The 59,879-nt window shown below is 29.2% G+C and overlaps 4 protein-coding genes across 4 annotated transcripts; 2 read left to right on the top strand and 2 right to left on the bottom strand.

Annotated features, from left to right (window-relative positions):
* The first annotated feature begins 359 nt into the window (after nucleotides 1-359).
* Nucleotides 360-4,620, top strand: LOC137808368 (uncharacterized). The gene is made up of 12 exons (XM_068609443.1): nucleotides 360-655; nucleotides 862-904; nucleotides 1,092-1,118; nucleotides 2,216-2,314; nucleotides 2,450-2,562; nucleotides 2,709-2,889; nucleotides 3,282-3,383; nucleotides 3,503-3,595; nucleotides 3,724-3,744; nucleotides 3,857-3,915; nucleotides 4,019-4,109; nucleotides 4,227-4,620. The coding sequence occupies exons 1-12, from the start codon at nucleotides 432-434 to the stop codon at nucleotides 4,314-4,316; spliced, it is 1,143 nt and encodes a 380-aa protein (XP_068465544.1). The 5' UTR covers nucleotides 360-431; the 3' UTR covers nucleotides 4,317-4,620.
* Nucleotides 4,621-7,003: 2,383 nt separating this feature from the next.
* On the bottom strand, nucleotides 7,004-8,272 carry LOC137808369 (probable galacturonosyltransferase-like 1). Its single transcript, XM_068609444.1, has one exon. It carries the CDS (start codon nucleotides 8,204-8,206, stop codon nucleotides 7,145-7,147), a length of 1,062 nt encoding a protein of 353 aa, XP_068465545.1. The 5' UTR covers nucleotides 8,207-8,272; the 3' UTR covers nucleotides 7,004-7,144.
* Nucleotides 8,273-27,415: 19,143 nt separating this feature from the next.
* LOC137808370 (fatty acid elongase 3-like) lies at nucleotides 27,416-28,663 on the top strand. Its single transcript, XM_068609445.1, has one exon. It carries the CDS (start codon nucleotides 27,493-27,495, stop codon nucleotides 28,483-28,485), a length of 993 nt encoding a protein of 330 aa, XP_068465546.1. The 5' UTR covers nucleotides 27,416-27,492; the 3' UTR covers nucleotides 28,486-28,663.
* A 14,230-nt stretch (nucleotides 28,664-42,893) lies between these two features.
* On the bottom strand, nucleotides 42,894-46,595 carry LOC137808372 (calcium uniporter protein 2, mitochondrial-like). The gene is made up of 2 exons (XM_068609446.1): nucleotides 45,847-46,595; nucleotides 42,894-43,560 (listed from the first exon to the last, which is right to left on the bottom strand). Exons 1-2 carry the CDS (start codon nucleotides 46,351-46,353, stop codon nucleotides 43,150-43,152), a joined length of 918 nt encoding a protein of 305 aa, XP_068465547.1. The 5' UTR covers nucleotides 46,354-46,595; the 3' UTR covers nucleotides 42,894-43,149.
* Nucleotides 46,596-59,879: the final 13,284 nt, after the last annotated feature.

Here is a 59,879-nt window from a genome sequence, read left to right on the forward strand (position 1 = left end):
TATTTTATTTTATTTTACATTAAAATTATTATTTAATACTATAATTTTTAGTAAAACTCACTGGCAACTGTAATTTCGGTCAAATATCTCCTGCATTTTTCAATCAACATTTTTTTTAAAATGGTACCAAAAAAATAGGAGCATTGTTTTCATACAAAATTATTAAATACTGATTCAATTAGTCTCATTATTTGATATGATTACGCAGCTTTATTGTGTCTGATTTGTTCTTAATTTACTACGCAACATAACCGAAAAGGGTAATCAAAATTGGGCACAGTTTTCACTCAAAGGCCTGTTATGTAATTTCGAAAGGCTTCTCTTGCTATATATAAAACCACCCTCTTCACTACTCCTTTCTCTAGCTTTGTTGAAACTCGCACCACAGAGACACGAAAAAGGAGAAAGAAAGTTCAATAGTTAGAGAGAGAATGGCAGGTTCTTACTGTGTTGAAGAGAGAAAAGCATGTGTGAGATGGGTGGAGAAATATTTCAAAGATTGCCTCTGCAATATGAAAGATGAAATCTCGTTCAGTCTGGGTCTCATAAGTCTAGTATTCTGGGGAGTTGCTGAAATTCCTCAAATAATAACCATTTTTCGAACTAAGAAAAGTCATGGAGTATCCCTCCTTTTTCTCCTCACTTGGGTCGCTGGGTTAGTCAATTTTTTTATTTTTTATTTTTTTATTTTCATTAACTTTACCCAATATTCCAGATGCAATATGGTGTGTAACTAACTTTTTCCACTTTCAATTTTCTAACGAAATCTTTCGGATCAAGTCCACTAAAACAGGCGCTAATTTGCTTCGTTAATTTACTAATTATGAATGATGACTGGTTGCAAAAATATATCTGATGCAGGGATATCTGCAATTTGACTGGTTGCCTTCTTGAACCAGCTACTGTGAGTATTTCTGAACCATTACTATAATTTCTTTCACCATAATTGGTCCTGCCAAAGAGACACACAGAATCCTGACATACAACTGGGTGCCATTACTCTTTCTTTAATCATCAATTTCATTTTATTGTCACTAACGTTCATCTCCTTTGTCTCTTTCTCTTTCTTTCTGAACGATTGATGGCTGCAGTTGCCAACACAGTATTACACAGCTCTGGTAAATTATAGCAACCGTCAATTTTTGTTGCATCTTCTTTATTCTTCCTATTCTATTAATCCTTTTCTATCGTTAGTTGGTCTTAGAACCATTTATTAAAACTGCATGATAATGAATATGGATATATAATCTGGTTGGTTATGCAATACTCTTCACTGTCTATTTTTAAAACCATAATAATTTAGGAAGAATGTGTGAAAGGATTGAAGGTCAGTTTAGTTCTGGACACGTGTCAGCTGTTTGGCCCCAAACCAATATCGCTGGCTTCACTTGGTTGGTGGTGTGGGCTGGCGCAGCCTAGTAATACTGCCAAATCGCCCTTTAATAACTTCATTTTATTTTCCAAAAAAGTCTCATTTATTTTCATGAGATGATTTCACATTTTAAAGGTATTTGCAAAAACCGCCTTTCCATTTTGAAACAAATCTAGAAGGAAGGGTTAAATAAAGTAGAAGCTACTAAAAAAATAGTTGTGAGGGACCTTGTGAGGGACCAAATAGAGAATAAAGAGCGAGAGAAGTATGGGGAGGATAGAGAGAAGAGAAAGTAGATTTCTACAACCCCTAAAAGATTTTTGTTGCTTTTGAATATAATAATTTAATTACTTATTCTCTTTTAAGTTTAACGAAAACAATTTTTGGTTTAACATCTTTGAAGAAGCTAGAACAGAAATTCGAAAGGAGAAAAGAGATAAGTTAAGTACTCGTACAAATTCAAATAATTATTGTTTCGCATAAGTGTTTATTTATCTTTTGTTGTCCACAGTGAAAAAACTTAAAATTTCATGGAGCTGCTCAAACTCTCATTTTATGATAAGTTTTTTTATTAGTTTAACAAATATTTGTGATAAAGTATCCGAAAAAAAGAAAGTACGATTTACTTTTTTAAGGAAATATAAAATATACGTAATTCTTGGAGTGAAAAATCATTTATAAGTTACTGAAGTCAAGTGGGCACTAGGATTAGACTTCCCCCAGAATCCTCTGTAACTAGTTAGCTTGCTTTTATCTGAAATGCATTATGATAATTCTTCATTTTAAGTAACGAAAATTGCAAGCTTAATCTTATTAATGAGCTGTGAAAGTTGTGTTTGACAGCTTTACACAATCACTACGATCGTGTTACTACTGCTAATCATATATTACGACTACATAAGCAATTGGTACAAACTTCGTCAGAAGGTCAACCACAAAAGGGTACAGTTTCAATTTCTTAGATTCCCTCTCGTCAATTATTCAAATGAGCAATTCACAAAGCTTTGTTCTGTCTCTCAAATTAGTTAAATATCAATCGAAGGATCATCATCATCATCATACCTTGTTATGTTACAGGATGAAGAAGAAGAGAGAAAACAATTGAAGCCACCGAAACCAACCTACGAGTCAGGAATTCCAATACCAAATGGCACACTCAAAGCAGTACCTAGACAGGAGTACTTTTATATGTACGCATATATTTTCTTCCCACTATTATGTCTAGTGTTCATTGTAAACGCTATTTTTTTATTATCTCGGTAACAAAAATCTTAATGGCGATGTAATGAACTGAAGTGTAATTTTTTGAATTGAATTGGATTAATTAATTGTGCAGGTCAGCAAGATCATTGGCTGGAAGTGGCACTCCACCCTGGGGAACTTACATGAGAGCTGCTAAAAGTGGTCCTTCCGCCATGGAATCCATACATGACTCTTCTTCCGAGGATGATGAAACTTATCCAGCTTTCTCAAAAAATCCTCCAACCAAAGCTAGGCCAATCCCACGTCCTGCAGTTGTGAGTTCTTCAACTGCTTAACATGCTTCCAGCTTTAATATACTGGCATAATCAGATAATTTTTCAGAAAAAAGATAATTTCAATCAAGAAAATAACGTCACACAAATACCAAGCTCTCTTACTCCAAAAGTTACCTCTTTATATTCCTTAAATTTGTCTTTCGTGCTTATTATGGTCTAAATTTTACCCCTAAAAAGGGTTATTATGGTCAAAAGGGCACACTGAATCTTACTTATAATACCCTTGACATTTCAACTTTACCCTTAAACCAGAAGTTTTTTCTTTTGCCAAATGATGATTATTCTGGTACAGTTAGTCTTCTACATTGTGTTGTCATCGTATACTAATACACATACTACAATATTTGTTAATTAAATTGAGCACGTTTCAGGGAAGTTATGGTACATTTCTAGCAGCTGCTGTTAATTTGCCTCTCAAGGCTAATGCTTTGAGGGAAGGATACATAAGATTTGGTGGAAGAAAACTTTTGCAGGTGCGACTTGCCAGTGGTACTGGTGCCTTAATAATTCACACACTCATCTTTTGTTTAGTGCTATTTTTGCTTTACATAACTATTAGTCGGTAGTTTCTAATAACTAATGTTCATTATAGGAATACGAGACACATAGTACATTTGGTCAAGGATTGGGATGGCTCATGGCTGCTATCTATATAAGTGGTCGGATTCCTCAAATATGGTTGAACGTGAGTGTCAAAATAATCCATGCATTTTTCTTTCTCGGGTTTCGTCTATATTCATTTTCAGTATGATTATATTTTTTATATACGCTTTGTTGTTACTGATAAGTTGTCTTAAATTGTTGATTAATCAGATTAAAAGAGGCAGTGTGGAGGTAATAATACTCAGTAATCTTCATCTCTTGCTTCATATTAAAATTAAGTGCGAACAGATTAACTAGTATTTCAACATTTTTATGTATGCTCCCTTTTCTTTCATCCCAACAGGGCTTAAGTCCTTTCATGTTCATCTTTGCATTGGTCGCTAATGTCACTTACGTGGGAAGGTTCCAAACTCCATCCCCTGCTCATAAATTTGCATTCAATTATTTTTATTCTTCAAATTAAGTAATAAAATAAATTGATAACTCTAATAACTTGTTGATGCAGTATTCTTGTGAGAACTACAGAATTCGAAAGCATCAAAGCTAATATGCCATGGTTATTGGATGCAGTATTATGCGTGGCATTGGACCTTTTCGTATCCTATACACGTAGTTCTCGATGCAGATTATTATTTCAATTGGGTTGATATAACTAAAGTTATGTATTGTTAAAGAAAGTGAGATTATAAATAAAAACCTTAACAATATGACAGATAATATTGCAGTACATCTACTATAGATACTTGCCGAGGAGAGAAGAAAGAGGAGACTACTACGAAGGGGAAAGAGCTGCATCATCTTGATTTTTGTTGCTAACTGTGCTGTGACTGATTCATAGATACAACACTTTCAAGAGAAGGATGCATGCCATATATGTATGGTTTATGGGATTAGTAGCTTGTTTATTTGTTGAAGACATGATAATGGCTACTTCGAAATTGTTTTGTTGATTCAACAATGACTAACAAAACTTGTGGAATTATGGGAAGTCAGGACTATGGTTGTTCTGAAAAAATGTTCACACTCCACTCCTTTATCACAACTCGCAGTTCAATCATCACAACTCTCGTAACTCTAATAAAATATTTTTGATGGTTTTATCATTCATCCTACTAGAAATGATTATTCAATCCAATTAATGCATGCATTTTTGTTTTTATAATTGAATAAATAAGTTGAAGTTGTAGATTAATCAAATGAATAATTAAGATGATATGATTGTTTGCTCCAGATTTTTTTTCTGGGTTAGCTAAGAGAGTTCTGTAAGCAAACCAAGAAGTAAGTCTAGTGAGAAAGGTTATTGTTGAGTTGATGTATAAAGGTTAGATTATCCTAAAGTGATTCATTTTTATTTATTTTTTTATTGTTAAAAAAAATTGAATAATTAAGAGGTATTTATAAAAAATAGATTATTCGAATATTAACATTTAATATTATAAATAATTAGTCATTGTTATAATTGATTATAATTAAAATTAGTTTTTATTTGAATAAATTTGATGAAAAGGGATTTTAAAGTAATTAATTTTGCTTGGATATAAAAAAAAAACATTTTTTACATACTAAAACAATAACCAAAAATAATCAAAGGTTACACACTTTCATATTCAAGGAAACAATTTGATTCAAGAGACCTTTACTATAGGTAGAAAGATCCAAATTAGTCTTAGTATACCTTAGTGTGACCTTTATTAAAAAAAACAAGGTTTACTTCTAGAAAACTCTGGTTTGATTGAACTTATTGTCTCTCTATTAGATAGTTTAGTTTATTTTCACTCTAATTATTAATTATAGAAACAATTTTTATATGACGTCAGTGGGACGAAAGTAAGTTATTTCCAAATTTAGGAGAAAAAAATAACTTACAAATTTGGGGACTATTTTTTTTTTTTACAATATTAGAAACTAAAAATTAATTTAATTTTTTTTTTGGATCAAAAGAATAATTTATTGATCCAAATTCTATCAACAAAGATTATTTATTAATAATACTATATCATACCATATAATGTAGCAATGAGCATATAACCTCTATTAGTCACATCCTTAGGGACTAAAGATATGTTTTCTTAGACTGGAGGATTGATTTATTTTAAAATTTGAAGGATGAAAGCAAGAGTTATCCATAATTTCAGAGACTAATATGTAATTAAGCAAATAAATTCTATTTTGAATATTTGAAGCATGTTTCACACTTTCAAATTAATGTTTTAAGAAGCAAAGCTACGTGATGAAGGATATATATTTTTTCATCAGCATGTCACCAAGGTTATATGATTGTTGCTCATGAAATATTCTACCCTTTAGGTGGCACAAGCAAAATCAACTAGAGATTTTGTTTAAGTAGTGGAACCAAATGAACAATTTTTTTTCTTGAAGCAACAATGAATTATTAGATTGGTGCAATTTTTTTGTGACTCCTACGCAAACAATAACGTTTGGTGGCAATCCATATTTTTTGATGTCCATTGATTACCATTAATTGGATTAACGGATAAATGAATATTATTAAATCATAATACAAACTTAATTATTATCATCTTTAAATTATGACAAAAGGATAAATAAATCCTTGATAGCGCATTTACAAAGTAAAGAAAAATCATAATACAAACTTAATTATTATCCAAATGGTAATAAATCAGTTTTAAAAAGTTTTCATATTTGTAAGCACGATTAAAATTATTTAGTCTTTTAACAATATATTTATTAAATTTCTTAAATTACATTTATATTACCACTCAATAATAACATAATACATTTTTAAGCATAAACGTGAAATGAAGTTTGATTACATATTTTATTGCTCTAACTATTATCATTTTATCAAATTATCTTTTTATTTATTTTTTCATAATTTAACATTAATATTTTCAATTTCACAAATCTTTCAGTCCATTAAAATTTTAATAAAGTTATAGCATGCCATGAAAATAACTAAAATAATGTATTTTTGTCATATTTTGTATAAAATATAATTGTTTTTTAATCCAATGTTATTTTATTTTTAAATTTTTTATAACACTTCATTACTCACTTACGTTAGAGATTATTTTATTTTGTAAGAAAATTATGAGAACCAAAATCAATAAAACAATCGTTAAAATATTAAATCTAAATCTCACCATATATGCATGATAAGAAACAAATTTCACCCTAATAATTCTGTCTCTTCTCTTTTAATTAAGGCTAAGGATCTTTCACTGAAGACCAATTTTGAAGCAAGAATATCATAGAGTGTAAAGTTCTTCGTCCTGAAGATTCAAACCAGAGACAACAAATTCATCTGAAAATTTTCAGGCCAGTTGATATACACGATAATTATTAGCCTCTCCGCAGCTAAGGCATTAAAAAACATAAGAGAAAAATAAGAATATTAGGTTATATTATATGTTTAGAGTTTAAGCATACATATATCTCTTATTTAACAATTTGATTAGAAAATTTTATATATTTATTAATTTATAAACATGAGAGGAAATTAAAGATATAAATATAACAATAAGAATATTTCGCATTAAAAATGTAGTATTTAATAATTTTACAATAACAAGAAAGTTTGAACATTGTGTGTTTTGATTCCAATAAATTTTTAATAAAAAAATCGAAAACCTTAGAACTAGGACGTGCTCTACGCCTGAAGAGCATAATGAGTTTGGAGCAGATCGTAGGGAGCCCACAACGCGTCCAAAGGGCAAGGCATGTTGGCGTCGAGCCTGGCCCAAGGCTTCCCCTTCCCACTCCAATGCATCAGGCTCACAGGCCCAGGATGCAGTTCCCGACAAAGCCCACGAAAATTATCCCCGCCGAGCCCGTGCTGATTCCACCGACGATCCACCGCCGCAATCCTCCCGGCGAAAACCAGCAGGAACGGCGGAAGGGACCCGAGCTCGTAGATCCGCATCCTCTTCTGCAGCTCCATCCACTCTTCGATCGCCGTTGTGTAGTCTCCCTCGCGCCACCGCTGTAGGTCTATCACCATTACGCCGGTGTTGAAGTAGCACGGCCGCGTCCGGTTCGAGAACGAGAGCGAGAGCGAGGGGTTGGCCCAGAACGAGGGCGTGAAGTAGGCCGAGAAGTCAGCGGAGCAGTATTCCGGCGCGGCTAGGACCTCCGTGTCGCCGAGCGACGTGGCGGCGAGTTTGGCAATGTCGTCAACAAGGATTAAGTCTGAATCAAGGTAGACGACTCTGACGACGCAGCGAGGGAGGATATTTGCAAGGTAGCTTCGGGCGTAGTTGAGGGGCGTGTCCAGCGCTGAGCGTATGGAGGTGGAGACGAGGCGCGAAACGGCGTCGTCGTCGAAAGGATAGATTCGGAAATTCAAGTAAGGAAAGGAAATGGTTAATGTTTGGTTTAGAGTTGCGAAGGAGGAAGGTTGGGAAGCTGCGGAGACGAAGTGGAAGATTACGTTTTCCGGACATGAGCTATGTTGGAGCACGGAGAAGATTGCTGCCATGGACCCTCGGAGGTACGCCACGTCCAGGGTCATTGCCACGTGGACTGCATTCATGGGGCACGTGTGATTCGGGTGGTGCTGCAAGGTCTGGCATGTGGGGAAGTTGTAGAACTTTGGAGCTTCTTTAAAGCGTTGTTGGGTGGTGGTGGTGGAGAAGACGAGGATGGTATATTGAAATGTGAAGAAGAAGAGGAAGAAGAAGGAAAATGAGGTGCTTGGTGCCATTGGTGGCATGAGTGAACAATGTGGGATTTGATTTGAACATGACAGAAAGAAAACGCGTAAGATGATATATAAAACATTTTAAAAAAATGAAAACGAAGGTTTTGGAATGTCTTATGTGTACAATGTTTGATTTTGTGTGGGGTTTTTCTCCTTTCAACTCCACTTGGACAAAAATATTAGTTCCATTTTCTCTTTCATCTTTTTATTTACCAACCCAGACGTCAACTCATCAGCCCACAAAAATCAACAACCATCGAACTAGAGATACCTTTCACCCTAAACTAGATCATGTCAATTAAATCGATTTCAAGCACAATAAAGGAGCAAGATGATGACTTTTTACGCGCGTTTGTTAGAAGTAATAATTGTTCCTAAGGACGGATATCGATCCCACAAGGAACAGTGAATTATCAAGTATAATAATCGTTAAATATAAAACAAACAAAACAATTGAAAGTGGTTGTGTTGGCGATGATTAATTAGAAAACAGACAAAGAATTAATTGTTTCAATTGGAAAAATAGGAATTAGGTTTCATCTCTCACCCTCATGTGTTTTGATTAGCATGTCAATATTAAGTTCTTTAATTGAAATTGATGTCCGTATAAAAATCATTTATATCGATTCCTCGAATATAAAATCCTTAAGAATGTTCCCTAATTATCCATCGCTCGCATAATTATAGAAACAACTTAAAATGAAGCTCAGACGATAATAAAATAAACAAAGGTAACAACATAAAACTAAAATGTGGACTGGGTTGCCTCCCCGCTCGTTTAACGTCATGTAGCTTGACGCCTGTTTATTTCAATGTGAATATCTCTGTGATCCATCCCTCTATACACATTCTTCTCCTGCATTAAAATTTTTAAGACCATTAAAAAGATTTAAAGTTACCTCTTCATCTTGAGTTCTAACTTGAAGTTCTCCTTTGTCGACATCAACTATGATTTTGTCTTCATAAAGGGTCTTCCAAGTATCAAGGGAATCTCCTCATCTTCTTTCATGTCCATCACAACAAAAAACACAGGTAATGTGAATTTATCCACCTTGACGAGAACATCTTCAACCACACCATAAGGATACTTGGTTACTTGATCAGCTAACTTTAAAGTCGTCTTGGTGGGTTTAATCTCCAAATCACCTATTTTCTTCAGCATTGCCAAAGGAATTATATTTACGCTTACTTCCAAATCCAATAAAGCATTGGCTACTACTAATAAAGCACCTATAGACACGGGAATGTTAAAACTCCCTGGGTCCTTGAATTTTTTTTAGGCAAGCCTTTTTGAATAATGACATTGTATCTATCCTCCAGCCCTATATTGTTTTCTTCAATATATCTCCTATTCTTTCGAATTTTCTGCAAAATAATTTTTAGGGAGCAATTTATCACAAAATTTTCTTTCCTTTACATCCTTTCAGCGAGTGAGGCTCTGATTTTGAAGTGATTTGAGCCATTCCTTAGTCTTTTCTGCCAATGAAAAAGAAAACAAGCGCATATAAACATTTTCAAGACCACCTGATTGAAAACCCATTGTTCCTACCAATTCATAAAATGTATCCAAATGTGAATATGGATCCTATGACAGTGAGAAAATCGGGATTTATTTCCAAGGACTTGGTAGTAGTAGGTATTGCAATACTAGAAAAATTTATTGGTCCTTGGTACATGACATAATCTCCAAGTGTCTTCTTAATAAGTGGTGCTTGTTGTTCTATCATGTTGCTTTCTTCCTAAAACATATTAGTGGAGAGAAAAAACAGAGAACTTTTTTTTTTCTTTAAAAAGAATAAAATGTACCTAAACCATAAACTCGTACAAACCCGTACAATCCTGTACAATACTCAAAACAAACTCGTACAAACTCAAAACAAACCCGTACAAACTCAATACAAACTCAATGCAACCAAAACAAGGGGCAAAAAGAACAACAACCCTTATCTACCAACCCAGACATCAACCCTACAGCCCACAAAAATCAACAACCATCGAAATAGAGATACCTTTCACTCTAAACTAGGTCATGCCAATTAAATCGATTTCAAGCACGATAAAGGAGCACGATGATGACTTTTTACGGCAAGTGCACTGCGTTTGTTAGAAATAATAATTGTCCCTAAGGACGGATATCGATCACACAAGGAACAGTGAATTATCAAGTATAATAATCGTTAAATATAAAACAAACCAATTGAAAGTGTATTGAAAGTGGTTGTGTTGACTATGATTAATAAGAAAACAGACAAAAAATTAATTGTTTCAATTGGAAAAATAGGGATTAGGTTTCATCTCTCACTCTCATGTATTTTGATTAGCATGTCAATATTAAGTTCTTTAATTGAAATTGATGTCCGTATAAAAATTATTTATATCCATTCCTTAGTCTTTCCTGCCAATGAAAAAGAAAACAAGTGCATATAAACATTTTCAAGATCACCTGATTGAAAACCCATTGTTCCTACTAATTCATAAAATGTATCCAAATGTGAATATCGATCCTCATGTTCTATTGCTGTAAATTGATAGGCACTGATGACAGTGAGAAAATCGGGATTTATTTTCAAGGCCTTGGTAGTAGTAGGTATTGCAATACTAGAAAAATGTCTTGGTCCTTGGTACATGACATAATCTTCAAGTGTCTTCTTAATAGGTGGTGCTTGTTGTTCTGTCATGTTGCTTTCTTCCTGAAACATGTCAGTGGGTGGGGAGAAAAAAACAGAGAACTTTTTTGTTCTTTAAAAAGAATAAAATAAAATAAAATAAATTTGAAGATAAAAATAAAAACAAAATATGTAAAATAAAATAAATAAAAAAACAAAAAAAAACACATGACGTTAAGAGAAAAATAACAAAAATATTAAAAAAAAAAGAAAAAATATATAGATAAAATAAAAATTAGAAACAGAATAAAAGAAAACAATAAAAAACAAAGAAATAACATACTTAAAAATAAAAAGTAAATACTAGAAAAAAATAAAGCTAAAAAAAAAACTGAAAACTATAATTGTAAACTAACTAACTAATATTCTAACTAACTTGCTTACGTAGAAATAAAAATTAAGATTAGTAATAAAATATAATTAAAACAAATAAATAACAGTTACGTAAATCTAAATAAAACTAAGTAAACTAATCCTAAAAAAACTAAAATAAAATATAATAAAACAAAATCAAAATCAAAAGAAAATAAAATAAAAATAAACTAAATTAAATAACGTAAAAAAAGAAAAGAAAATAATATAAAATCAACAACTTTCTTTTTTTAAAAGAGCAAATCTATACTAAAATCAAATCAAATCTAATTTTAATAAAATAAACAAAATCAAAACAAATAAAAAAAAATATTTACAATATTTATAAAATTATACTCAACAAATCAAATATGTTCTCCGGTAACAACGCTAAAAACTTGATGACTTTTTACGGCAAGTGCACCGCGTTTGTCAGAAGTAATAATTGTCCCTAAAGACGGATATCGATCCCACAAGGAACCGTGAGAATTATCAAGTATAATAATCGCTAAATATAAAACAAACCAATTGTAAGTGTATTGAAAGTGGTTGTATTGGCGATGATCAATAAAAAAACAGACAAAGAATTAATTGTTTCAATTGGATAAATAGGATTAGGTTTCATCTCTCTCACTCTCATGTATTTTGATTAGCATGTCAATATTAAGTTCTTTAATTGAAATTGATGCCCGTATAAAAATCGTTTATATCGATTCCTCGCATATAAAATCCTTAAGAATGTCCCCTAACTATCGATCCCTCGCATAATTGAGGTGCAATTAACATTTCAACTCTATTCCTAGCACTTAAATATGTTAAGTATATTGTTGTTTAGGTCCGAACCCTAAAAATACCTCCCGGTCAGATTTAAGATTCTCAATTTGTCACGGAAAATTAAAAGTAAAACAACAATACCAATAATCAATCAAGAACTGAATATTAATATATAAGATATCACCTCAATACATAAGAGTTTGAGCTTATTACTCCCAATTCCAAAGGATATAATTAGCCACGCATACTTCTAGCATCTTCCATTCTCCCAATTGGTTACAATTCACTCTATGGTGTTTTTTTGCATCTTTTTCCATTCTGGGACCTTCTATCTTTATCTTTTTAGCTCAAATCATTCATCTTTAATCCAGATCTCCAATGTTCCTTAGAAATCTGCAATTAACATCAAATTTGGGAATAAAATACTCTTATTCAAATAAAGATCATAAAAAATGTAAAAAGGTATAAATTCATAAATTAGGGATTATTTTATATGTAAATTAGCAATAAATCCTCATAAGTGCCTATATTTTAATATGAAATATTACTGAAATTAGACACTTATCACAACACACCAGTCAGAAAAGGAGAAGCAAGCATAAGGTATTTTAGAAGTTACCCATGACCAAGCCTTCAATTGAGTCAAAGTGAAGATTTCAGAATGATCCACCACACCTCCTTTAAAAATAACTTTGTTTCTATGACACCAAATCTCTCTAAACATCAAGATCCACACACTTCCTAGTACAGAGTTAAACGGGCTTTATAACGTTACAAAATTGCAAGAAGTGAGCGAAAGGATCAATGGAAGCGGCCGACGACACTCCTAACCACGCGGAACATTGACTCCAAACGAGCCAGGCAATTCTACAGTCAAAGAGTAAATGACTAGTAGATTCCTCCTTCAACCTGCAAAAACAGCAAACTAAAACGTCAGTCTTCACCCCTCGGCGTGCCAAGTTGACTTTAGTAGCAATCTTGTTTTCCAATACCCTCCATGCTAGAACCTGGGCCGCAGGCAAAGCCTTAATACTCCAGAAAAAGTTGTACAATTTTGACAAATCCCCTCACTATGTCCCCTTAAAACACTCTAAGCCGATTTAACCGAGAAATCAGTATGCATACCATCCCTCCAAACCCACGAGTCATCAATCGCCGGATCAATACTCAAACCTCTAATTTCTTCAAAAAGTTGGCCTACCTGAGACTTCTCCCAATCAAATAAATTTCTTCTCCACCCAAACTTCCAGTTCCACTCTCCTTCTTCCCAGACCCCAAAACATTCCAACAACTCATCTTTATCCCTGCAAAGAGAGTATAACCTCGGGAATTTGTTTTTCAACTCCAAATCGCTCACCCATTTATCCCCAAAACCTGATTTCCTTCTCATTACCAACTTTCCAATTGAAACAGTCGTCGAACTCTCTCCCCCATTCCTTCAACGACCAAATCGCCTTTAGCTCCCTTCACCAAAGGGACCCCATCGTTTTTGAACTTGGCCCTTTCAACTTTCTCCAACCCCCGTACTTAGATTCTACCACCTCCTTCCACAGACCACCTTTGGAAAAAACCAACCTCCAAATCCATTTCCCCAATAAAGCAATGTTGAAAAATTTAATATTAATAACCCCGAGACCACCATTTCCACGGGGTTCACACACCTTCTCCCAAGAAGCCCATGCAATCTTTCGCCCACCTGACCTCCAATTCCACAAGAAATTTCTTTGAATTTTTACAATCTTCTTCATAACAATAGTATGGATTTTAAACAAAGACATATAGAACAAGGGGATAGCAGAGAGAACATATTTAATCAGACAAATCCTTCCTGCCATCGAGATAAATCTGCCTTTCCATCTTCCCAGTCTTTCCTTTATCTTCTCAACCACCCCATCCCAAAACGCTTCCTTCTTGTGACATCCCCCAACAGGCAACCCAAGATACTTGAAAGGATAATTCATCACTTCGCAGTTAAGCATTTTTGCGAAACAACTGATCGTGAAAGTATCAACCCCCACACCTCCAATACTACTCTTCAGAAAGTTCACCTTTAGACCTGAAGCCAGCTCAAAGCAAGTCAGAATAGATTTTAAACAGAAAACACTTTTGGTTGTTGCTTTGCAGAAGAACAAGATATCATCTGCATACTGAAGCATATTAACCTTAACCTTATTCCTCCCAACCTCCACACTCTCCACCCAGTCAAACAAGACAGCATTCCTTAACACTCCTGCTAAACCTTCAGCTACAATAAGGAAAAGAAACGGAGCTAAAGGATCACCCTGTCTCAAACCCTTTGAAGGAACGAATTCCTTAGTCGGACTGCCGTCAACCAACACAGATACCGTTGCAGACTCCAGACAAGATTTAATGCAAGCAATCCATTGTTCACAAAATCCTAATCTTTCAAGCATATAACTGATGAAATCCCACCTTACCGAATCATAAGTCTTCTCATAATCCACTTTGAGAAATAAGCAGTTCTTCTTCCTCCTTTTTTGCCTCCTCTAAGACTTCATTGACCACCAACACACTATCCAAAATTCCCCTACCAGCTAGAAACGCAGACTGTCTCGAGTCAATGATTTTACTCATAACATTTTTAAGCCTCAGAGATAGCAACTTCGATATGATCTTATATAGACATCCACCCAGAGAAATAGGTCTAAAATCACATAAACTTTGTGGATTCTCCAACTTAGGGACCAGACACACGAACGACGCATTTGTCTCCCTAGGCTATTTTTCGACTCTAGCAAAATCGTTTACGGCCAGCATGTTATCCTCCCTAATAAACTCCCAACAAAACTTGATGAGCCCAAAGTTAAATCCATCCAGACCAGGACTTTTCGAGCTTTCACAATCCCAAACAGCCTCCTTGACTTCCTCTTTGGAGAAATTACCGACCAACATCTCTTTATCAGCAACAAAGATAGAATTGAAAGGCACATTATCCAACTTGACTTGAAGCCCATCAACACTTTCAAATCTGGCCTTGAAGAAGTCCCTGACCTTACCTTTAATCACCTCCTTATCTTCACTCCACAGACCATCAACTACCAGTCCATTAATTCCGTTTCTTGCCCTCCTCCATTTAACAGTCGAATGAAAAAACTTTGAATTAAGGTCACCATTTTTTAACCACTTAAGGCGAGCTTTCTGATGAATAACTGTTTCTTGTCTAAAAGCATTTTCATTTTGTTATGCTAGCAAAGACCTCCTCTCCACTCTGCCTTCCTCATCTAAGATACCAGCATCATCTCGAGCATCAAAATCCTCAATTTTCTTTTTTAAAATCTCCCCTTTCAGATTAACATCTTCGAACACGTCTCTATTCCATACTTTTAAATCGAATTTTAGGTTCTTCAATTTTTCTTTGAATACAAAAAAGCCCCTACCGTAAACTTCATAACTAAGCTATTTACTTCGAACAAATTCCCTGAACTTGTTGTCTTTTTGCCAGACCTTCTCCGAAATGAGAACACTTAGTCTCTTGGATACACCATTCCGAATTGTTCTTTGAAAATCAACTCCTTTAGATATCTTCTTTTGTTACTTCCTCCTAAACCCCTCACATTCAAACTAATTATTTTCATCATCAGACACTACACTCTCCTTCCTTTTGAGCAACATGTTATTTCTGTCCCGAGCTTCCAAGGTTTGCAAATTTTTAACAACCACTTCTTCCTTCCCAGCAAACGAAAACCCCAAAACTTTTCCCATGTTCCAAATTTTGTGGGCTTCCGATTCCTTATTTTCCAGCCAAAACCGATTATTACAGTTCCTTACATCATACATCATTGTCAGAAATAGAAGAGACAACAGTCTCTAACCTTTTACCCACCAAGCGACTTTCCTTCTCATATTCTTAAGGCTGGTTTTAGAAAAAGTCTTGCCAAGTCTTTTTCCACCTGCTGTCTCCGCCGAAAACACCATCTCAACCGCCCCTACTGACTCCTTCCCGACACTCCTATTAGCATCATCAACTTCTCCTCCATCTGTCGCTTCAGACAAGCCCTCCACCGCCAGCGAACCACCCAAATGCTCGTCGTAACCTAGACCTCTTCCGTCGGTGACCTCGAGCCCTTCGTCTCTGTAAACGGGCGCCGCTGCCACCTCGTCACACGGCGACGCACCCAGTAGGTGCCCAAGAGGCGTCGTCACTGTTATCGTTGACGTAACTAACACGGTGTCACCGTCAACCTTCATCTCCGCTTTATTCAACCACCCCTCCGTAGGTAGAGTATTTGACATTGTCGGAGCCACCGCGTTGTCGCTGGCTGGCGTACCACCAAGGGCAACGCCGCTTGGATACACTTCTCCGCCCACCCCAAAGTCGCATGTTGCAGGGAAACCTACATGGTCTGCCACGTCTGCAAATGGGTCTAAAACCAATGGCTGTTCTGCCCCACTAACCACGTGTTCTTGGGCCAAAGTAGGCCCAACACAGAAAAACTCATCAGATCGCCCCCTCTATTTTCCAAAACTACCCTCATTTACACCACCAGACACATGGTTTTGGACCCCCTTAAATGCGCCGCCCATCTCAATTCTTTCCCATGCACGGTTTTGGCTTCCCAACCTTTCCCACTCATTGTTTTGGCTTCCCAAAGCAGGCATTACTCCCTCTTTAAGGTTTACACCAACTTTAGAAGAAAAATCTACCAACTCTGGATCTTCTAATAAAACTAAGTTGCCCTTAGCTCCATCATCTTCTCCTCCAATGTCCGAAAACACAGACTCAACCACATCTTCATCATCAGTGACTAAATAGCGTGCCTCTGAACTCCCCTCAGACAGCTGCCCCCATTCCATGCATTTACTACAACCAAGCTGAGAAAAACGATGACACGTATCTTCTTCAAAGGTTATTCGACACCGATAATCATTAATTATAATATTTTTTACCACATTTGCATTCCCGCCCGCTGGAATCTTGATCCGTAATCTAGCAAACTCAAGAATCTCTTTTGCCTCCATCGCCTCATCCACCTCAATAAAATTTCCTACTAACTCCCCAATAAGTTCAAAGCATTGTCTATTCCAAAAACATCAATGGTAAACCCCTAATTCGAACCCAAACAACTTTACCAGAGACGGAGAAAGAATTATCTCATGGGACAAGAGAATCAAAGATATCCCAAAAACACTCTTTGTTATCATCAATGACATTCGCGACAGAAATCTCACCATCACCAGCTAGCAGCATAAAATTCTCTCCAAGATAGCTAAGACATAACAAACCAAAACCACCCACCACAACACTCTCCTTAACTGCCTGAAAATTAGACAGTTCCGAGAACCTCCCAATAAAACAACTCTCGAGCCACAATGATGGCTCCACGTCCACCTTAAAACAAGGCAAATCAAATTCGAGCTCCTTCTGTTCACCATCACTCTTTTTTCCCTGAGGCAAACTCGCACTCCCAGACATAACCACTTCTGCGAATGAACGGTGCATGTCCTTCTGGCTCCAAACTTTTTTAGAGCCCTCCACCCTCCGATTCTGATTACATGCTTCCTTTGGCTGTTCTTTCTTACGGTATCTGGCTATGTTCACACGTAATTTCCATAACCCAATCCAAATAGCATCCAACCTTCTTTCTAACTCACAAACATCCCTCACCCCTTGGAACCTCACAAACCCGAAGCGTTGTTTTCTATAATTAAGTTTTTTGGTAGAACTCTACCCCATCTTTGGAAAATATTCCAAAGTTTCTTCTCTTCATGACCATGCGGAATATTAGTGAAGAAAAACGAAGTATCAGCCATGGAGACAACCTTACCTTTCCCTTTCTCTCTCTAAACCTCTCACTGTCCTCCCAAGATGAATCAAATCTCAGGTCTCCCAAACCAACAAGATGAGAGAGACAAAAAAATCTACCACTAAAAAATCCGTACAAACCCGTACAATCCCGTACAAACTCAAAACAAACCCGTACAAACTCAAAACAAACCCAATACAAACTCACTGCAACCAAAACAAGGGGCAAAAAGAACAACAACCATTATCCACCAACCCAGACACCAACCCAACAGCCCTGGCTCTTCATGATAACACGTTCATGTTCTTATGCTCTCTATTTTCTCTTTCATCTTATTTACCACTTTTATAATCATTAATCATATTTTTCTTTCCTTTTTCGATATTAATTGTTAAATAAATTCACGCTTTATTTAGATTCTTGTCTTTATATTCTTTCTCTTATATTTACATAGGTTAATAATACATTCACAATTCACATTTTTTTATACTAACAACATTATAATTTCAAATATTTTATTTTTATTATATATTTATTTTTAAATCTATCACCTCAAGAATCTTATATAACTCCAAAAATTGTAAAAAAGGCATCATTTTCCATTTACATTTGTAAAGCCAAAGTTAGATCTGTTGAAATGTTTTTGTTATGTTTAAACATATAGTTTGTTTTCCCATTGATTGGGCATCCATAACACTCCTAGCACTTTTTCAACGCCCTCGTGTAATCCACTTTATGCTATTCTTTGCTCACATTGGAGCTTGACAAAAATATTTATATCTCAATTTTTTATTATCTTTAATTAATTTCCATCAAATATAATCAATATCGGTATATTATTTAGTTTAAAAAGGATTTTGAGATTTTTAAACTACAAAATAATTTATTATGCAGGTATGTAAAAAAATCTTTTTGTAAACGGAAGTCGGACCGATTATTTAACTCCCTGTCTAGATTTGAAAAGTATGTTGTGTTTTCATGTGTAGGTTTATGTGTGTAGTCTTTTGACGTCTTGAAAGAGTCTTATGACACTCAGTTAGCTAAACTTGCTTCAATGTGCTAGTAAAGACTCTTATCTTAAAAAAGGAGAAGGTCTTGTTCTGTAGGTTTTCGGTATTGTTAACTAGGGTGGTTAATAGTGGTTGTTTTATTCTTTTATTTTGTATTTATTCTGCATGCCGTTGGAATGATGTTAGGATCTTCTGAGAGAAGATGTTTTGTGTGTTGTTGTGACCTCTCTTTTTTTTCTCTCTTGTTTGTGTTTCTAATGTTTGGTTTAGTTATTTATTGAGTCTATCTGAAGCTTTATTTAAGTATTCAGTATATTGATATTTAACTAATTTCTGTATAAGAATGATGATATTTCTAAATTTCTTCTTATTTTATTTATTTTTTATTGATAAAAACATAAAATTATAATGGACATTAACAATATATATGCTTACCTTATAGAAGAGAAGATGCAATTTGTGCTTCTTTATGTAAGTTTGTGCTTCTTTGTGTAAGAAGACAATATTTACTAGAACAATGAAAATCACAATTTTACAATTTTACAGTAAGTAAAATGTAAGCCTATTTCAAATAAACGTTTTTCTTTTTACTTTTCTTTTCTTCATGCATGAATGAAGAAATGAATTTTGGTATCAGGATGCACCATTTTTTTACAACCAAACATATATTTCTTTCTTTTTCTTCTTCTTCGTTATTTCTATGCAACCAAACAACGTGTAAATAAGAATATATGATTGAATTTTTTATAAGCACGTAAATAGTATGCTTGTAAATTATGTGTGTTGGTCTTAGGATGATTGTACTTAGTTAAATAATTAATAACTACTTTTTTTAATACTTAATAACAACTTGAAGTGAAGTGCATAGATTTATGTAATATTCAAATACGATCAATAATATCTTTCTCATTATAGCATTTAATGAGCTGTTAATAATTAAAATTTTCATAAAAAAAATGTATTTTAGTTTACATTTAATATGTATGTTATTTTTTTTATCAAAAATATTTCATATAGTGAAAAGTCATAGAATATTAAAACATTTTTAATGTAAATTTTAGTAAAATTATTAATTAATTAAATTTATTTTACCCTCTCATGATAGGAAAATACTTGTATTAAATTCTTGTAAAACTAGTAGAGGTTAAAAAGTGAATTGCGGTTTAATTTTGATCTTCAGAAAATTGGTATTCTACTAGTGTTTATGTATTTGAAAACTCATAACATTTTTGTTTATGTACGGTTGCGTTTCAATATAATTAAACTTTTACTTATAAAAATTATTATTTTTATAAGGCCGGATCTTGTTTATGAAGGTCTTTTCTACTCAATTATTCTAATATTTTTGGTCTTTTTATTTAATGGAGATGTACCTTTAAAGGCTGTCTTTGGCTTAAATTAATTGTGAACATGTCTAACTAAGTCACAGGTTTTATAGTTTAGTTTGAACAATCATTATTTTTTACTCTTAGAGCATTTTTCTATTTATAGTTTTTCCATTGGTTTTTTAGTATGTCCCAAGTACATAAAAGCTTAATACTCCCTTAATCGTGTTTAAGGAGTGAGTACTCGTTTTATTACAATTAATCTTTATTATAGATTTGTCTTATTGAGTTGGAAGGTCGGAACAGTCTTCAATAGATTTAATAGACACCGACAAATCAAATAAATGGGTAAATTCCTCTTACTGAATGACAGAGATACCAAAAAGTCTCATTTGATATCGACAGTACAATTCTATATCTTTGAATTAATTATTCTAAAAGTATGCAAGTTTAAGATATAATTGTGGTTTTTATTCATGTTATATCACTACAAGAAAATTAATTAATAGAAACTAATTTTAGAGACAAAAAATAATTAGTTGATATGGTGATTAAATTAAAAATCATTTTAACACTAAAAAAATTTTGGTTTCTACATTATAAATAGTTTCTAAATTGGTATCTAATTAGGTACCAAAGTTTTAACTACCAATTATTTTGATTCTAAATTTGGTAGCAAAAATCTTGGTAATTAATTAGATATCAATTTATAAACTATTTATCAATAATAAAAACTAATTTAGAAACTAAAATAAAATTTAGTCTCTAAAATAATCTTTAATTTAGTCAATATATCAACTAATTATTTTTTTTCTGAAATTGGTTTTTATCCAATAATTTTCTTGTAATATAGGAGTGATCTTGAATATCAAAAATTCTCAAAAATAAGTTGAATAATCCTATTAATGTCATCTTTATAAATAATCTTATAGTAGAAATAGGAATAACTCTGTAAAGGTGTGATGGAGGATAACATTAAAGAATTTATGATGGTGAAGACTTTTAATATTAATATTCAGGTTTATAAAGTTTCTAGATTGTGGTGATTGTTTGGAAGTCTCATCCGGTTGGTTGTGTTAAATGTAATATGAATGAGGCTATTTATGATAATCTTGATTTTGATGCTTATGCAGGTTGTATTTTCAAAGGCACTAGAAGATAATATATGAGACATTTTTCATGTTATCTTGTTACTAATATAACTTTGATGGCTTAGATTCTTAGTATTATGTTTGCTATTGAGCTTGTTGTTGTTTAAGGTTGGAACTCTTTATTGGAAAGTGATTCCTTTATATTATTGTGGTAGATGGAATTGTTGCATTACCATAAGACATGACAGAAAATGGGAAAAAAAGGAAAATAACATTTTCATTTCCCACCCCTTGGAAAAACACCATGTCCTCAAGATTTAAATACTTTTTAAGAGTAAAGATGTTACACTCCAATTCATTTCTCCCTCCTAGTTATATGACACTAATTTTATCCTTTAATTAACTCAATTAATTGGCACAGGAATAAATATGTTGAATACAAAGTTGCATAATAAATGTATCACCTATTGACATGTGAGTCTCACATGCCCTTTCAAAAGGACACTTCATGTCATGGAAGCAATTTTGTATAATATGTCAACATGTGCTACACTTTGCAAAGCGACCAACTATTAGGTTGAAAATTACCAGAAATGGCTTAAAATAGTAGGTTTCGACTCAATCCAAACTTGATGTATACCAAACAAGGAATATCTAATAGAATTAAGAAGAAAAACTGAATTGTTAAAGAACATATGATAAAAAAAACGATATTGCTTCATGACCAGTGTCATTTATCACATGACAATAGTAAATTTTACCCCTTTTTATTTATTTTGACAGATTACAAAACCAACTTCTTCATTAATTTTTAGACTTGTTTATTAAATAACAATTTAATCATATAAAATTATTTATAAAATAAAATTTGTATCTATAATTATATATTATGAAATATTTGTATTTTTAATTGATGTATTAAACACAAATACGAAGATCTTTGTTCATACCCACCTATTAAAGCGTACCTGGAAAAAGTATATTATTTTTTTTTAATTTTCAGAATTTACTTTAATTTATCTCCGAATATTTTCCATTTTATTTATCCATTTTGATTCTTTAAACAATAGTGTAAGTTAACCAGACCCATAAAAAAAGATGGGTTAGAAAAGTGAAGCTGGCACCGACACATGATGGCCGGCTCTGGCGGCCAAAGACGACCGGAAAAGTCATCTCTGCTCAAAGGTGCTTATTTCACTGTCTCAAATTTCTTTTCTAAAATAAATAACATTTAGAAACCATTACATAATATAATTATTATCTAATAGTTTGTCATGTTCCAAGCACCTATTTTGGGTCTGGCATTTGGAGAAAGCAACTTTTTTTGACATTTATTAAATATTTTGGACCGACACCTTTCATGATGTCATGATTTTCTACTGTTTTAATTATATATTTAGCTTGCCTTTGACTTTCAATGTAAATAAAAACTAATTATGTATTCTAAGTAAAATAAGATAATCATTAGTGGGAGGAACTTTATAAGCTTACCTTGCCTAAACAAATTCCTTTTCTTTTCTTTGTTGACTCCTTAGAGAGCAGTAGGATTTGTTTGGTGTGGTGAGACAAAAAGTTAACAAACTTCCTAATAAAAAATTATTAATTCTACTCATTCTATTAGTTGATTCCTACCAGAGCATTACATTTTCTTTCCTCTTGTATTCAAATACGAACTAGTGAAAGCATGGATGTTAAAATACCATGAACTAATGGCCTCAATGAACAAATACCTAACTTTTCCCTAATTGCCAAATTTTGTGTATGTGTTTAGGGTTTTGAAAGGTGTACATTTTGAAGTTAAATGCTTTATTAATATTGTGGTTCGATGTAGACATAAACCTAGTACAGCACCACACCTGCACAAAAATTAATGCAATGAAATATATATAGCAATATTTTATTTTAAAATTTTAAAGAAATTTTAGCAGTGCGATAAATTATAATATATTAATTAAATGAACTAAAAATATCTTTAAAAATATTGAAGAAATTACCTTATATTAGATATTATAATTGGAAAAATATTGAAGAAAGTAAATTGATTGAAACATTTACAATTTTAGATAGGCTACCTCTTACTATACTCGAAATCTTTGTCTAAAGTGACTGCCAAAAACAATTACTTTTTTTTTTCCAAGGATTTTGCATGACTTGAGAAACTCATGTCTTTTTTATGCTTTTGTCTTAGACTTCAAAATAGAACTCGTAGGCTATTGGAGTTTCGTCATGAGATTTGTTACCTTTCAATTTTTTTGTAAATTCAATAGATTGATTGCATGATGAGTTTTTCAATTCAAATTTAGAATATGGAATTGGGAAAGGCAATAAGGTGACTTCTCTTTTTACTTGCTTTTGTATTTCACCTACTAAAAATGAATTAGGTTAAGTTAACTTCCATAACACTTGAAAGTAGAATTTTGGTTCTTCCTGCATAATTGTGGTTTGTGGATTTGCAGGTTGGCCGTAAAGATATTCTCTTACTTGAAGTCATTTTAGTACAATTTTACCTTTTCGATGCAATCCAAAAGTTAATGTCTTTTACATAAAGATTTTTCCCATAACACCGTAACCATAGAGATAAAACGTATCACCGCATGTTATTCATTGACAACCTTTGTAATTGTTAAAAAATAGTGATTTGCTCGTCCACATTAAATAAATATATTGCAACTTCAAAAATTTATGGTAAAGATTCATATTTTCATACTTGTGAATTTGGCTCAACTTAAAGAACTTCACACTGACCCATATGAACGAGGGCCAAAATATTTTATAGGACTAAAAAACCCACATAAGAAAAACCCTACAGGACCAAAATATCCACAAAAATCCTACGAGTGAAGGCAAGCCCATGAACAGACTTTTAAAATAAAAAATCTTAGTAAAACTTAAAATGAAAAAAAGAAAGTCATTTATTAAAAGAAATCTATATCCACATGAAAAATATTTACTCAATTAGGTCGACTCAAGCTCAAGTAAAATAAATGAAGGTTGGTCAAGTTAGATTAAGATGACCAATAGACAGTTTCATCCTGCACCTCCATACTTTCTTCTTTCACCTTTATATATTTTCAAATTTTCAAAAATGCTCCTCTATAATATTCTGGATTATGTAATTTGGAAGTCATTTTTTAAATTTGTAATTAACTTATGGATTACATAATCTGAAACTCTTATTTAGCTTCCAGATTATGTAATCCGGAAGTCTTTTTTCAAATGAGTTTTTGGATTACATAATCCGAAAACTACTCTATGGGGGTGACATAAGAAAGATAAAAATGTATTTTCATGTTGTGTATGGAGGTGACAGAAGAAGATATGGAGGTGCAGGAAGAAAGAGTCTGACCAATATAATGTTAAGCAGGTGCATGAAGAATTAGCCTATTTTTGAAGTACCACAAACAAGATAAATCAAAGCAGAATGGACTAATATGTCGGCAGTTTCTTTTTACACCTCCCTAACTTCTGAATTTCACAAGTCAAGTAAAAAGACTATTTTAAAAAAAATTTATTTTATAATCTGATTTTTTTTCTATTTATAATCTTATTTCCAGTACAATCCGGTATATTTTTTTAAAAAATATTTTTTTTATTAGTATAGAATTTGAAAAACATTTTTGGATTCTAAATTTTGTAATCGGAATATACCTTCTTGACTTCATAATTCATAATATATTTTTTTAAGTAAACACTAAATTATACAATTCAGATTTTATCAGAATCATGCTTTCTAAAATAAAAAATATTAATAAAATAAAAAGTTTTTTTTTTTTGAAAAGTATAAGTCACTACAAAAGCTTACGAAAGTAAAGGAAGAAACAACCATATTTCTTGGCAGCATGCAATAAGTGTGCATAGTATGTTGAAGGATAACACTACATTCAATGATGGTGGTGTCATAATTAGTTATACGAATTGTGTCATGACTATTAAATTCTTCCCAATGATCTAATAGTGATATGAGATGTGATAATTCTTGAAGGAGATGGGTGATAAAAGAAAAGTCTAAGAAAAGTAGTGTATGATATTTCTACATTGCACTTCCATTTCTAAATTGATAATAGTGAGGCCAAATCATGAGTGTGCCAATCCAACCAATGTTGGGATTAGAAGCATAGTGTTGTTGGTTGGAATTGGTAGCAAGGGAAATTATTGAGCAACAACCTAAAGAATCCATCGCACATCATCTCAACAAATCAAATCAGCATTACTGTTTACCAGCTACACAATAAGCCCCACATATTTGGTTAAATGCTTCTTTCATGTTCTTTTACGTAATGGAGTTAAGCCAATTTTGGCGTTTCCCCAAGATAACCATTTACGCAGCCTCTTAAGTCAATTAAAGCGCACACATAAATGGGACAAATTCATCTCGTTCTCCTAAAAAAAAGTGATAATTCATAGCATATGTTCCTTAGTAACGAAGGACATAGATAAATGGTCCACATGCATACACGTCCACGGGTAGGTGCAGATTTTTATACCAACACATCATATAAGGCTATCATTCATATAAAATTTAATGTGACACTAGGTTAAATAATTTTAACCTTTTTCACTTGTTGTTTTTCTGCTATTAGTTGTAGTTGTAGAGTATTGAGATCATACAAAAAATGATTTACATAATAAAATTCCATTTAGAATCGCTCATTGTTTAAGTTTGTATAATTTTATTTTTCTTTAATTATATGTGAAGGCGAAATCTTATGTTTTTAGTTTAAAAATATTTTACTGCATAAAAGTATCATGTTTCTCGTATTAGAATCGCTCATGTTACTCGTAATATAATAAATCACAATATTCATAGTAAAAAAATATTCGATTACTCTTTAAATCCCAAACAAAATTATGTTTGTTTTGAGAAATCAAACAAATTTTAATTATTACTCAGAATCATAATTTTGAAAACTTATGGTTCCCAAATCATTCATAACTCGGAGACTTAAAAAAACGGTTCCTGTGACTAATGTATAAATCGAAATACGGGTGAGACGTAGAGTAAGAATACATTTTAAAAATAATCTATAATTTATTATTATTTTTGTATAATTATACAACTCGGATCAAAATAACATATAAAAATATATAATTTTATTAAACTTCGGTGGATCCAACTATATTTAGGAAACCTTTTTGGTATGAGAGTGATTTCACTTCCCATTAGAATCTAATAAGTTGGAAATGCTTCTTCTTTGGTTTATATTTTAAAAAGTAATATTTATATGAAACCATAAATGTTTTGGAAATATTTCTTTACTATATTTACCAAAAAATGTTCTCATGGGAAGTGAAAATCTAAATTTTTCCAAAAAAGAGTTTTTTACATGCATAGAAATATTATGTTTTTTAATAGTTGTATTTTTTTCATTTGACTATTGTTTCAAAAATCAAGACAACATTAATGTTCTTTTATGAATTTTTATCTTAATATTTAATTAAATTATATGTTTGCATATAATTTTATTTTAAAAGAAAAAAGGGTAAAATAGAAAGTTTTATAATTATTTTATAAAAATTGAAAAAATTGCATATCTTAAATTCCTTAAAAGAACCTTAACGAACGAAACATAAGAAATATCATGGCTTATACTCTTTAGTTTAAATAAAATTTATATAAATATTCTTAATATTAATGTCAAATCAAACATATTTAATTATTTAAAAAATTATAATATCCCTAATTTATTAATGCTAAAAACCATGTTTTTAAATATAAAATAGAAATTTCCTTATCAAATGTATCCTTAATCAAAATACTTAGAAATATCATGACCTAAAACCTTATTATATGAGGGACAAACTTCTGTAAAGTGAGTTCTTATATTAATAGAAGCTTACGTCAATTTTTTTCATATCAGTCTCATTATGAGTTAAAGGAAGAACACTTTTCAATTTATTTACTTTCCATCAAACTTAACTAAACTTTAAATTTTTATATCAATAAACAGAATATAGTTAATCCAATTTAATTGGGTAAATGTTTTTACCATGTAACTTCTACTGTGAAATTGCGTTTAAAAAAATTAGATGTCACTTATCTTACGTATTTTAAAAATATATAGTGGTGGTTATTTTGAGGAGCTAGGAACAGTTCAATTACATTATATGATGAATTAAAAAGTATACAAAAAAAACGCGAGGTGAAGTGGAAAATATTATAAAAAGCACAGTGGAGCCAGAAGAGTTCCATACACATGCGAAATTGCGTAAGCCGAAAATAATTTCAATTGCACGTGGCAAACGTTGTCGCTAACCTCTATACTTCTCTCCAATGAGAAGGCGCCACGTCGACGCTTAACACTTTCCCTCACATTTAATGTCCGGCAACTCCCAATATTGTCAATTCCACACTTTTCACTCTCTCAGTTTCCAAGTCCAACCTTTTCCAAGTTCCAACCGGACTGAACCACGAAATGTGAAACCACGGTTCACGATGCCCAAGGCGCCACCGCCCCTAATCTACTATCTGTCGGAGCACCCCTCTATCGTGGGGTTCCGGTGGAGCCATGCCCAATCATGGGGCGCCACGTGGTCCTTCCTCTTCTCCTCCATCGCCTCCTACATCCTCCTCTCCCTCTTCCTCCACCTCTCGCTTACTCTTTTCCGCCGCCACCGTCCCATCCCCATCGGCCCCCTCCCGGCACTTCACAGCCTCTTCATGTCGCTCACCTCCGTCACCATCTTCGCCGGAATCCTAATATCGACAGCCGCCGAGATCCGCGACACGCGATGGTTCTGGCGGCGGTCCAAAACCCCCTTGGAGTGGCTCCTCTGCTTCCCGCTGGGAACCCGCCCCTCCGGCCGCGTCTTCTTCTGGTCCTACGTGTACTACCTCTCCCGCTTCCTCCACATGTTCCGAACCCCTCTCATCATCCTACGACGCCGCAGGTTGTCGTTTTTCCACCTCCTGAACCACTCCATCTCCGCTTTGGCCTCCTTCCTCTGGCTGGAGTTCTCGCAATCCTTTCAGGTCCTGGCCATCCTCTTCGCCACACTGGTCTACGCCCTCGTTTACGCCTACAGGTTCTGGACCGCCATAGGCCTGCGCGGCGCCTGCTTCCCCTTCGTCCTCAACTGCCAGATCGCGCTCCTCGCTTGCAATGTGGCGTGCCACGTCGGCGTCTTCTTCCTCCACTTTTTCTTCAAAGGCGGCTGCAACGGGATTGGCGCGTGGCTCTTCAACTGCGTCCTCAACCTCGCTCTTCTCATGCTTTTTCTCAACTTCTACGTCAGGATCTACGTCGGGAAAAGGAGAATGCTGAGGGGTGTTACACCTGCGCTTTCCAAAGCGCGTGAACTTCAACGCTGAATTGTAATTTGGGTCCCAAATGTCTTGCCCTTTTAGTGTTATCATCACTATTAGTACATAATAGATGAATATGATATTATTATACAATAGGAGTAAGGTGCAACTTTTTATTTTTTACTACTAATTCTCATTTTTAACCAATTTCTTGCAATATATAATAATTCCTCGTTTGTTATTAGTTAGTTTATTCCTACCTTCACTTCCCATTTGCAAGAAATATTGTAGGGTAACCCTATAATATAATTTGTAAGGCAGATTAGAGTACAGTCCATAATATTTTTTCTTAATATAACGCCAAGTCTTTTTCGATCAGATGACCTACTATGACTAAAGAACTAATGAGAATATAATAATAAACTCATAATAAAAAAAGAACTATATATATAAGTATCTTAGAGGGAATAAATATTTTAATTTTTGACCAAAAAATGTATGTTAATGAAGAGAAGAGAAACTCTTATTTATAGCACTATAAACGTGCGATAAAGGGATTTCAAATTCATTTACCACAAGCTTCATTTAATTATTTCTTTTTTATATTACATTTGTTTTATCCTTATCTAACTGTTTTATTGATATTGTCATTTATGATATTCTACCTCCTTAGAGACGTGACATTGTTAAAAGAATTTGAATTGAATTGCATAAAAAATAAACTCTTTGAAATAAAGCACTTGATTGGATTGTTATCTTAGTTTAAATTTTAAAAAACTGAAATCACCATAAATGTATAAACTTAAATGAACTATCACTTATAATACAAAGAATATATACTTTAAAATAAAATATTCATTTTATAGTAAGTGGTTTATGTATTGTTTGGAGCTTACATAAACCACTTACTAATATCGTTCAAGCAGAAATCTTCCTGAGACATTAGTATTTTTATTTCATGCATCTTATTTAAAAGAGATTTTGGTGTTTGAGCTACGTACCTATACTGAGATGTATAAAAGAAGTTGAGATGTATTTCTAGTTATTAACTATGGTAGTGTTTGTTATATATTTATTTTGTGAGATACGTAAGTATAAATATATGGGGTTGTATGTTGATTGTATTGTCTTTTTTTAGTGTTGTGTTAAGAGATATCTAAGATAGTATTGTCATCTTTAAGAATAGAGTATTAAGCACAAAACTAAAAATATCTTAAATTCATCAATACATTGTATAAATTAAGACAATTAATTTGTTAGAAGTTGATGTTGGAGATCTCACATCGACTATAGATTATAGTATTTCATTGTATATAAGTGGGTGCAAACCTCAATCTTATGAGCCGATTTTATGGGGTTGAGTTAGGCTTAAAGTTCACTTCTTAATATGGTATCAGAACAATTTCGAGTCTATCATAGTAAGTACTTGTTGGGTTTATCAGGCCACCCGCTATCGGCCGTTATCGAACCATCCATCATATGAATACGTGTGACGATTTGTGTTGCATAAATCAGGAGTTCTTTATTTATTATTAATTCATCTTTATAATTATATTAAAACTGTTTACTTAAGACAAGAATAGATAACGTTAGATGTGATTGGTGCATGAACGAACAAAATGTGATGATGTACTTGTTATATTCTATGTTCTGGATTAAAAAAACTATTTTGTTCTTTTACTCATTCACCTGGTGCTACATCACTAAGAATGCATTTGAATTATATTTTATAAGCTCATTTTTTCGTGTGTGTGTAAAACTTCCAATTCCATGAATTTTATCATATAGATTTCAAAATTATACACATTTCATTCTTCTCTTTTTCCCCATTTAATTCATGGTAATTACAATTTATTATTTCAATAAATTCAAAATGGTAAATTGGAAAAATTTAAAGTTGAACCATAAAATTTGCGAATATAAACTGTTAGAAGTAAAATTCACTGAATTGTAAAGTTAAATAATAAAGTGATTTAAAAGCATTTCATATTCCACTCTAAATTAGAAGTCACCTTACATTAGTCACACTATTACATTATTAGTAATTTAATAATCAATTGAAAAAGATAAAAAATATATAATTGAGAAAATTGAATACAAAAGTTTAATGATGAAAGATGGTTGTAGGAAAAAAGGAAAGGTTATAGGAAACAGTAACCGGATATTGAATGGATGGTGCAAAATTTGGTAGCTTTGAAGTCCTTGTTATGATTGATGGTGTACCAAATCCAAAGAGAATATCGTCCACGTAAATGTGAGCCCAATTTTGGATGCTATAACATCGTTTTCCTACTGTTATCTTTTTGAGTTCTGTACCATTCACCTGAATCAATTACAGGAACCAAGCAAGGTTTGTTTTATTTGGGGAATTTTCTCCACTCTTGTCCTGTGCTCAAATAACCTCTCAAACCCCTATTCTTTGGTGAGAATGTTAGTTTAGTTTAGGAAGTCCTTGTAAAGAGGCTTTGGTTTCGTAACACCACCACATCTTCTCACCTACCTATCTCACCACATTCATTCACTATCCATACTTCCTTTTTTTATTGGCTTAGCATAGAGTATCTCACCAACTTGAAGACGAATATGCTTTTCCAATAATGGTAATCCATTCACGTAAGGGGAATCAGATGGAATATTATGGAAAGATAAAATACGTGAGAATTATAGGCAAGAAATTTTACCAAGGCTTGAATTTGAATTTCAAGGAAAATATCTCTTGCTAGTTGAGAAATATACAATGGCAATTCCAGTGATACACTTGCATTTTTTTTAATATCCGTTAAGTCAATAACAATATTACTAAGAAGTGGAATTTTAATTCTACTCAACTTTATAAAATCGTTTCTTAAGATAAAAGAATTAAAAATAAAGATATTTAATAATATATAAATAAGTGTAAATATTATTTTATAAGTCAATTTTGTAAGGTTGACTTAGGTTTAAAATTTACTTCTAATATATGGTATTAGAGATAAAGACATTTATAGTTGTTAGGTCATGGGTCTGATCCAATAGTTGGTCATTTATGGTCGTTTTACGGCCTATGTATCTAATGTTATGAGGGAGCACAAATAAAGGGGATCAATTAGTCTTAAACACTCAATTAAGACGAAATCATGGCTAAAGGTGGAGAAGTTACAATTCAATCTATATATACCAGATTATGCTCTGCATAAAAGATCATTTCATACAAAACACGGGGAGTACTCTTAACTCATATTTTATCCTATACTCATTATAATTTTGTGCTCTTACTGACTGACTTGAGCATGAGAGTGTCATCGTAGGAGGAACTCCTCATTTTTCGAAGGTTGAATCACTAGAGCTTGAAAGGAGATCACCACTAGGAGCTCATACAGATTTCGATCTACCTCAAGTTAGCTAGAACAATAGTATATGTTGGAGATCTCAGATCGATTAGAGATTAATATATTTCATTCTTTATAAGTGGATGCAAACCTCACTTTATAAGCTGATTTTGTGAGGTGGAGTTAGGTTTAAAATCCAGTTTTTTTAAAATTAAATTAGGTTCAAAATGAAATTCTTAATAATTATAATATCGTAGTTTGTTGAGTTAACATGTAAATATTCGAAAAAGTAAAATCGAACTATGAAGAATGAAAACAATTAATTATTTTGAGTAGTCAAAAAATAAAAAATAATTAGAAAATATTAAAATATGAATTACTTATTTAAGGTTTAAAAGAATTATGTGAGTTATTTATGTATTATGTGACACATTAAAGCTAACATTAAAAAGTTTGGACGGTTGTTTGTGAAGAATCTCAATGGAGATGCATTGTTAATTGAACGCCGTGGATATCATTGTCAATATGGCTGATCGTATAGAACATCTAATCAATTTGAATACAAATATGTCATCCTAATAATAAGTTAAAAACCAAAATATGAGGGCGAATCAAAGATGGAATATTACCCAATGGATTCTGGGAATCTTCCCTTCATATTCTTATTTCTTGGATTATGATAAACGTCTGTTAGGTATTAAAAATATTATTTATTAAAAAAGAGAAAAATATTAAAAAAGGAGAACCGTATAAATTTATGAGAAAGAAATAAATCAATTTTATATTTTTTTGGAAATGAAACTAATACACTTCCATCTCCAGGTCATTAGATGTATTTCAAAATAAGAGAATAATATAAATAATACAGAGTTGAGGATAGTTGAGTTAACCCTTTTAAATGAAAGTATTGATTTTATTGGAGATGTAATAGAATATATTCGAGTTATTGGTTTTATTATATTGTTACTGATGATAATATCTAATTTATAAAATATGTGACTTATATTTCAAGTATATTAGATAAGATAGATACATATAAGATCTATAAACTCAAAATTCCAATAAAATATATGTTTAAGTATTTGGATTCCTTTTGTTAAGTTTTGACCTCTATTTTTTTATATAACTTAATAAGGAGCTTGAACTTTTAAAAAAATGTTTTGTATATTGTTAAGATATATATGTGAAGAATTTTTATAATAACACTTTTATTCAAGATTGTTAAATAACAATTTAATATATGTTAAGTAATCATTTGAAACGTATCACTTAAGGCTCTTAATCTTTTTCTTGTATTGAACTATTTTTATAATATAAATGAAAAAAAAAATTCTTAATTTTTTCTTTTAACATGTCTGGCTAGGTTTAATTTGAACATTTCTAAAATTAAAAAATATAAGTAAAAAGAACTTTTTTTAACAAGTTCCAAGTTCTTAAATTTTCATAAGAACTTCTTGATTTATAAAACTATGCAAAAATTTAACGATAACTAACATAACTGTGGTTGATTGCTCATACATTTTTAATATAACTCAATGCACAAGTATGATATTTATGTTCGATAATATTAGTCATTTTTTTTTCTATGTATCACTTAGTTAATAGTTGTAATGATAATGTTAGTCATATTTGATATTTTTTTAAATTATTACAAGTGAAGCTTAATTTCATAAGTTATCATTCAATTGCCACTATTTCACATATTTTACCATTTAAGTTTATTTTCCTCATATTTTATCAATTATTTTTTTCATATTTAAGAATCAATTAAATTTTTAACTAATATCATAATACAAAAAAATTTAAAAATAAAACAACTGTGACAACGTTTAATCATTAACATTTGCACGACGACATTATTTTTTTACTTTGTTTTTTTATGACACGTCATTATCTTATTAAAAATTTAATAGACTAGTATAGTATTTGAAAATGTGGAAAAAATTAATGAAAAAATATATGAAAAAAATTGGATGATAAAATTTATGAAATAATTATGATAGAATAGTAGAATGTATAATTAAGCCTAACATTTAGAAGAGACTAAATTCGTATGAATTTAAAAGTTTGAGAACTAAATTTATTTAGCCGATAGTTCAAGAATCTGGATCATATATAACTTAAAAGCAAAATTTTCACTTTTTTATGTTTTTAATTTTATTTCTTTAATTTAATTATTACTTTTGTTTTACTTTATGTTTATTTAATTTATTGTAATTTTCTATTTGAATTTGATTTAATTTATAAATTTTTTGTTAGTTGAAAGAAGTCATCGCGTAAACCTAAACCGCCAACAAACCATAAGAATTAAATGCAGGTATGAGAAAATATACCATAATTCAGATACAGAATTCAAGTAGTTGAATTAGACTTGATTGGTTCACACGACAAGTAGTTTTAATAAATATTAAAGTAACTGTTTAAATAATTTATTTATAGTTCTTAAGAATTTATTAAGTCAGATCATTGAAAATGATTAATAACTAATGAAATTGATTATATTTCTCATGTTTTGAAAATACACAGTAGATACTCATTTATTAAATGATAACTGCAATATGGTGGCGTGGGATTTTGATAATCTCCTGTTTGCAGCTAATTGGGTACACCAAATAAACATATACCATCTCTTCTAAGGATCATTTCTTTAAAACTATCATTTTAAAACACAAAATATAAGTTATTCTCTTGATTGAAGAAATAGAAGAACTGAATTAATTCTGATTAATGTGTAATTAAAAAATCTGTTCTAAATTTTCAAGGAAGTCACTTTTACAAAAGAGATAAGGGTCATTTTAAAAATTATGGTGGTGCAGTTAGAAATTGTGAAGGTGAAGAAAGAAAACTTATGGCGGTGCAGTTTGAATTTGAATTGTTTAATACTAAGCCCATCTTCGAAAGCGCAACAGCCCATCCTAATATTAAGAGGCTTTGTGCTTCTTTACCCTAATTTGTTAAGTTCACCTCAATTATTGTACGTAATTTATTTCGCCTCAAAAAAAGAAAAAGCGCCAACCGAAGCACGTTTACATGATTTATGCAGGACCTGATGGAACCAAGTTTGTATTTTGTTTCAAGGATTGTTAAAAAATACATATTTTCCTTTTTAATTGGTTCAGAGCAAAAAAATTGTAAACCTGTTTTAATTGGATTTTAATCAAAATATACCAAAAAAATTATATTACTTTTTAGAAGTAACCAAATAAATGATGATATTTGAATATTGGAGTTTTTGAAACGTGACCAATTCAACTATTGTGTTCGAGGGGTCCGTCAAAATCAACCAAGTCAATTTGAACGTACACGAGAAATTGATCTTTCTCATTCATTTTAAACAAGTATTAAAGTAGAAAATTTGTTCTAAATAACATGAGTAACCCAAACACGAATGAGTATTATAATTATATAATAAAATGTTGAATTGTGTAGAATAAATAGTAGTTGGAAGTGGATATCTTTTTAAGGATTTCAACAGTGAGAATAGTTGGTAAATTTTAGTTCAAAAGAAAGAAAAGGTTAAAAAACTATAATTTTCGTTAAAGGTTTAATTACTTGTACATGAAATTGTTGAACCTCTGTGGTTGCTTCCAGGGACTACGTGCTCAGGATGCTAATCAAAGGTGGTTGAAGTATAGAGAATTTTGTTATGTTTGATTATATTTCTCTTCTTTTTTTGTTGGAAATGTTTGTGTTGTGCACGTTGTTTCTACCATCTTCTTCTTTCAGGACTTGCAGGTGAGATTCTATTTGTGAGACTTTTAAATCTCCTTTTCTTTAGAAACAAAAACTATTAAAGTAAATTAATGGGATACGTTATTTGCCCTTGATCTAATAGTAAATCTCACGTAAGTTAACCTATTTGAGTATCAACTATGACAAAGTTCCTTGACATGTTAATCTGATTGAAAGATATGCATATTTCTTTTTATTTATTTTTTAATAAATTAATAGAATAAAATGAAATATTTTAGGAGTGTCTCAACCTTATACCTAAGACATTCATGTTTTAAGCTTTCAACACAACAAGATAAAGACACAGAAAAGTAACTCACATGCATATTTCTCTTTTAATTTAGTTTCTATAAAGTGTTCTAATAAATTTAGGAGAAATATTTATTTAACACTTAAAAAAACAAAACCAATTATAATAATATAATAATACTTTAAATTAAAATAAAATAAATAAAATAAATATAATGAAAATAATAATTTATTGGATTGTTGTTAAGTGAATGTGTTTTACTATTTACGGTGTTAACGTATCACCATCACATAAGTTTCATTTAGAGTATAATATAAACTTTGTAAAGTACCCCCTCTTGTAAAGAGGTTAAAATTAGAAGTTCTATAAAAATAGAAAGAATAGAGAATAAAATAAAATATTTATAAATAATAATAAAAAATAAATATAATAGTAAAAAAATATTTTAATCTTCTTTATTATTTTGTTTTCCTTATTTTGAGTTTGTCTGAACTAAAAAAAACTCACATATCAATGTAATATCCTAACTACTACAGTCTATTATAATATAATTCTATACTATACAAATTTTTTAGTTTCTCAAAATATTCATAACATATGATTAAAATTTATGTAATATAAATATTTACAAAAATTAAAAATTCAAATTAAAATCCTTTAAGAACTTCCTTAGGTTCTTATACGTGTATCAACATCTATTCGTGTACATGGTATATTCATTGTAGTTCACACACAACAAGAAAAATAAGATAAGCTACTGAAAATAAATTCCATAACATACTCAATTCATGCAAAAAAAAAAGAACTAAATTAAATAAATCCTTCATACAAAAATTCTTCAAATGTTGTCATATAAAATTTCATGCCAATTACATCATTCATATAGACCACACATGGATCTATTTTCAATCATAATCATTGTTTTTATTTCAATCCACAATACTTTGATTTCATCTCACTCGTAGAGATTATTCATGGATCCATTTTAAAATCACAGTACCTTGATTTCCTTTCAATCAACAATACTTCAATTTTGTGTTCTTGTGTCCAACGGGTGTGGGCTCTCTGCTTCTGCTGGATTGGGATTGAGTTTTTCCAACATAAAGATGTGCAATGCCATTTTAAGTGTTTTGTTCCGCAACATGCATCAGTCGTAAAGGATTTGGTATGGAAAGGGTTGTGGGCGGCGATGGTCTGGTGCATTTGGGAGCAGAGAAATCAAATTATTTTTAGGTAAGGGGTAGTAGATGCGGAATAGATCTTCCAAATGGCTCAATTAAAATCTTGGCTTTGGTTGAAATACAGGGTTGGACCCTTTGACTACTCTTTCTCTGATCGGCATTTGAACCACTTTTTCTGCTTAAAAGCGTTGTGTAACGGGTAGAGGTTTTTTTTTTTTTTTTGTTTCTAGAAGGAGCTTTGTCGAAGTTGTTCTTTGTCCTTGTTATTTCTATTGCAGCTGGAGCAGTGCCCTCGATCAAGCGTGTGGAGGGTTCTGCCCTATAGGGGTGGTTTTTTTTCTACGGGTGTAGTTTGATATTCCGTTTAAGGGTTTTGTCTAATCCTTTGGAAGAAAAGGAGGTTGTGGTTATGAGGAAAGGGCTCCAGCAAGGCGGTGTATGTGTCTGTTAGGAGGTGTTGTAGCAGGGAGTTATGAGCACTTTATCATGTGTATTGGTTGCTAGTATGGGTGCAGGTGTGAGGGGCAAGAGTTCTTTCGGTGGTGCGAGGATCCTTCACGGTCACATCTTATGTGAAATGCGTTTAATCCTCGGTTGGATGGTGGATAAAGAGATGAGTTCCTGTTGTTTTTTTTGTGAATGGTTGCTGGTTTTTATGAACATAGTTGTTGTTGCAGCTTTTAATTGTTAATTCTGTTGTAGGAGTGTCACAGAGGCATAGTAGGTTGTCTACTATGTTACATTGTCTCTAGTCTTTTGTATACGGATTGGGTCATCCCTGAAGTGTCCCCTTTTATTCATTCATTATTACTGATACAAAAAAAAAACAATACTTCAATTTCATTTTAATCATATTGATTACACATGGATCCATCGTCTTCAAGAAGGCTCATTAAGTATGTTCCTACCAAATACCAACATCTGATCCAATATCCAATACTTATATTTACACACAAATCTAAGAGAAGGATTAGGGTAAGTCCAAAACTATGTGACTATAAGTGATCATGGTGCGTATGAACTCCCTCATCAACTGATACTTTGGTTTATGTGACTTAGATCATCAATTAATCTAGAGGATCTATGTTAACCTTAGGTTTTCATACTTAATGTACCAATACACAATACCTTGTACATTATCCCAAAATGTATGACATTAAATTCATACAAGTTTTCATCATTCGCATATAACACATATCAATCACACACAATGCATATCAATCACTACATTATTTAAGATTTCTCAAATAAATTACATATACATCTTTTATTGATGACATTAATCCATATAATTTAGAAAATGCACAATTCAATTGGACATACATATTTACTTTTCATTTTAGTAACGGTTATATTTTCTTTTTAATATTCAAATATTGACATTAGAAAGTTGTAATCAATTACAATTTTTAAATTAATAAATTTGGCTGAACGAATTGGAGACAGAAAACACCAAAAACTGCAGTTCAAATCCACTTAACACCTGAAATTTGGATAAGCGGATTTGAGGCCGAAAACATCCTAAAATTAAAGCTCAAATTCACTTAGCGCATAAAAAAATTGCTTAGTAGATTTGAGATATACAACTCAATCTGCTTAGACTTGTGTTAAATGTATTTAACAAATTTGACAAACTAAAATCCCAATTTGTACATGAAATATAACATTTTCAACCATTCAAAACTATTTATTTGTAGTTATATTTTAAAACTAGTTCAATCAACATACAAGTAGTTTCTCTTAACTGAAAAATTTATCTTCAAAGCAATCATCTCAAGTCTAAGTCTGAAATATTATATCAAACTATGGGGACCTAGAAAGTTATTCAAATATAACCAAATTTTAATGTATGGAAGTTGAGAGAATTATTTTTCGCAATTAACCTCATTAAGATTGATGACAAAATTATAGACAAATAGAAAACCATGAATATTTCAATAAAAAAATGAACTTACTTACTTTGAAAATTTCATTGGATGAAAGTAATCTCTAACTTATCAATATACAAGTAACTGAAAAATTTATCTCCAAAGCAATCATCCCAAGTCTAAGTCTGAAATATTATATCAAACTATGGGGACCTAAAAAGTTATTCAAATATAACCAAATTTTAATGTATGGAAGTTGAGAGAATTATTTTTCGCAATTAACCTCATTAAGATTGATGACAAAATTATAGACAAATAGAAAACCATGAATATTTCAATAAAAAATGAACTTACTTACTTTCAAAATTTCATTGGATGAAAGTAATCTCTAACTTAAAAAAAATAAAACTTAAAAAAAATAATAAAAAAAAGAGAAAGAAAATGAGAAAGATACTATAGAAGAAACTACTGTATTATTTTTTACGAGAATTTACAATCCTTATTAATTGACTTAGATATATTATTTATTGTTATTTAAAAATGTCAATTCGGTATATATAAAAAAATGTATATTCTTATAGAATAATTGTGGATTAATTATATATATGAGCTGTTGAAGAGTATTAAAAAAACAAAAAAGTTATATCAGTTTTTCATGTAATATTTTTAATTACATTTTTTTTATTTAAACTTATTTTTTCTATTGTTATCCAGCACAATATCTCACATGCTCTCTTCCTAGGATCAGCATAGCCTCATCTAATATGCTAGTTCAACTCAACTTGAAGCTGATTTTAACAGGACTGAGACAGTATTTAAATGTATTTTAGATACTTCTAATTTAAAATATTTGTAAGACTGTCTTGAATATATAAGTTTTTTTTACATAATTGTGTGTTAATAATTTAAATTTATTTATTAAAACGTATTTTATATAACATAACAATAAAATTATAATAAAATTATCAATTTTAAATATTTATTATCAAATATGAAATAAATTAAAATTTTATATTTCTTATTAAATTTTTTATATTATATTATAAAATTAAATTAAATGAATTTCATCTCATTTATTTTAAGTAATTTAAGATGCAGCACGAAATTTTTGTTCGGCTGAATAAGAAAACTCTCCATATCCCATCTACCGATATTTTTATTCGGTCATCTCGTTTCCTATTTTTCAGTAAGTATATAACTCTAGTTTCTCGTGATATTTCATGAGAAATTCCTCACTTCTTGTCATAAGATCTTTTATGTGAAATTATATTTCTTTACGTTGTTTGAAATTTAAATAGACTAAAACTAATCAATAGTTTAAGAGAAAATTTAAAAAATATAATTAAATGAATGAACAATATATCCTAAAGTGTAATGAATCAATTTTTATTAGTAAATGAGTTTTTTTGTTTCTAAAACATTTAATTTTTTTAAATGAATCTAAATAGACTAAGAGTTATATATGATTTGCTTTTAAAAAAAATCAAAGAATATATAAATAATATTTTTAAATAAATAACAATAAGTTGAAATAATTATAAGTTTGTATATATTTATTTTGTATCCAATTTAAAATGTTATATATTATTCATATTTATTTATATCTTAATTTAATTTAAGTATTTTTCATTAACATTGAAACAAATTTGAACTCATTAATTTATTCATCATCTCAAATTTTAAGTTCAAATATAAATTAAAATCATTTAACATGTGTTAAATGAAAAAATATGGTTGAATTGAATATTTGTTTGAATTGGATTTAGAAAAGGGAATGATGTTGACTTAAATACTACTTGATTGAGGGGTTTTTTTTTTTTGTGTGGTATAGGTTTTAATGTTATTTCATTGTCATAACGGTAATTATGAAACTTAAACTAACTAATTGAAATCACAGTTGACCACGATATTCTAATAGAATATAAAATAAATTATATATAGCTAATTTGATAGACTAGAATAAATTTTTAACTTGTCAAACTAAATATTCAATCTAAACACTAATAATTAAAAGTAATTCATAACATTTTTTAATTCTTAGAAATAATGTCAATATTTTGATCTTGACCTTTTAAGATAATACTTTTATAGTTAAGTGTAAAATATTATTCATTTTAAAACCTAGATGGTTTTATTATTAAAAGATATTTTAAGAGTTTTATGACTTAAATATAGTATAACATTAATAATATTTAATTATAAAAATATTAATTATTAATTAATTTAATGTATATATGTTAAATACGTGGAAGAAGAGAAAATAATGATAATTTTCTATTGAGAGAGACGAAGAACCGCAAAGAGTTATAGAAGTTGTCAAGACATGTTAGCTCTTATATGAATGGACCGCACATTTTGTCTTACAATAAAGAGAACTTGGGAAAGTTCGAGAAGTCAATTGCAGGCCCTGTCCAGAAAATACCTTCCCCGGTTATGCAATTTCTATAAAATCATCGATAAGAGTGTAAAAATCATGTGTCTAGCAGTTTGGGGTGTTTGTATTATAAGCACAAATCATTAAGATACAAAACTTTACCAAATAAGAATATAGTGTTACTAAAAATAGAAAAAAAAATATTAATTATGACCTTCAGAATATCATGTTGCCCTTTACTAATTACACATTAAATAAATTATGCAATGAAAATATGTTAAGTTTTCTAACCTTCTCCATAATTTTACTGCTAACTGCAAACTGTGTCTATAGACTAACAATTTTGTATTTCTGATTCAACTTGTTTTTTAACACAATTTCTGCTTTAACTTGATAGGGTGTTTATAAATTTACTTTATATTGATATTAAAAATTTAAATAAGTTTACAGGATAATTTGTGACCTAATAGGTTTATCGTTTAAAAGACTAATAAATAAATTTGAAGTTAACATACCAATGACACTAAAAATAATTAAAATCATAAAAATATATTGTACTTTATGGTCATTAATTAATAAAAAACTAATGTTTCAACTGTTTAGATAATAATATGAAATAATATTAATATTTACTTTGTATATTAACAAGCTGGATAAGTACATTCTTCGAAGATCTATTTTTTAAAAAAGTTTTTTTATGATCCGTGTTGTCTTTCTGTTCAGAAATATCACAAAAAAATGATAAAATATATTATACAAATTTAAACTTAATGAATAATAATAAATAAAAAATTATATAGTTTAAAATAAATAAATTTAAATATTTAAATTAAAATAAGAAATGCACTTAAATAAAATAATAATTAAGCATAAAATTAATACTAATCAAGTTAAATTATATAAATTAATTAATTAAAATAAATAATAAAACTTAAATAATAATTTAAAATTAATAACTTCAGGATTCTAAAGACATATATTATGAATGCTTAATAAAACTACCCTTCAAAAGATATAGATAATAATTATCTTGCACAGTTCTTGCACAAACATTATATCATCATCCAATTGGAATGAACTAAAAAAAATATGTTTCTATTTTAATATACATTTATTTATTTATTTATCTATATATATATATATATATATATTTATAATTAATATATTATATTATTTATGGTAAAAGGATTCTTCTCTTTAATCTTTAATAACTGTTTTGAAGTATATAAAAAAAATTATTTTACCTTTCGCAAATATAACTATTCAAACTGAGATAAGTATTCTATTAGAATAGTTTAAAGTTTAGCCTGCTTCTTCAAATTCAATAAATTATTTATTTCTTAAAATTTAATTTATTATTAAATTATTCTATCATTACAAATTTATAGTTAATTTTAATAAATATATATATATATAATAATAATAATTATAAAAAAATACAGATAAGCGGGCAATGAGCATTTCCACTGTTATTATTATGAATATTATTATGGAACGCTAGTATTACGAAAGAGGCATCTAGGCATCGGTAATAGAATGTTTTTGTTTTGTTTAAAAAACAAAGATTGTTTCAGGTCACATGTTACCTAAATGAATATTGAGACTAAAAGTTGATGAGTGACTACTAATTACCTATTTCTTGTGGTACATGCTTTTTGTCTTTTATTTTTATTGAACTTAAATGTTTTTTTTTTCTTGCTCCTAAGACATTATCTTGTAAGTTTGATTTATATAATATAATAATATAAAAGAGAAAACACATTATCTTGTAAGATTTATATAATAATAGTATAAGAGAGAAAAGACGTAAAAAAAATTAAGAAATCACTCTGCATATTGTACACCAAGCCGCGCCTAATGCTAACTCATCTTAATCATAAAGATTTTTTTTTTTATCTTTTTTTGTTGTCTCTGGTTTTGGATGATGACTGATATGTGAAAAAAAGGGTGGAGAATACTTCCCCATAGTTGGTGGAGAATGAGGAAGGAGTGATATTTGAGCAATCATATCCTACACTCACTGCAATTTTTTATGAAATTGCGATGGTACAACAACACCTTTGAGCTCATTATACCTGTCAATGTCAAAATTGTGAAGTTTCATTAGGCGCTTCTGCTGACTGTTGAAACGGCTTTCATAGATGCCATTGTAGCAAGGCTGGTTGGAGGTTCTAAGGAAGAAGGTGTAACCAACCATGAAGTATATGCAACTAACAAAGTAGCATATTGGTTCCATCACATCCCATGATAGTTCCCAAAATGTGAGTCTCATGGACCCTATTATTTGTGCCAATATCAATCCATATCCAGCCCAGAGTTCACGCTGAGTCAAGGTCTTTGCTCTCTCATCAATTTCTGCTTTCACTTTCTCCATTTCTTCTCTTTCTGACTCTCTTAGAGAAAACACAGAGTGAAAGATTTCTGCTACCTGTAACAAATTGTACTGAGTTTGGGTAACATGCTCAATTTTCACTTCTTTTTTAATGTTACACAACTTGGATGGGATCAGACAAATATTTGACTAGAATAAAATCACAATTTAAACATATTCATGAAAACAAAAAGAACAAAAAGTAATAAATGTGGAGAAAATCAAAATGGTGTAGTGGTCAAAAGTAGGCCAAGAGGTGAACTACACAGTATCCTAGAAAAAATGACCCTAAGCATATTCAATTGAAAAGTTGTTTCCACAGGGAGACGTTAACTAAAAGTTAAAATGGCATATTCCTGATCACTGAAATACACCCCTTAACAACTATTTTAATAATACAATAATATATATTAATATTTTAAATTAAAAATAAATAAAATTAATTCAAATATTAATATTTATATTTTAGTTTATGAATAAAAGAAATTAGGATAAAAATAAAAATGTTTAATGATTGAAAAATGAAAAGATTAATGATATCTTAATCACCCTAGACCATATGAAATAAGAATTGTCCAAACATTAATATATGCATTAATATAATTAAATCATTTTTTATATACCAAAACAATTAATATAAGCATTAATATAATTAAATAATTTTTCATTGAGAAATTTAAAAGTTTGTCTTTTTGAATAACATGTTAGCAACATGATTAATCTAATAACATTTAATAGAAATTATTTATTACTTTAAAATGTTGTTAATTATATTATGTTACTGACATAAGTTTGATTTGTATAGTTGTCAACATCTCAGATTTCTATAAAATGCTGCCTACCCACTTGTGCCCTGAAATAAGCCTGATTTTTTGCACAAATCACCGGCCAATTATTCACATAAAAGACAAATAACTATGCTAGCATAATGCATATTATTTCTTGATGGCATAATTCATTTTGTAAACATCCATAATTCCTAAAAGTTATGGAAATAGCTGCCTACCCACTGGGACAGGGAATCAATGGCTCATTTTCCATAAATTCACCGTCCCTAGATGTCCATATAATACTAAGAAGTATCAAAAATAATCTTATTTAATTATTATATAAAATTTGATAGACTTCAATTTAATCTTCCATAAGGTATACATTTATTAAAATAATATTTTATAATTAAAACATAACAATTAAATTAAACGTTTTTAATCACACTTCTGTAATTGTAAAATATTTTCAAAACATTTTTTTATTAAGGCTAATAAACACATATAATTTATAATTGTCATTTTTATTTAGGAATCATATAACAAATAATTATAGAACCTACTATCAAATATAGTATTTTTCAGACAATCAATTATTATAGTTTGGTGCTGCCCTGCAATTATTATATAATTCATATAATGAAAGACAAAATCTTTAACTACTTAAAAAATGAAATGATTGCTCTGACTCCTCTGCATATTATCCTACCAGTCTGTCCCCTGTCATTTCTTCCACAAAATAGTGAATTTTCATAAAAAAAAAATTAAAAAAATTCAAGAAACATTGTTTTATAGTAGACTTTGGAATTTACTACTATGGGTCATCTACAAACTCAGTTAAAAAAATTTAAAATATATTTTAAGGCAAACTAATGTATAAATTGAATAATAATATGATAATAATAGACACATTTATATATTGTTATTCAATGGTAAACACTAACACTAATAATAAAAAAACTTTTTAATAAATTTGGTTTTCAAGGAGTTACCAAAACTTATCTTTCCACTGGAAAAGGATCCCAATAGAAAAAACTAGGCAAATCTACTTTTCAGCCACTGTGCTAGATGGGTTATGCATTTGAAAATCTTCATATCATAGTAAATAAAAAATCTAGAATTTTCAAATAGAGAACCAAAAACCCCTGTCCTCTGTATCAATAAAAAAATTTGAAAAATTCTCCCAAAGGATGAGGAAGAAGGGTATGAAAGCAGGAGGGCTTTTCGCGGATCCTTTAAAAAGCCCCCAAATTTACCATCTCAAAGGTAGAATCCTTTACACCTTTGATTACAACAAACTTTCAATTTCCTGTGAAAAAAACACAAATCACCACAAAACCTTATCAGTCCTCTGCCGTTTCCAAAACAAATTCTTCCTAAAATTGAATTAAAAAAAAAAACTATAAGCGTATAGCTAGTAAGCCAGAAACCTATCTGGGATCTTAATTTCATAATCTCCACCGTCACCCTCTCTGTATCAGCCGACACATCAAAACACAACCCAACAGAGCAACACAAACAAACAAAAAAAAAATGAAATCATAGATTAAAATAAAAAGACGGAAAAGAAATTAACCTTTTCGGGACGGAGGTGAACGACATCTCCAAAGATCATAACAGAGGAAGAATCCTCCAGCATCTGCGCGATGCTTCTCGCTTCCTCCGGATCGGAGGAAATCTCATCGCAAATTCGAAAGAACTCCGAGTACGTTATGCAACTCTGTGGAATGTCCCGTAACTTCGATTTCACTGCTTCTAATCGCACGTGTCTCAGGAGCTTCCTCATATCATTGGGCGCCAGTTTTAATTTTTCCGGAGGAGTGAGTCCGTCCAACCGGATCCGGCTCCGTGCAATGTCCATCTCCCGGAGGCGGGGGAGGATGGTGTTGGCAGAAGGCTGCCGAAGCTCCGACAAGAAGACGGGCCTCTTGTGGAGGAAGCGGCGGAAGATTCCGTTATCTCCGGGATCTGGAGCAATGCCAGGTTTTGACGGATTGGGAGAACGAACGGAGGAGGAAATGCGGTAATTGGAGATTTTGGTGATGTTAAGGAGGCGCTTGGCTAGGGTTTTCTTAAACGCCATTATTGAAAATAGAGAATAGAGGAATGGTGTCGTCTTAATGGGTTGGAGTGAAAGAGGTGTGGGGGAAGTTAATTTATAGGTGCCCTATAAGAGCGGAAGTGCTTGATTTATCTGTCTGTTGTAAATGACTAATTGAGATAACGTTGGTGATAAATAACGCGAGAATTTGTACGCGATATCGCCGACGATATTTTGAATTTGTAGAACGTGGATATATATTTTTGCGGGGCGGTGATGTCAATGTGTTGAATGAGAAAAGTGGGAAAATATTGGGTTGGCATAGAGACGATAAATTGAAAATGAAAATGAAGGATTAGTGGTGTACACGTGTTTGGATGAGGTGTGACGACCAGGTCGATTGCGATTATGAACCGTGTGATTTTGTAAATTATAGATTTATTTATGTTGGAAGAAGTATAGAGAGAGAGGGGGGTTCGCTTGTGGGGTTAGTTCGTGGTGGCTGTGAGGGGATGCTGACTCAGTGTGAGCTTGGATAGGGTGCGCATGCAAATTAAGCTGCAGGGGATTATTTTATTTTTGGAAATAAATTAGGCATCGTTATCTGCTTCTCATTCAATACTAAGGAAGATAGTTGAGATAATTAAGATTACTAGAATACTAAAATAGGCATGCTTTGCATGAGAGGGCTCAAAAGGAGAAACCCTGGAGTAGTGACTGTTACGCCAACATTCAGTCTAGGGTTGCGTTCACGCAAATCTCTTCATCTCCCTCACTCCACCTATCTCTCTCTCTTTCTTTAACCCATGCTAATTACCGATAATCATTATTATTATTATTATTAATTAATCTACTGCAGAATTATGATTTTCATATTCTTTCGGTTCTACACTGTCTATGCTAAATATTAATATTCAAGGATTCTGTATCTTTTGAATTTCAAATCTTATCCTGTTGTTTGGGCCTTTCAACTTTGCTTTCTAATTATGTTATTTCATATTCGACCAACCATTCGTATTATATTTTATGTCTTTTCTTTATTAACTCAATAAACGAAATAAACGTTTTTTCTTCTAATAACTATTCTTATATTTTCTTTAATCACCCAAAATAATATATTAATAATGAGATATTCGGGTTAAACAGATCTATTTACAGAAACACCGTACATAACGAGTAAAGCTTCTACGATTTGCAAAAGCTAATCTTCTTCAAAATGTGTAATCCACAAAATTACTTTGCTAAGAATATAAATTAACTCTCTGCATAAGAGTGATGTAAAGTAATGTAAGCAACCTAGTGATGATAAGAGTGTTTTCTTCTTCACAGTTGCAACTTTGGATAACTCTTTTGATTTTTAGTATTATTTTTCATTAGGCTATTTTATTTATTACACAATAAAAATGTCATTATTTTTATTTATATGATCATTGAATAAAGGAATTACTTGTTTATAAATATTTTTTTGTCATTTTCAATTAGATTATTTTTTTTATTAAATAAAATAATTTCATTATATAGTTAAAACATCTTTCCTTGCTGTAGTAAATATATTAGTAACTAACAAAGAAAACATCTTTATTAAGCTATAAAATCTGTTAGTTTTGAAAGCAATGCATGCCAAAACTATTGTCATGTGTTTGAATAGAGAAAATTATTGGAAGGAGATTCAGCTTGATATTGTTGGTTATGGTTATAGCCATAAAATAAATAGACAATATCCGTAGAATAGGGAATTTATGTGAAGCACCTTGTTAATTGGATATATCTCCTTCCTTCATGATTTTTTGTTTTCAATTATCAAAATCACGTATCAAGCATGAAAGTGATTTGACTAGTTAATTATGCATAAAAATGAAAAATCCACCAAATTGCACCAATGATGGTTGTTACATAAAAAAATAAAATCATCATCTATATATGATTCAAACTCGCTAGGTTAATTTAGCACAAGGTCTACTTTTTTTTTTAATTTTCAAATAATTATTAATTTCATATAAAATTTTCCCTAATTCTTTTCTCTTTATGCTTAGGTTTAATTATTAGTCCCAATAATTATAGACAAAAATAATTTTCTTTTGGTGTAGTGGTGGAATTGTGTTTGATGCAAGTGCTGTTGTGTTATTTTTGTGTATAATTCTACCATGGCACATTGAATTCTTAAGAACATGCTAAAAAAACCAATATAAATTATACTTCTTAAACCCTAAAATATGCATGCATAATACAATTCATTAATTCTATATTATCATTACAATGTTAATTATATTTGATGTGAGATTGTATTACATATTTAAATATAATATATACAACATATAATATTAAATATATAATCACAAATCAAGTTTAGCAAAAAATTATTTATCTCATCAACAAAACAAAAAAATATAAAGTGATTAACAAAAAATCAATATTAAATTAGAACATAAAGTTTGTTATAGTACATAATCGTTCTTGCCATTTTTCCATTTTTATAGATTTTATCTAGTAATGTAATTTTTTTACACATCTTATTTAGTACTAACGACTATTTACTGTCAACTTCATATCAAATCTCACCAAATGATATCTCCATATCTATATAAGTTAATTTATTGATAGAATTTAAAATTTCATCGAGTTACTAATTTAGTACTTACAAATACATAACAACTCAATAGTATCTCTTAAGTTATGAAAAATCATATATTTTTAACAATTTCATATATTTTTCATCAATTATATTCCATGATTACACCTCCACATTTCAAATGATTTTTAACATAAATATAAGTTATGAAGTAGTCATTCTCAACTTAAATAAAAAATCTTGGATAATCTACATATCAAACCATGAATGTTAAAGGAAAGAAAAAAGAATGACATTTGAGTTGTGAGTATATTGTTTGAGTGAAAAATCACATAACTTGAGAAACATGCTCTGACAATAAAACATATTTGCTCAAGTGTTATTTGATCTCTTAAGTGGTGTAACAATGAAGGAGAGATAATGGATGCACCATCTTTCTTGTCCAAGTGGCCAACAATTGTTTAAGTACCCAAATTTCTAACAACAAAAAAAAAAAATCAACATTTACTCTCCATCATTAAAGCATTTAAATATTTAACATTTGTGTTTAGACCCCATTTCTGTTAACGAAAAGAATTTTTTGCTGACAAGTGGAAATTCTTACACATCGTGGCATGTGTAGATGTGCGGACTTTAGTTGTAATATTAGTTTGGATTAGATGTTAATATCTAGTGGAACAAATTCAATACAAGTTTTTCGAAAGACTTCATTTAATATTATTGTTATTGAATATCCTTAATGTGTAGATCCATGTGTGGTCTTTATTATTTTTGTATATGGTTGTTTAATGGAATTCAATTCTTTTTGGTTTAATAATAATAATCTATTTTATAGATACACTTTTTTTTGTTAAAAAATTATTTCAATAATTTACCCTTACATATATTTTTTGAATTATGATTTGTGATTAATATACTGAGTAGACAAACGAATATAAACAAATAGAGGCAGTAGCATCTGAGAGATATTAGAGTTTTATTTACGACTTTATGTTGTAAAAATTTGTATTTATATGTATATTTTGTATGTATTTTAAAATATTTAAAATTGATAATTAATTTATATTTATATTTATATTTTTATGTATTTAAAATATTTATTAATATGTTTAGTGATAGTAGCGATTGAAATAAAATTGAAATTGATCACAAACTCTAAGTAAAATAATGATTGTTTTGGTTTCGGTTACTAAATACAAATAAATAATTATAAATTAACAATCAATTTGGTTGATTTTGATCTTTAAATAACTACAAATTAATGATCAATTTGGTTTCAGTTATACAATTAAATAACAACAAAATATAAACTAATTTGGTTTCAATTACTAAATCACTATAAAAATAGTGTTGTATTTGACTTTGATCATTAAATCACTATAAATTGACGACCAATTTAATTTTTAAGCTAAATACAATTATATAACTATAACTTTCAATTGTTAAATCACTACAAATTAATGGATGAATTATAATTATTTTTTTTATCATTATGATTATTATTATTAACATTAATAATTATTATAATATATTAATAATAATAATAACTATAATATGATGACAGATATTCTCTCGTATGGTAGTTATATGTTATATGTCTAATCATAAGATTTGTGTTTGATTCCCTGTCATATATTGTTAATATTAATAATAATAATAATAATAAAATTATTATTAAATATTAATAATAATAGTAGAATAATAAGGGTAAATTTCCTATTTAGCACCATTTATATTTTTATTTCTTCATCTAACACTTTTTTGTTTTTATTTTCCTATTTAACACCTTTTTATTTTTTATTTCCCTATCTAGCACCATTTCAAAAATAAATAAAAATAATAATAAATTAAAAAAAATGATAATTTTAATTTTGAATGCATTAAAAATAAATTATTTTAATGTTTAAAATAGTTAGAAATATAATTAATAAATAAAGAAATGAGTTTTTACAAAATAAAAATAAAAAAGTAATAAATTTAAAATGTTTGGTTTAAATTTTTTTTTTAAGAATGAAGAAAATAAAAAATTAAACCCTACAACAACATAAAAGTTGAATCTATAAACATAAATTAATATTTATTTTTATTATTATTGATGATGTAATCATGTTAATTTCAAGTAAAAAATACATAACATAATTATAAAAAAACCAAGTTGAATAAGGACTGATATGAACATAAGAGAACAAAAAAAAATGTTCATATTGTCAAACACCAAGACACACCTAAAGAACTTGAACCAACATTACTGGATTATGCTCTTTTCGTTATTGATTATGTTTCATTTGACACAAACTATTTAATATACCATTGAAGAAAATATTAAATGAATGATCATTTTCATTTATTTTCATTTTTATGATCAACATATACTTATTTAGTACGTCTTATATCTCTTATATTTATCTTATTTGGATTTTTTTTATATCTTTTATCTTTATCTTATTTTGTTTTGCCCTTATTTTATATATTTTATATATGTAGTTATTATTTTTTTCTGCCATTCTTTAGTTATTTGTTTTTTATTTTTATTTTATTGTTGCTGTTTTTATTTTCTAGACTTATTTATTTTTGCATTTTTTTTCTTCTCATTTTTAAGCATTAAGTGTTAGTTTTTTATTTAGGATTTTGCATTTAAGGTAGACGCTTCAATATTATTTGTGTGTCCACTATTAATTAATACTAATTGACTTTGGTTTTTTTATAATTATGTCTTTTATTTTTTACTTGAAATTAACATGATTACATCATCAATAATAATAATAAAAAATACTAATTTATGTTTATAGATTCAACTTTTATGTTGTTGTAGGGTTTAATTTTTTATTTTCTTCATTCTTAAAAAAATAATTATAAACTAAATATTTTAAATTTATTACTTTTTATTTTTATTTTGTAAAAACTCATTTCTTTATTCATTAATTATATTTCTAACTGTTTTAAACATTAAAAATATTTATTTTTTAATGCATTTCAAAATTGAAATTATAAAAAAAATTAATTTATTATTTATTTATTTATTTTTGAAATGGTGCTAGATAGGAAAATTAAAAATAAAAAAGTGCTAGATAGGGAAATAAAAACAAAAGGGTGTTAGATAGGGAGATAAAAACAAAAGGGTGATATATGGGGAAATAAAAGTGTAAATGGTGCTAGATAGGAAATTTACCAGAATAATAATAACAAGAATAATATTAATAATAATAATAATATAAGTTAGCCACTAAAAGTTATCTTATTTTAATTATTAATTTAATTGTTTGATTTAGTGATCAATTTTTTTATTGATTTTTTATTTTTAATTTGTCTTTTAAAATTGGGATGAACAAATCCTTTACGACCAAAATAGTGATTATTTTTGTTTTGTCACAATTTTTTGACCGGTTTAAAGAAAAGGTCGTTAAATGATTTGTGACTATGTTTTTTTGCTTTCACCTGTGTTTGATTGTGGTTTCGGACGCAAATCAATTTATGAGTAGTTTGTTAAATTTAGTGACTTATTTTGGTGGTGTTTAAAGACATTTTTTTTGTAGTGATTAAACTTACATCACTATGGAACATGACATACTAACATCCCAAATTTCAACAATATTCATGTGTCATCATATGAAAACATACCATAAATCCAATAAAGAAAAAACAAACATAAGAAATGCATAGACCTCCCAAGAAACGTATAAGCATAACTATACATTATTAGGTAAATAATCGTGATAAAAAGACTAGAAGGTAAATAATCATACAAAACAAACTCAAAATAAACAATCCTAAAAAGACAAACTTAACATCATAATGATTATCCTTTCTAAAAATATGTAAAATTTTAAATCCCATTTTTTTTTAAAGACAAACATTTATTCCATCTACTATGTACACATAGACTAAAAAACAAGATGTGGAAAAGAGAAAACGAAACATATATCATTGATAAAATCACTTAATTACATATAAACTTATTTATAACTCAAAATTTACAGTATTTTATAATTTTGCTTTACATCGTTAATTTTCATTGATAAATCTAATGGAGATAATTTTTATGTCTCAAAAATAAAATAAAAAAGTTCAAAATGTTGTCTCAAAATAAAAATTGCTATTTCATAATGACAACATAATTTTTTTTTAAAATTATAGATAAAAATAGTAATAACAAGAAAACTGGCAATATATTTTATCTTAATTAATAAAGGAGGAACATGTTTGCTTTTTATAACTTCAACCTGTATATCTAAAAATGTCTTTATAATCATTAAGTATATCTTAAAATATTGTTTGGTTTACAAATATACATACACATATGGAATATAAATAAATGCTTGAAACTTCTAGTTTCCACAAATTAATTTACTATTATTGACTAAAATAATTGCAATAATTAAAAAAATTGATAGCAAGTTGAATAAATTTTATGAGTGTATTTTATCTAGTAAATTTAATATAAAATTAAACATTTTTTTTATGTTATCTTGCATCTTTCAACTATTTTAAAAGATAATTTTAGTAAACACTTCTACATTAACAAAATAACTTAATAAATTTTATTATTTTTAATTATTAATTAATTTTTCAGCTTGTAAGTTATATAAATTTTTCAACCATACACTATATGTATTGCTCAAAAGCGTCCACGTTGTTGTATAGATTAAGTTAGTTATATAAGGCAATATATCGGAAACATTAATATGGGGTGGAGAATATATAGTAATATATAAAAAAAATCAAACTCACAAATTAGGCATGGGGTATAAGTTTCTATCAAAAGAAAAAGGCATATCATAGGACAAAATACAATAAACTTTTCTTAAATATTTTAAAAATTTATCAAATAAATTTAAAAGTTATATATAAAATAACTTTTATACATAGATTACTTTTCAACTTATAAAAAATTGTTTACTTCTTATTTATTTGTCTTATAAAATTTATTTAAGGAGACATTTCTCCAAATAAACTTATTAATAAATAGGTGATAAGGTGAAAAGATTATGTCATTAGAATGACACAAGAATTACCATTGGAAGTTCTTAATTCTTATGATTTAATGACTCTTTAGTTCTTATTCATTAGATTTATTGACTCTTATATGCTAACCATTTGGAAATTATAATTAAAATAATTTCAAAAAAATGCAAGAATTCTCACATCCTATCGTTATATCGTTAATTAATATTAGATTAAGGAAAACTTTTCTTAAACATGTGTCAATAATAACTAACACTTAACCCTTGAAAACATAAACTCAATTTTTTAAAGATAGTTCATGTATCGACTATTTGAATTTGATATACACATTTCATTCACCTTCTTACCACCTAACCTAATATTTTAATATAGTTAATTAGATAATTAATTAATTAAGCATATCAATTATGGCATTGTCTTCGCCATTTTAATTGATGAAATGTCAAATATTAACTAGCATTGAAGATCAATAAAAAGATTAAACTATCATAAACAAAATTAAATAAAAACAAATTTTTTTATGGATTTTTCCAAGAAGTTACACTCCATTCATTTCGGTTTTTCTTTTTTCCGTTTCGTAAACTTTAGCTTTTAAAACTTTAAATACTTCTATACTATTTCCTCTTTCTTTTGACTATTTAGATTTCTTTAAATGCTTTTATTTTATTTAATTATAATTTTAATAGTTTAATATAATATTAATTATTTTTACTTTTAATACTAATTTAATACAATCTTTATTTAATATTATTTTTTACTAAGGATATGGTTCAAACTTATCCAAATGTTATTTGAGAATACTCAAACTAATTTTGGTATAAATATAGGTATGGATAATATAAATATTTTCAAAATTAATATAAGAAAATTTATATGTATATATTTGTCCTGTATTTATTTCTATATATTTTATGTTTTAAATTATTAAAACATATAAACTCTATTTTTATATTTATGGAATATATATTTTTTACTATTATTTTGGCATTGAAAAAAAAAATGGATTTCCATTTCAACATAAAATTTATGATAATATAAATTTTTTTCTTTATTTTTTATTTATTTTTATAAAATGTATTATTTAATTGTTGGAGATCCCATCGACTAGAGATGAAGATATTTCATTGTATATAAGTGGATACAAACCTCACCTTATAAGTCGATTTTATGAAGTTGAATTAGGCTTAAAGTCCACTTCTTAATATTAATAATTTCTTGAATATATATATATAATTCAATACAAATGTTGCTTGATGGGGGAAGAAACACTAATTTCATAATAGTCACGAATAAAGGAAAGAGTGCAATCATACTACATTTGTATTGTCCCCATTCACGTATATAATAGAGAAATATAAATAAAAAGTAAAAAAATAATTGAGAATTATTTTATTGAGATTAGAATAATATCTATTTGTTTAAATTTTTTGAAAAAATATATATTTTTAATAAAATAATCACTTATTATAATTTTTAACATTTTGAGTAAATTTACTTAAAAAGGTAGAATTTATGTTTTAGCAACATCTTGAAGTGGTGGAAGTGGAAGAAAGATAATTTTCTTAAAAACATGGAGGTAAACAAATATTAATTTCTGCTTATATAAAAATTATTTAAAAGGAAACATTTTTTAACAATAATTTTTTTTAATACCAAAGAATATATTTTTTTAAATAAAAGCTTTCATGTTAGGTATCAGTATGCCACTTAAGAATTCAGCTAGGCTAACACATCAAATAACAACACCAAAGAATATATTCATAATTATTATATTTATTGATTTTAAAAGAACTTATACAACACAAAAACGGAGAAAGTATTATTTAATCATAATTACTGTCTTTTATAACAATTAATTGACTAAATTATACTTTTTCGTCTCTGTATATGATAAATATAAAATGTAAATATATTTCATGGTGATATCACATTATATATAAACGTGATAAAAAATCAGATTTAATTTTGATATTTAATATGAGTTTTATCAAAACAATAACAGATAAATTAAAACATTATTATAATTTTTTTCTCATATTAAAACCGTATTATTTTCTTAAAACTGTCTAAATTTTTTTTTCCTCTATATACACCTCAATCGTGTAACATGCGAGGTCAAAGTCAAAACAAGGACGGTACTAGAAGTAAATCAAAATTTCAATCAAATTATTGTTGAGGTTGATAGCTTTTGCTTTCTTTGTAAAGAACCCTGACTTTTCTTTATTCACATTTTATTAATCATATGTGTTATATGCATTCTTAATTTAATTTCTATACGTTTGTTGATAGCAAGTTGAATAAAATGATAGAGTCAATGATCATCTTTTAATGATTGGAATTCATTTGGTAACATTTGTATATAAAATCAATTTAACACATTTATATAAATATTAAATTACAAGTTTAACTTAAAATTTTCTATAACTAGAGAAGGCAAAAAAAAGCAATAAATGGAATTAATCTATGAATTAGAGGGCCACAAAACTTGAAATATATTTGTCAGCTTATAGTCACTTAATTTATGATCTTTATCAATATGTAATTAAATGTAATTTGTAAAAATAATGAAATATTACGTTATGAGTGTGTGTTTGTCCAAAGTATGAACAAGTAATTAATAACTTATTTGACTACCTTATATTTAGTAGGAGATATTAAAGTAATTTATTTTAAAATATTTAACTTATAAACCGGGTTAGTGGTTTACAGTTTTAAACTTATTTAATTTTCTTCTATTAGTATCTCTTGAAATTTAACATATTTTTTTAAAATTGTTACTACCTGTTTCAATCTTATAAAGATAAATCATTATTACATTAATTTTAATATTTGTTGGATTACTTTTTAACTTTTTATATTGTTCAAAATTAAAAATATATACATATTACAAATTGAAGCAACTAATAATTTTTCACGATGCTATGGAAGAAAATTACAAGGAATACAAGTAACACCCAAAAATACTTGTAACTATTATAGTACAAGTTCTACCTGTTTATATACAAACTTGAGATTTTTTTTAAATATTCCTATTAGAAGATTATGACTTATAGAAGTAGAAATATTTACAATATAAGGTTTAAAACAACATTTTAAAGTCCTCCAGACCTTCCGACACATGTATAATCATTTGTTCGTGTACGTATTACAATCATCGCAAGTCACAACACAACCAGAAAAACAAAGATAATGAAAAAAAGTTCCATAACATACTTAATTCATGCAAAAAGAACCATTCATACTAGTGTCATATAAAATTTCAATACCAATTTCATAATTCATATATACCACACATCTAATCCATATTTCAAGGATCTAGGTGACTTCAAATATCCAATACCGAGTATATACCGTGGGACCCAGTGTGTATGAACTTCCTTATCAATTTCTCACCCACTGATCCCTTCAGTGACCCAAAAAACTTTAATCACTACACCAAACAAGTTTTTTTTGTTATATTATGATTTTTATTATACTTATTATTATTATTAATATCATTTATATTATTAATATCATTTATATTATTAATATCATTTATATCATTAATATTATTTATATTATTAATATAATTTATTTTATTAATATTATTAATATCATTTATATCATTTATATCATTAATATCATTTATATTATTAATATCATTTATTTTATTAATATTATTAATATTATTAATATTATTAATATTATTAATATTATTAATATTATTAATATTATTAATATCATTTATATTAATATTGTTAATATTATAAATAATATAAATATGATCAATAATATAAATATTATAAATAATATAAATATTATAAATAATATAAATATTATAAATAATATAAATATTAATATTATTATTATCATTTATATTATTAATATTATTAATATCATTTGTATTATTAATATTATTAATATCATTTATATTATTAATATTATTAAATGTTGTAAATATTATTAAATATTATTAATATTATTAAATACTGTAAATATTATTAATATTATTAATACTATTAAATATTTTTAATACTATAAACATTATTAATATTATAAACATTATAAATATTATTAATATTATTAAGTATTTTTAATATTATTAAATATTATAAATACTATTATTATTAATATTAATAAAAATATTAATATCAATATTATCACTAATGTCAATATTATTATTATTACAATTATTAAAATATTTTGTATGTAATACTTTATATACAAATACAATTTGTATGTAACGCTTACTTTACATGCAGATCCATATTCGTATGTAAAAATTCGTATGTAATGTCACTCTACACACGGATTCAAATCCGTATGTAAAATTCGTATGTAATGCTCAATTTACATACCAATTAATTCGTATGTAATAATCGGTATGTAAATATCAAATTTCTTGCAGTGAAAATTCACAACATTCAAGTACCTTTCCAATATCAAAAATAATATTTAACTTCAAAAATATCAAAATCTAATAGATATACATGTTCACACAACATAAAATCAAACAATTTTTATCAAATAACATCCCTACAAGAGAAATTGAAACTTGGGACCACGTCCCCTCCACATTCAGATCTTCTAGCGTATGGTACTATTGAAAGTTAAAGTTAGATTCTCTCATCTTAATTGTTTGCTTTCCAAGCAACCTCTGGAATTTTACCCCTCAGTATGGATAAACTTCAAGATATAAGGGTCTAATGCAAGTTATCCAAACATAACAGAAATTCAGTATATAGTAGAATAAGTTGAGAGGATTATTCTTTTGAACTTACCCTGCCAAGATTGATGATTAAATATTGAGGAAAAAACAGAGAATAAAGTATATCTTTACAGCAAAAATAAACTTACTTTGTTTGAACATATGATCATATAGAAATGTTCTTTAACTCTTTAGCCACATCATGGTGCGATCAGATTATAAAATATATGAAAATTTAGAAAGAAAATTAAGAAATAAGAGAGAGAAGAGAAGTTGGAAGAGATGAAGAGGGAGAGAAAAAGAAAAAGAAAATATGATATTATGTGTGGAGAGGGAAGTATGTGACTTTTTTTACGTTGTTACAATACAAATTGTAAAACTAAATTTAATATAATAGTAGTTTAAATTGAGAAATAAAAATGATTTTTTTTAAAATAGATATAAAATTTGATTAATACCAACTCATTTAAATAAAACCACCTACACAAATAAAATATATATACAATTTTTTAAAATAAATAGAAGCACTAAAATTTTAATTATTTAAAAAATTTAAAATTATATTTCTATAATATTTTTTTCTAAAAAAAAAAATTTCATTTATATAAAATAATTTATATAGTTATATTCTTTTATATTATATTTATAATGAATTTATCAACTAATATAATGAAATACTTTTATGAAATTGAATCTTATGAGTGGCTTATAAGTTAGTTCTGTGATACAGTACACAATTGAAGATGTGGTTTACATGCATTGTAGAAACAATAATGACTTCCACGTTAGCATACACGGAAATGAAAATTTGTACGAATGTCGCTTTGGTAGGCGGAAAGAAGAAAAAATAGTAAGGATGCTGATATCTACCCATTACTTCTAAGAGAGAATCTTCGAGAATCGTTGAGTTTGTGGAAGATCATGAACGAAATTTACTTGGAAAAGATTTTTTGATGCTACAGAGGCGGAATGAAATTGTTTGGTTAAATTTGATTTGATTCGCAAAGAAATTGTCTGGTTAAGTAAGTAATCTGTGAAAACAATGAAGCAGATGAAAAGTTGAAAGGTATTGTTTTATGTCTATCACATGGAATCGAAACCTTTCTTGCATGACATGAGGGGTTGTTAGTTTTAATGGGACCATGCAACTTAACACCAAAATCTCTAAAAAGAGTGAAGCCCATATTGGAATGTAGGAGCCACTTCCAGAGGATAGAAAAGGAAGTTGCCACATCCAAAATGCATCAATATTCGTGAACTTTCGCTGTTGTGCTTCTAAAATCTTCTATAGCATATATTCTGTAGCATTATCGTCCCCTCATTTCAGCATGGTGGAATACTAGTTTTATC

The sequence above is a fragment of the Phaseolus vulgaris genome, chromosome 3, assembly GCF_000499845.2.
Source record: "Phaseolus vulgaris cultivar G19833 chromosome 3, P. vulgaris v2.0, whole genome shotgun sequence".
Lineage (NCBI taxonomy): Eukaryota > Viridiplantae > Streptophyta > Magnoliopsida > Fabales > Fabaceae > Phaseolus > Phaseolus vulgaris.

What these genes read in the sequence shown, in the direction of transcription:
- LOC137808370 (XM_068609445.1), top strand. Translation starts at nt 27,493, where the DNA reads ATGTCCGGCAACTCCCAATATTGTCAATTCCACACTTTTCACTCTCTC.
- LOC137808369 (XM_068609444.1), bottom strand. Translation starts at nt 8,206, where the DNA reads ATGCCACCAATGGCACCAAGCACCTCATTTTCCTTCTTCTTCCTCTTC.
- LOC137808372 (XM_068609446.1), bottom strand. Translation starts at nt 46,353, where the DNA reads ATGGCGTTTAAGAAAACCCTAGCCAAGCGCCTCCTTAACATCACCAAA. An exon ending in TTCACCTCCGTCCCGAAAAG is followed by an intron (nt 43,561 to 45,846) that starts GTTAATTTCTTT and finishes AATTTGTTACAG; the next exon opens with GTAGCAGAAATCTTTCACTC.
- LOC137808368 (XM_068609443.1), top strand. Translation starts at nt 432, where the DNA reads ATGGCAGGTTCTTACTGTGTTGAAGAGAGAAAAGCATGTGTGAGATGG. An exon ending in AGACAGGAGTACTTTTATAT is followed by an intron (nt 2,563 to 2,708) that starts GTACGCATATAT and finishes TTAATTGTGCAG; the next exon opens with GTCAGCAAGATCATTGGCTG. An exon ending in AATGTCACTTACGTGGGAAG is followed by an intron (nt 3,916 to 4,018) that starts GTTCCAAACTCC and finishes TTGTTGATGCAG; the next exon opens with TATTCTTGTGAGAACTACAG.